At 51.2% G+C, this 69,483-nt stretch overlaps 2 protein-coding genes across 7 annotated transcripts; one reads left to right on the top strand and one right to left on the bottom strand.

The window, feature by feature from the left end:
* Window positions 1-3,037: 3,037 nt before the first annotated feature.
* On the top strand, window positions 3,038-39,814 carry VPS37C (VPS37C subunit of ESCRT-I). 6 transcript variants are annotated; one of them, XM_034932729.3, is made up of 6 exons: window positions 5,510-8,859; window positions 23,442-23,721; window positions 31,246-31,344; window positions 35,879-36,050; window positions 36,749-36,831; window positions 37,547-39,814. In XM_034932729.3, exons 3-6 carry the CDS (start codon window positions 31,252-31,254, stop codon window positions 38,264-38,266), a joined length of 1,068 nt encoding a protein of 355 aa, XP_034788620.1. In that variant the 5' UTR covers window positions 5,510-8,859; window positions 23,442-23,721; window positions 31,246-31,251; the 3' UTR covers window positions 38,267-39,814. The 6 variants fall into 6 exon arrangements, with proteins under 6 accessions (XP_054950362.1, XP_054950363.1, XP_034788620.1 ...); XM_063608492.1 differs by lacking the exon at window positions 5,510-8,859 and adding an exon at window positions 21,784-21,871; XM_055094387.2 differs by lacking the exons at window positions 5,510-8,859; window positions 23,442-23,721 and adding an exon at window positions 3,038-3,717.
* Window positions 39,815-42,226: 2,412 nt separating this feature from the next.
* CD5 (CD5 molecule) lies at window positions 42,227-68,353 on the bottom strand. The gene is made up of 11 exons (XM_003826324.6): window positions 68,139-68,353; window positions 55,337-55,375; window positions 51,441-51,746; window positions 50,944-51,006; window positions 50,346-50,687; window positions 48,017-48,310; window positions 47,027-47,152; window positions 46,122-46,175; window positions 44,925-45,044; window positions 44,234-44,324; window positions 42,227-43,787 (listed from the first exon to the last, which is right to left on the bottom strand). The coding sequence occupies exons 1-10, from the start codon at window positions 68,191-68,193 to the stop codon at window positions 44,236-44,238; spliced, it is 1,488 nt and encodes a 495-aa protein (XP_003826372.1). The 5' UTR covers window positions 68,194-68,353; the 3' UTR covers window positions 42,227-43,787; window positions 44,234-44,235.
* Between the last annotated feature and the right edge of the window lie 1,130 nt (window positions 68,354-69,483).

Genomic DNA, 69,483 nt, shown 5'->3' with positions numbered 1-69,483 from the left:
ATGTTGATAGGAGTAGAAGAGGTGGGAACATCCCAACATCACCTGAGCTTGCACTTTCACCGGGTTTGAGGTGCTTTTGCTTCTCATGGCACCTATGACTTGTCTTTGGAGAATAGAATACATTGGCCCACAGGTGTAGGGTGGCCCTTAGCCAACAACTGAGGGGTGCAGGTGGGAATGTGAAAGCCCAGCTTGCTTGCCTTAGGTTGGGGCAATTTTCAGGCATGACTTACATTCCAGGGCCCCCCTGTGGGATCAGGCTGGAGCTTCCCTCTGCAGGACTTGCATAAAATCACACTTTGGCTTGGCTTCATCCCCTTCCCAGTCCTGCTACCCTGCTCCCTCCCTCACTGGTTTCCTGAACCACCTTTGAAATAAATCACTTGTACATGAAACCTCATCTCACTGGTTACTTCTGGGGAGCTTGACCTGAGACAGTTTCCTTCAGGCAGCCACTGAGACCCCAGCTTTGAGTTCCTAGAGCACCGGGAAGCTTTCCCTGCCATATGGCTTTGCCCCGGCCTGATTTTCTGAACCCCTGGCTGGACCACATGTTCCTGAGGGCAGGGATCTCACTTGACTTGTTCATAAGTCCATGGTCTCTACCTGCCATAACTCTAATTGTCAAAACCAGGCTAACATCCAGGAATTAAGCTGCAGGTTCAACTGCTGTAACCAAAGCCCAAATAACAGAGGTTTAAGTAAAATACAATTTAATGGCTGGGTGCGGTGACTCACATCTGTAATCCCAGCACTTTGTGAGGCCGAGGCGGGCAGATCACAAGGTCAAGAGATCGAGACCCTCCTGGCCAACATGGTGAAACCCCGTCTCTACTAAAAAAAATACAAAAAAATTAGCTGGGCCTGGTGGTGCGTGCCTGTAGTCCCAGCTACTCAGGAGGCTGAGGCAGGAGAATCACTTGAACCTGGGAGGTAGAGGTTGCAGTGAGCTGAGATTGAGCCACTGCATTCCAGCCTGGCGACAGAGCGAGACTCCATCTCAACAACAAACAAACAAACAAACAAACAAAAATTTCATTTATCTTTCATATAATAGATAATAGTCCAGGTGGCTCTCCAGTGATTGAAACCCAAATTCCTTCTTGTTGCCTTGCCATCCTCAACACATGATATTCATCTCTTGGTCCATTATAGCTGCTTCAGCTCCTGTCATTACATCTGCATTCCAGCCAGCAGGAAATAGAGAAAGGGAAGTGGGATATGCCCCTTTCCTTAAAAGGCATAATCCAGAAGTTGCAAAGATTACTTCTGCTCATATGTCACTGGCCGTAATGAAGTTAACAGGGGCACTTCTAGGTGAAAGAGAGGCTGGGAAATGTAGTCTTTAGCTAGGTGGCCACAGACTAGGGTGAAAGTTGGAGTTTGATTACTGGAGGAAGTAGATGATGAGCAGTTCCTGTTATACCCTCCTGCTTCAGTGAAGATAAGCTGGTTTCCACCCTCCAAATCTCAGAGGATCAATACAACTAAGGTTGATTTCTCACTCACAGCCGACCTGGGTTGGCAGGGAGCTCTACTCCTCGCAGCCATGCAGGGACTCAGGCTGACGGATGCTCTGTCCTGATGCAGGGGAAGGGGATGGGTGAGAAATGGGACTCTGGTTCCTAAAGGCTTCTACCTGGAAGTGACACACGTCACCACCTCTGCTCACATTCCATTGGTCAAAGTAAATTTGACCAATGGGGATGGGTGGCGGGGGGATGAGGGTGGGAGGGGGATAGTGGTTTGGAAGAGGGAGGGGAAGTGTGGTTCTGCTGCTGTGGTTATGAACAGCAACAATGGCTGTTGCTGTTCCTTCATCCATGTGCTCATGCCTCACTCACCTTTGGTTCTCCCCACCCCTGCCCTAAGCCTCTTTTGGCCAACATATGCAGATTTGGATGAGACTATACAGGAGGACATGCACTAGGCTGTCAATAAGCAGGGGAACCAACCAAACAACCAAAGAAAAAAAAGAAAAGAAAACATCCCCAAACTATGCTTAACCATGTTTATAATCACAATTTGCATTTATGCATGATTATGTATATGTGCATTTTTTTTTTTTTTTTTTTTTGAGACACAGTCTTGCTCTGTCACCCAGGCTGGAGTGCAGTGGCTCGATCTCGGCTCACTGCAACCTCCGCCTCCTGAGTTCAAGCAATTCTCGTGCCTCAGCCTCTGGAGCAGCTGGGATTATAGGCCCCCACCACCATGCTTGGGTACTTTTTTGTATTTTTAGTACAGATGGGGGTTTCATCATGTCGGCCAGGCTGGTCTCAAACTCCTGACCTCAGGTAATCCACGTGCCTCGGCCTCCCAAAGTGCTGGAATTACAGGCGTGAGCCTGTAATAGTTTGTGCTTTTTTTTTTTGGCAGCCTGAGTAGACTAAGACACACAGTAACTGTGTGTAGTAGTATCAGGTTTAAGTTTAGGTGCACATTATAGAAAACCTGAAATAACCACAACTGTAAAAAGATAAAACTTATTTTTTCTCCCTTAAATAAATCTGCAGATAGGCTGTTCAGTTTGAACGCTTTCCATTTCCAAAGTCACCTCATAGTCCAATATGGCTGCGGGAGTTCCAGCCAGCACTTCTGAAATCTAGTGAGTACTTAGAAGGCGGGGGAAGGCAAAAAGACTCACACCCCAGCTGAATCAGCTCCTTTAAAGCAGCCTTCCAGGAAATCCCCCTCAACACTCCTGCTTATATCACAGTCACCTAGTCACAACTAACAGCAAAGGAGGTTGGGAAATGCAGTCTTTTAGCTGACTGGACACATTGCTATCCTGAATGAAATGTACTGTTTTTAAGGAAAAACAGAGAACGGATAATTTTGTAGGCAGCTGCCAGCCCCTACTTCAGAGGCAAATCCATTGTCTGGATTGTGCAGGCTGAATGGCTCGGCACAGCGTGGGAGCCACAAGGAGGAAGCAGAAGTGAGAAACCAGGCTCTCCCTCGCCCTCTCCCTCTCCCTCGCCCTCTCCCTCTCCCTCGCCCTCGCCCTCTCCCTCTCCCTCTCCCTCCTCGCCCTCTCCCTCTCCCTCTCCCCACGGTCTCCCTCTCCCTCTCTTTCCATGGTCTCCCTCTGATGCCGAGCCGAAGCTGGACTGTACTGCTGCCATCTCGGCTCACTGCAACCTCCCTGCCTGATTCTCCTGCCTCAGCCTGCCCAGTGCCTGCGATTGCAGGTGCGCGCCGCCACGCCTGACTGGTTTTCGTATTTTTTTGGTGGAGACGGGGTTTCACTGTGTTGGCCAGGCTGGTCTCCAGCTCCTAAACGCGAGTGATCCGCCAGCCTCGGCCTCCCGAGGTGCCGGGATTGCAGACGGAGTCTCATTCACTCAGTGCTCAATGGTGCCCAGGCTGGAGTGCAGTGGCGTGATCTCAGCTCGCTACAACCTCCACCTCCCAGCCGCCTGCCTTGGCCTCCCAAAGTGCCGAGATTGCAGCCTCTGCCCGGCCGCCATCCCATCTAGGAAGTGAGGAGCGCCTCTTCCCGGCCGCCATCCCATCTAGAAGTGAGGAGCGTCTCTGCCCGGCCACCCATCGTCTGAGATGTGGGGAGCACCTCTGCCCCACCGCCCCGTCTGGGATGTGAGGACCACCTCTGCCCGGCCGTGACCCCGTCTGGGAGGTGAGGAGCGTCTCTGCCCGGCCGCCCCGTCTGAGAAGTGAGGAGACCCTCCGCCCGGCAGCCGCCCAGTCTGAGAAGTGAGGAGCCCCTCCGCCCGGCAGCCACCCCGTCTGGGAGGGAAGCGGGGGTCAGCCCCCGCCAGGCCAGCCGCCCCGTCCGGGAGGGAGGTGGGGGTGTCAGCCGCCCCGTCCCGGAGGGAGGTGGGGGGGTCAGCCCCCCGCCCGGCCAGCCGCCCCGTCTGGGAGGTGAGGGGCGCCTCTGCCTGGCTGCCCCTACTGGGAAGTGAGGAGCCCCTCTGCCCGGCCACCACCCCATCTGGGAGGTGTACCCAACAGTGCATTGAGAACGGGCCATGATGACAATGGCGGTTTTGTGGAATAGAAAAGGGGGAAAGGTGGGGAAAAGATTGAGAAATTGGATGGTTGCTGTGTCTGTGTAGAAAGAAGTAGACATGGGAGACTTTTCATTTTGTTCTGTACTAAGAAAAATTCTTCTGCCTTGGGATCCTGTTGATCTATGACCTTACCCCCAACCCTGTGCTCTCTGAAACATGTGCTGTGTCCACTCAGGGTTAAATGGATTAAGGGCGGTGCAAGATGTGCTTTGTTAAACAGATGCTTGAAGGCAGCATGCTCGTTAAAAGTCCTCGCCACTCCCTAATCTCAAGTACCCAGGGACACAAACACTGCGGAAGGCCGCAGGGTCCTCTGCCTAGGAAAACCAGAGACCTTTTTTCACTTGTTTATCTGCTGACCTTCCCTCCACTATTGTCCTATGACCCTGCCAAATCCCCCTCTGCGAGAAACACCCAAGAATGGCCAATTAAAAAAAAAAAAAAAAAAGTGAGAAACCAGCCAGAGAGATCTGACTCCCAACTCTAGAGATAAAAAGATAAAGTAACTCTTCACTGGCAATCATCTGAAGACCAAACTAGAGATTCTACATGCCACATAGCAAAACTTCCTTTAAAAACTGCTCTTCCGGCCGGGCACAGTGGCTCACACCTGTAATCCTAGCATTTTGGGAGGCTGAGGTGGGCAGATCTTGAGGTCAGGAGATTGAGACCATCCTGGCTAACATGGTGAAATCCCGTCTGTACTAAAAATATTAAAAATTAGCCAGGCGTGGTGGTACGCGCCTATAGTCCCAGCACTGGGGAGGCTGAGGCAGGAGAACTGCTTGAACCCGGGAGGCGGAGGTAGCAGTGAGCCGAGATCGTGCCACTGTACTCCAGCCTGGGTGACAGAGCGAGACTCTGTCTCAAAAACAAACAAACAAAAAACCCCTAAAACAACAACAAAACTGCTCTTCCAACCCAGTTCCCAAATCTCTCGCAATACCTCAGCTTCTCAAATTTCTCATTACCTCGAACTCTTAACTTCCTTGTCTTGTCTTCCTTGTTTACGTTACCTGTCCGTCCATTCAACCAGTATGACAAGGTCCAGGGCTGAGCAGCTGAGCAAACAAGCAAGCAAAGAAGCAAAATGAAACCCTCGCTTTTTAGAAGGGGGTAGAGAGGCAATGCCATGTATATACTTCAACGTAGTGTCATATTTTTTGTTCCTGATCAGCGTCATTTGAAGGACTGAGTTATCTTGGGCTAGAGATACTTTGTTTTCTCTCCAATCTCAACCAAAAATGTGACATCCTTGAGGCTGGAGAGGGTATCTGTTCATCTGTGTATCCGCAGGTCTTAGCAGTGTGGGTATTCAGTGAATGCATGTGGAATGAACAAAGGAATGAAGTGAATGTGAGAAACAGAGTAAGGTACCCCCTTCTGTAACTGGGGTTGTTTGTGTTTATAACTTTTTAAAAATTTTGCATTAATCAGGGCCACTCCACTTATGAATGAAATTGGGTGTAATTGAGGTATAGAACGTGGGAACATAGGTGTATGTGTGATAGGAGACCAGGACTGGAGGAGGGGCTAGAGCCAAGGGAAGTTGCAAAAGGCCCAAAGTCGAAAATAGCAGGAACCAAATAGAAAGAGCACCCTTTTTCCCAATGCCACTTCCCTCCCATGACTTGAATTTCCTGCAATTTTCTCTTCCTCCCTCCTTCGTCCTAATTCTCTATCTTTGGTTATTCAGGAGGGCCAGCACCCTGTGGCCCCAGAAGATAATGTGGCAACGACTTAGGACACGGAGAGAGAGCGTAGGCAGCAGTGTGTCATTTCCCCTCAACACCCTTGGTGGAATCATCGTGTCTGTCACATTCACAAGTTCTTCTTCTTCTTCTTCTTTTTTTTTTTTTTTTTAGCGTTAGCAGTTTCCAGCATCTGCATAAAATGATGTATAAAATAGAGTCTCTGCCTGTCCTTAGAGAAGTTACTATCTAGGGGGAGTGAAAGGTCAACTACAGAAAAGTGTAGAGAATGCTAAGAAAGGGTTGAAGGGTGGGGTGTTTGAATAACATACAAGGGGGGAAGTTACCCAGTCTTAGGATATAGGGGCTTTCCAGAAGTAGAGTCTAAGACTTAAAGGGCACAAGTGACAGAAAATCCAAAACAACAGTGACACGAGGTGGTTTATTTCCCTCTCACACAGAGCCCAGAGGCAGCCGTCCAGTGGTGTCATGGTCCTTTATGGAATCAGGGCTCAGGTTCCTTCTATTTTGTTGTGCCACTAGTGTGGCCTCTATTCCTATGGTCGCCTCATGGTTCAAGATGACTACACTTGCTCCAGCCGTCATGTCCATGTCCCACCTTCCAACATGGTACCAATCAGTGAAGAGATTGCTGGATATAAACTCAAGCTAATCCATCAATAGTGTTTCCTAATTATTTTCCTTCAGAAATGAAACACATGCAGAGTTAAAAATCACATAGCAGCTGGGCGTGGTGGCTCACGCCTGTAATCCCAGCACTTTGGGAGGCCGAGGTGGGTGGATCACCTGAGGTCAGGAGTTCGAGATCAGCCTGGCAACATGGTGAAACCCTGTCTCTACTAAAAATACAAAGACTAGCCGGGTGTGGTGGTAAGCGCCTGTAATCCCAGCTACTTGGGAGGCTCAGGCAGGACAATCACCTGAACCCAGGAGGCGGAGGTTGCAGTGAGCAGAGATCACACCATTGCACTCCAGCCTGGGCAACAAGAGAGAAACTCCGTCTCAAAAAAAAAAAAAAAAAATCACATAGCACAAAAAGGCTTATGACAAAAAATTAAGGTCATCTGCCCTGGCCCTCCCTAACCCTCAGAAACAATTTCAACCTAGCTTTCAAACAGGTGCTGTCAATGGGAGTCACTCTGACATTCTGTACCAAGTGAAACGTTTGCAAAACCAACATGCCCCCGCTCAAAGGAGTCACCAGTGTCTCAGAAGGGTCAGCAGCTGAGACTGCCTTCTTCATGGACCCCTTCTGTTATAAGAAGGAGTTTTGACAAATTCAGTTTGACAGAGTTTAATTGAGCAAATAATGATTTGTGAATCAGTCAGCCCCCAGAACCAGAATAGGTTCAGAGTGACTCTGAGGCTGCCAGGTGGTTGGATAACATTTAGGGATAGAAAACAGAAAGCAGGTTGGGCGTGGTGGCTCATGCCTGTAATTCCAACACTTTGGGAAGCCGAGGCTGGAGGATTGCTTGAGTCCAGGAGTTCCAGACCAGCCTGGGCAACATAGCGAATCTCCATTTCTATTAAAAAATAATCATTAAAATTTAAAAATAAGAAAAGAAAAAGGAAATAGATGTCCAGAAAACAGAAGCGAGGTACAGAAACAGTTGGACCAGTTATGTAAGCGCAGAACCAGCCCCATCTGGTTCAACTTTGTGTAATAAAGTGGTGAGTTGTTTTTTCAGTTGCCATGATCCCAGGTTGCAAGTTATGTAACCTGAGCGTGCCCAGAAGAACCAAGCATGCAACCACAGGCGCAACCTAAATGCTCAGACCAAAGAACCGGAACAGAATTAAGAAGTAGATACATGGCACAAGCCATGATCTAATCAGATTGAGCCATGGCATCATCCCATGGCAAGATCCAGTCAGATCATTGCTTATTGCAAGATTCAATCAGATCACGGCTCATTACCCTCTGCCTATAACACCTGCCACAGCCCCTGGCTTGGGGAGACAGATTGAGCATGTCTCCTTCCCAGTTGACTTGCAACAAATCTTTCCCTCTACAAAAACCTGATACTTCGGTGTTTGGCTTTCTGAGGGCAAAGGGATCCAGTTTGGTTTCCTACCAATGACAGATTGACATTTGCCTTATTGGAACAAGGTTTGAACAGGTGGCTGCCTGTGATTGGCTGAAACTCTGTGATTGGTATGAGTAGGTTCCAGTTCACTATGTACGGAGAAACCTTTAGGACAAACTTAAGATACGCCAGGAGACAACTTTAGGCTAAACTGGACACTTCTCCCCTTTTGGTCAACCTCTTGATTTTGAGAGGTTGGAAACTTTAGACATTGACATCAGTTACCATTGTAAATAGACTTATTTGGTCTCAAATTCCCCTGGGAAATAGCAGAGCAGTGGGTTTCATAGGTGGGAAAGGCAACAGAATAGAAAAAAAAAAACCCACCTGATTAGTTAACATTAGGTCACTTCAGATTCCTTTTTTTAAGGGTTAGAGCAGAGGGGGCTTCCTTATTATGCTGGACTCTCCTGTTTCCAGGGGGGAAGGGAGGAGATGGGGAATACTGGTAATTCTGTAGAATGAATGGGTGGGGGAAAGAGATTAACTAGTAAATGGAAATGAGTGTGTGGTGGCCTTGGGGCTCCTCAGTCTGAGCTCAGCCCATCTGGGGCTCCTCCTAGGTTCTGGGCATCCATCTGCTTCCCCCTCCTTTTGGGTCCCTCTGAGAAGCCTCCCAAGATCGAGCTGTGTACAGAGCGAGTCCTCGCTGGCCACTCGGAAGGCGGCGGACGTCCGCGCCGGCGCACTAGCCCAGAGCGGCCTGGTCTCCGCCCAGTCGGCGGGGCCTCTTACCGGGGGCGGGGCCGAGGCGTGCGGCGAGCGCTGGAGGGGTCTCGAGGGCGCTCCCGTGGTTGTGGCCCGGGCGGCCGCGAGCGTGTGTGTGTGGCACGATGTCGTGGTAACTCAGAGGCGCGCGAGGCGAGGCGCCCAACGGGGTCGCGGGGCGAGCACGCGCGCCACTGGGGCGCCGGACGTTGCAAGGGGGTCACATCCGGTAGGGGGCGGGCCTGGAGGACCCCGGAAGTGTGGGCGCGGCTGCGGTTTAACCCGCGGTGGCGGCGGCGACGGCGGCCCTGGCAGGTGAGCGGAGACTGGGGAGGGTCCCGGCTCTGCCGCAGGCGGGCGGGGCAGAGGACGACCGTGGGGGCGGCGCCGGCCGTGGCTCCCGGAGCGCCCCCGCCTGCCCGCCTCATCCTGGCAGAGGCCGGTGATTGGGCACGAGGGGCGCGTGACTCTCGCCGGGGGCCGGCGCCCCTGCCCCTCGCGGTGGGAGGGAGGGAGGGAGAGCGCGAGGCGCCGCCCCGGCTCCCCGGCGGGTCGCACCTCCAGTTCCGCCCCACCCCTCACCGCCACCCTCCTTTCTGCGTTTCTGCAGGCCGTCGTCCCATATGTGAGCATCTTGCAGTCACAATTCTGATGACATTAGAGCCAATTAGCCCATTGTATAGATGGGGAAGCTGAGGCCTAAGAGTAGGGTCCGACTTGCCAGAGGGCACGCGAGAGACGAGTGGCAGAGGGGAGGTTGGAGGGACTTTGGTCTGTGACTTACTGGCTTGTGCCCTTTCTCCAGGGCATTGAGAGATGGGACTTTCAGCTTTGGCTTTGTTCAGGACTCAGACTTGGACCTCCCAGCATCACTGAACATTTCTTACCCCGGGACCCTCTGGGCGCAAAGGGCAGTGATGTATACATACCCATTATATGCCTGGTTCCTCTTCATTTCCTCCTCAGCCGATGAGGCGATTTCCCACTTTACGGATGGGAGAAGGAGTTAACTGGAGGTGTTTTGTGAGTTACTGGCAGAGTGGACTCTACAACCTGGGGTTTTAGTCGCTGAGCTGAGGCAGTGCTTTCCCAGCTACACCTTGTCTGGGCTCACTTACCCTGGGAATGTCAGTCTTCAGCTCCAGAAACTTCCCAGACTCATTTCCCTTCGCTCCAGCGGTACCTCAGTTCTCTTGCTGCCTAAGGCCTTTTCCACCCTCTTTATTGGCTCCAGGAGTCCCATTTCCTACTAATGCACCAAGATGCTGCCACCAGACTCTCAGTTCTGTGACTTTTGGCCTTAGAGCTGGAGGTGGTGGTGACCGAGGAACTGGGGAAAGAAAGACTCTTACTTTGTTGTCCAAAGCTGCAACCCTGCAGACACCTGAACTCTGTAGTTCCGGGTGGGATCGGGGACTGTTGCAATGAAAATACTGGACGCTAAACTGAGTCTTTGTTCTTTGCGGTCATAGTGCCCAGAAAAGCCTTTTACCTAGATTATCTTGGAAATGTGGTTCCGTGCCTTTGTAATTTCCATTAAGTAGAACATTTTCATTGTAGACTTTCTGAGCAGTTTCTGGCCGCTGTTTTGCAGGTAGCAATAGCTGTGATTTGTTGCTTGGCTTCATATGCTGGGCACTGTTCTAGGGCTTTCTGAACATACCGAATTTTGCGAACATGTCCAAATAGGTGATGATCCCGTTTTACAGATGAAGTGAGTTGCGGAGATGTTAGATAACCTGGCTAGCGTCACACAGCCAGTAAGTGGCCAAGTTTGGATTTTTTTTTTTTTTTTGAGACGCAGTCTTGATCTGTCGCCCAGGCTGGAGTGAAGTGGTGTGATCTCAGCTCACTGCAACCTCCGCCCCCTGGTTCAAGCGATTCTCCTGCCTCAGCCTCCCAAGTAGCTGGGATTATAGGTGCCCACCACCACGCCTGGCTAATTTTTGTATTTTTTAGTAGAGACGGGGTTTCACCATGTTGGCCAGGCTGGTCTCGAACTCCTGACCTCAGGTGATCCACCCACTTTGGCCTCCCAAAGTGCTAGGATTACAGGCGTGAGCCACTGCGTCTGGCCGCAAGTGAGATTTGTAACCCATCAGTCTCATTTCGAAGTTAATGTGCTTTTAACTCTGTGATACTGCCTCTCAGACCGTTTAGTTTCCCAAAGGTGCTGGACCTTAAGAATAATTTCTGATGCTTGTTAAAAATACAGAGCTCCACCTCTAGAGATTCTTGGGCTATTGTCTGGAGGAGGGCCCAGAAATCTATTTTTAACAAATGCACTGGGTGATTCTTACGGTAAGGCAAGTTTGGGAAACACTGCCTTTAAGAACTTTGTAGATTTGCTGGGCCAGTGGTAGCTTGGAAGTGACATTATTCCTGAGGATTCTTGTTTTCTTTTTGTTTATTGCTTTGAAATTTGTTAATTTGCCCTTAAAAGGCCTTTGGGTTAACTAGCCATGTGAATCATTTCTGGACACTCTTGGCCAGTAATAGTAGGGGTTTTCCAGGCTGACAAAATTAGATCACTCAAGACCTGATTTAATGGATTTAGCTCTTTTAATCCAGCTGGATCTCTGTTGTGTGGAAATTCTGTTAGAAGTGTCCTTGAAGGATGTGGCGTTTCCACAAGGTTTTGGTCTGTTCCCAGGTGCTTACCGAATGACAGAGAGGTGTCTAATGGCAGCACTGTCTGAGGTTTTGCTAGCTGTAAAGGCATGTTTACTTAGTAGGTGCTCCTTCCAATTCATATCTCACCTCTTTATCTTCCTTTACTGGTTTATGTGAAAGACTTAAGCAAATATCAAACAGGTTTGTCTTGATTTAGCTGGGGCTGACAAGTAGGACCCCTGAGGCTTAGGATGGGCTGGAGAGGAGAGAGAGTCTCCCCAGTGAACCTCAAACAGATAGCTCAGGCAGGTAGGCCCTACCTCTTTGAAGACCTGTTAGTATTTTTAGTTCCGCTGGTTTATGTGGTCCCACCTCAAGCAGGATTACAACTAGTCACGGATAAAGTCAGCATTATAGGATTACTTTATTCTCCTATCTGGTAAACACTGATTTCTAATTTATTTTCTTTTAAATAGAGAACATACTTCTCTATTAAATTTGCTGAGACTTCTTCTGTGGTCTGTCTTGGTAAATGTTCTGTGAGCACTTGAGAAGATTGCATCTTCTGCTATTGCCGGGTCAAGTGTTCTATAACTTTCAATTCAGGCAGGTTGGCTTGTAATGTTCAAGTCTTCTGTGTCCTTACTGATTTTTGGTCTTCCGTTCTTTCAGTTATTGAGAGAGGGACATTGACACTTCTGATTGTAATTGTGGATTCGTCCATTTCCCCTTGTAGTTTTATCAATTTGTGTTTCACATGTTTTGAAGCTCTGCTGTTAATTGCATAAACCTTTAGGAGTATTATATTCCGTGTATGAATTGACCTTCTTTATTGTATTGCATTAGTCTGTTTTGCATTGCTATAAAGGAATACCTGAAGCTGGACAATTTATAAAGAAAAGAAATTCATTTGGCTCACGGTTCTGCAGGCTGTACAAGAAGCATAGTACCAGCATCTGCTTCTGGTGAGGACTCAGGAAGCTTTTACTCGTCTCAGAAGGTGAAAGGGGAACAGGTGTGTCACACAGCCACAGAGGGAGCAAGAGAGATGCCAGGCCCTTTTAAGCAACCAGCTCTCATGTGAACTAAGAGAGCAAGAGCTCATTACTGTGGGAGGGCACCAAGCCATTCATGAGGGATCTGTCCTGTGACCTAAACATGTCTCACTAGGCCCTACCTCCAACATTGGAAATCAAATTTTAACGGATTTGGAGGAGACAAATATCCAAGCTGTATCATTGATCATGAAAAGAACCTTTTAGCCCCCGGAAATAGTCTTTGCTCTGAAATCTACTTTGTCTGATATTAGTATAGCTAATTCAGCTTTAAAAAAATAGTGTTAGGAATTGATTTCCAGAGTATGTAAAGAACTTCTACTACCCAACAACAAAAAACAACCCGATTCAAAAGTGGGTGAAGGACTTGAATAGATATTTCTTCAAAGAAGATACACAAATGACCAATAAGCACATGAAAAGATGCTCAGCATCACTAGTCATTATGGAATGCAAATCAATACCACAGTGAGCTACCGCTTCACCCATTAGGATGGCTATTATTAAAAAAAAACAACAACAGTAAATAATAAGTGTTGACAAGGATGTAGAGAAATTGAAACCCTTGTGCTTTTCTGGTGGGAATGTAAAATGGTATAGCCAGTGGAAAATAGTATGGCAGTTCCTCAAAAAATTAAACATAGAATTGCCATATCATCTAGCAATTCCACTTCTGGGTATATACGAAAATAAGGGAAAGCAGACACTTGAACAAGTATTTGTATACCCATGTTCGTAGCAGCATTATTTACAATAGCCAAAAAGTTGGGAGCCATTCAAGCGTCCATGGACAGGTGAATGGATAAACAAAATGTGTTATATGTATTAGATAGAATATTATTCAGTCTTAAAAAGGAAAGAACATTTGATACATCCTGTAATACAGGTGAACCTTGAAGACATTATCCTAAGTGAAACCTGCCAGTCACAAAAGAACAAATATTGTTGGATTCCTCTTACATGAGGTTCCTAGAGTAGTCCAATTCGTAGAGACAGAAAGTGGAATGGTGGTTGCCAGAAGACGGGAGAAAAGGAGAATGGGAAGTTAGTGCTTAATGGGTGCAGAATTTCAGTTTAGGGTGATGAAAATCTTTTGGAGAGGAATGGTGGTGATGGTTGTATGACAAAGTAAATGTACTTAATGTGAAAGAACTGTATACTTAAAAATGATTAAAATGGTAAATTTTGTTACGTATAAAACAGTTTTTAAAAATAGAGGATTTAAAAATTACGGTATATCTCTTAAAAAGTTTTTTACTTCTAAACAATTTGTGTCTTTATATTGAAAGTGGGCTTCTTGTAGGCAGCATATAGATGAGTGGTGTTTTTTTTTTTTTTTTTTTTTTGAGACAGAGTCTCCTTCTGTTGCCCAGGCTGGAGTACAGTGGTGTGATCTTGACTCACTGCAACCGCCTCCTCCTGGGTTCAAATGATTCTCATGCCTCAGCTTCCTGAGAGCTGGGATTACAGGCGTGTACCTACCATGCCCAGCTAATTTTTTGGTATTTTTAGTAGTGACGGGATTTCACCATGTTGGCTAGGCTAGTCTTGAACTCCTGACCTTAAGTTATCTACCCACCCCTCCCAAAGTGACGGGTTTACAGGCGTGAACAACCGCACCTGGCCGGGGGTTGCTTTTTAATCCAATCTCACAAGCTGCATTTTAATTGGGGCGTTAAGACTATTTAGATTTAATGTGGTTATTGATATGGTTGAGTTTAAATCTACCTTCTTGCTATTTGTTTTCAACTTGTCCCATGTGCTTTGTTCCCTTTTTCCTTTTTTATGACTTCTTTGGGATTGAATAATTTTTATGATTCCACTTTGTTTCCTTTGTTGGTTCATTAATTCGAACACTTTTTTTAGTGGTTGCTTTAAGGTATATAGTATGCATCTTTAATTTGCTACAGCCTATCTTCAAGCGATATTATACCACTTTAGTGTAAGAATCTTGCAATAGTTTACTTTCATTTCCTTCCTCCTGGACTTTGTATTGTTGTCACCTGTTCTACACGTGCCATAAATCCCATAACACATTGTTATTTTTGCTTTAAATAGTCAATTATTTTTTAAGGAGATTAAAATGTAAAGTTCTTTTATATTTACTTGTTCGTTTAACATTTTTGGTGCTCTTTATTCCTTCATGTAGATCCACATTTCTATCTTGTTTCATGTTCCTTCTGACTTGAGGACGTCCTTTTAACATTTCTTGTGGTGCTGGTCTGTTAGTGATGGATTCTTTCAGCTTTTGGGTGTCTAGAGAAGTCTTTATTTTGGCTTTGTTTTTGGAAGGCATTTTCCCTGTATAGAATTCTGGATTAACTATTTTTTTTTTCAGTGCTTTAAAGATGTTCCAGTGTCTTCTGCTTGCATTGTTTCATATCAGTAGTCTGCTATTTTTCTTTCCTTTTTTCTTCTTGCTTTTTAAGAGGCAGAATCTCACTCTCTCATCCAGGCCAGAGTGCAGTGGCGTGATCATAGCTCACTGTGGCCTCAAACTTCTGGGCTCAAGTGATCCTCCCACCTCAGGGTCCCTAGTAGCTAAGACTACAGGTGTGTATCACCATGCCTGGGTAGTTGTTTTTTAATGATTATTCTTTATTTTTGTAGAGATAGGGTCTTGCTATGTTGCTCAGGCTGGTCTTGACTTCCTGGCCTCAAGTGATCCTACGGCATCAGCTTCCCAAAGTGGTGAGATTACAAGCATGAGCCACCACACCTGGTCTGTTTATTTTTACTTTTTGCTCTTCTGTTTGTAATGTATCTTTTCTCCTTATAACTGCTTTTCTTTCTCCCTGTCCCCCCGCCTTTTTTTTTTTGGAGACAGAGTCTCACTCTGTCATCCAGGCCAGAGTGCAGTGGCGTGATCATAGCTCACTGCAGCCTCAAACTTCTGGGCTCGAGGGATCCTCCCACTTCAGCCTCCCAAGTAGTTGGGACCACAGGAGTGTGCCACCATGCCAGGCAAATTTTTTATTTTTTGTAGAGACAGGGTCTCACTATGTTGCCCAGGGTGGTCGAAAACTCCTGGGCTCAAGCGATCCTCCCACCTCGGCCTTCCAAAGTGCTGAGATTGCAGGTGTGAGCCACTGTGCCTGGCCCTAACTGCTTTTCTAACTGAGTTTAAACAATGTAATGATGATGTGCTTTTGTGTAGTGTAATTTTCTTCGTGTGTTTTGTGCTTGGGTTCATTGAGTTTTTTGGATTTGTGGGTTTATAGCTTTCATCAGATTTGGAAATTTTTCAGTCAGTAATTCTGCAAATATTTTTTTTATTCCCTTTTCTCTTTCCTCTCTTTCGGGGACTCCAGTTACATGTATGTAAGGGTGCTAGAGGTTGTTCCATAGCTCTCTGATCATTCATTTTTCCCAGTAGTCCCTTTTTCTTTTCTCTCTGTGGTTTGTTCTGGTTAGTTTCTATTGCTCTTTCTTCAAATTCACTGGTCTCTTCTGCATTGTCTAATCTGCTGATATTACCTTTCAGTATACTTTTTATCACAGACATTGTAGTTTTCATCTCTAGAAGTTTGATTTGGGTCTTTTAAATATCTTCCCTGTCTCTAACATGCTTAATCTTTCTTTTAGCTTCTTGGACATATGGAAAATAGTTTTAGGAACTGTTTTAATGTCCTTGCCTACTAATTCCATTATCTGTGTATTTTTTGGGTCTGTTTCTATTGCTTCCCTCATTATGGGTCTTATTTTCTTGCTTCTTTGTATGTCTGGTAATTTTTTATTGTATATCAGATGTTGTGAATTTTACCTTGTGGGGTGCTGGATATTTTTGTATTTCTAGAAATGTTCCTGGCATTGTTTTAGGACACTGTTAAGTTACTTGGGAACAGTTTGATTCTTTAAAGCTGCTCTCAAGGTTTGTTAGTTGGAAGCAGAACAGCCTTAGGCCCAGGCCTGATTTTTCCTCACTACCAAGGCAATTCTGTCCTTAGTACTTTACCAATGTCCTGTGAATGATGAGGTTTTTCCACTGTGGCTGGTGGGCACGCAAGACTATTTCTGTTTCAGTTTGAGCTCCAAGGATTGTTGCCTTGGACTGGTATAGATCAGTAGCAGCTGAGAACTGGAGGGGGACCCTCTGTAGGTTTCTGGGTTCTCTGTGTGGCCCTTTCCTCTCTGGTACTCTGCCCTGTGAACTCTGGCTACCCTGGCCTCCCTGGAGTGTGAATTCCTCTCCTCCACTGCCTGTGTCTTGGGCCCGGAGTCCCTCTAGGAGTAACTTGGAGCAGCTATAGCACTCAGCTTGGTTGTTTCCCACTGTCAGGGTTCACTCTTCTGTGCTGTCTGATGTCCAATGTTTACAAACTATCATTTTATGTGTTTTGTTTGGCTTTGTCTGGCTTTTTAGTTTTTTGTGGCAGGAGAATAAATCTAGTGCCTCTCCCTCCACATTAGCCAAAAGTGGAAGTCCCTGTCCAGTCAGCATTCCTTGGATGCCTGGTGTATTAGTCCGTTTTTTCACACTGCTATAATAAAAAGAACTGCCCAAGACTGGGTAACTAATAAAGGAAAGAGGTTTAATTGACTCACACTTCTGCATGTTTGGGAGGCCTCAGGAAAGTTACAATCATGGCAGAAGGTGAAGTGCGTTCGTCTTAATGGCGGCAGGTGAGACAGTGTCTGTAGGATAAACTGTCAAACACTTATAAAACCATCATAGCTCATGAGACCTCATTCACTGTCACGAGAACAGCATGGGGGAACCGCCCCCATGATCTAATCACCTCCCACTAGGTCCCTCCCTCCACCTGTGGGGATTATGAGGATTACAATTCAAGATGAGATTTGGGCAGGGGCACCGAGCCAAACCATATCACCTTATATGTGCCCAGTGTTGACCTAGGCGCTGGGATGCAGAAACAAACACGACATGGGCTGTGCCCTTGGGGAGCTCACACTCTTGCTGGACAAGCATGCTGATTCCTAAATAAGAAATGCTATGTGCTGTGTACAGAGTACCATGGAAGGCAGGATGAACTCTTTGGGAGGAAGAAGCAAGGAAAGCTTTAGAGAGTTGCTGGCTTTTGAGGGATGGAGCAGGCATTTTCTAGATGGGGAAAGTGTAGGAAAGAGTATTCCAGGCAGAGTGGAGAGCAAGAGCAAAGGCGGAGAAGCCTGTGCTGCGAATTCCTTGCCGGACAGGATCCCTGTCTTACTGCTGTTTAGAGATCAATATATGTCAAGTGACTGGAAGTGTGGTTTTTGTTCTGGGACTAGTAGGTAGAACAGAAAGAGTTGGGATGGAGTGAGCAACCCATGGAGAAATAGAGGCTCGGGGTCAGCTGATACAAGGCGTTGTATACCAAGCTGAGGAGCACAAGATTTGGAACATAATACCAAATGCTGGGGAGCCATGGGAGCTCTGATAGTGTTCTCTCGAGGTTACTGGGGGATGTAGAAGAGGGCTGGAGAGGGCCAAGGCGGGCTTAGGGCAGACTTTCTGTACAAGGATGAAAATGAGTCCAGAGCTCAGTGTGGTCATGGATACAGCTTTGCCACCCTTTGTTTGATAATGGCCTTCGTGGATTCCTGCCTGAGTCAAGAATTGATTTGAGAAGGCCCTGGCTTGGTTTCTCTTTTTCTGTGGCTATACCTGTCTGCCTGTGGATGATTCCACTGGATCCGGAAGTTCTGGGTCTGGCTTATCACTGGCAGGGGTAGGGTCTGCAGCTGCCCCACTTTATGTCAGCGTAGGATGGCCAAACCTCAGTGAGTACAGCGGTCTTATCATCTTGGGCTTTGAACAGACACACCTTGCATGACCGCTGCACACTCCTGGATGTTTGTCCTTTGCCTTGACCTTCCTCTTGATCCCTCCTTAAAGGGACAGTTGAATCCACTTGCTCAGCTTGCTCTGTGCAGATTAGAAGTGGGCTGGGGGAGGATGGACAGCTGCAGATTGAAATCCTTTCCGAGTCATCTGAACAGTAGGGACAAAGGAGATACAAGTGGAAGTTGGTGTGAAGTCAGTATGTTTTCCTTTTCAAGTCAGTCATGGGCCAAAGAAAGAAGAGGCCTTGCCGAGTGGCTTGGCTTTACTGTCAGGAAGTTTCAAAAACCGGCTACCTATTAAATCACCTGTTTCTTGGCCGTCATTTTGATTGACGCTGAATGCTGTTGGTCTGATTACATCCAGCCTTTGGAGTTATGTTCCTCTGTTGACTGATGCCAGCTCTGGAGGAATCTTAAATTCTCTGTCCTGCGTTGACACGGGAAGTGCTTGAGTTGCAGAGGTAAGAATGGGCTGAGTGTCTGCCCTCAGCTACAGTGATAGAAATCACGAGTGACTGTTTATTGATCCCTGCCTGAGAGCCAGACTTTAGACTTTCTAGGCATGAAACTCAATTCCTCCTTACAAAAGCTCCATCTTATAGAAGACACTGAGGCACAGAGATTTTAAATTACCCACCCAAGGTCTCCCCAGACAGTAAGCAAGAGTGCAGGGCTGTCTGCCTTACAGATTCAGAGCCTTTAATCCCTGGGTCTCCCCTGCAGAGCTGAGTTTCAAAGGAGGCACTGCTCCTGTGCTGCCGGGGCTCCTGGGCCGGTACATCTGTTTGGACTTTAGTCTGAGGGCTGGTGAAGGAGAGTAGTTACCACTTTAGTATTTGTTAGGACAGCATCATGCTGGGTTCTGAACAAAATAGAACAGATCCTACTCTTCAGGGGTCTAGTTGAAGATATCCGTACCAATGACCATTGATGAAGTTGGTCCCCAGAGCCAGGCCTGGTGTTCTGTGGTTGTAGACTTGATCGAGGCAGCCGAGCACAGTGAGGCGCGTGGGCCGTGAAGCTGGACGGGCTCTGCTGCAGTTCAGGCTCTGCGTTTCCTCCCTGGGAAACTGTGGGCAGGCACAGAACTTCAGTTTTCTCCTATTTAAAATGAGAAAAGCCTGAGGATGGACAGCAGCTTAGGAGTGGTGAGGATTACCTTAGTTGCTGTGTACGGAACACCCGGGCCAGCCTCTGAACTGTGAGCGGCCTCTAAACCTCAGACGCAGGGCCTGTCACAGTTCCTGACACTGATGGGACAGTGAGGCTCTGGAGGGCAACTGGGCAGGAGGCGGTAAGGCCTGGTTTGATGACTCCCCACACTCTACGCTGCTGGCAAGACATCACAGCTGAAAGGGAGTGGAGGAGGGGACCAGGGGAGGGGCTGGTGAGGGTTGGGAGCAGCAGGGGTAGGGGGTTAGGGCGGTGGTCTCAGGGGCCAACTCTAGGTCAAGAGGGAAACTGAGCTGTGAGAACAGGGCTCCCCCCGACCCGTTTGCCCAGAGCATATGTGTTGTGAAGTGTTCTGTGCAGTAGGGTTTGGATTAAATGTTCTGTTTGGAAAAAAAAAAAACAAAACTCCTTTGAAAAAGGTTGAAAGTGACAGGATTAGGCCAAACCGGGCAAATGGGCAGAGGAGGGAGGTGTCTTGTCCAGACTGGTTAGGCTACTCGACCCCTCCCGCCGCCACCCATTGACAGGTGGGGGCGGTGAGGGGAGGAGGGGGGCAAGACAGCCAGCCTTAGGGAAGCAGCATGATAGGACACATTCATCTGGGGAGCCTGGTGGGATGGTTGTGAGAAAGAGACCCTGGAGATGGGAAGACTAGTTTGCAGCCTGCATAGGGCAGGGATGGGTGTGTGTGAGAGCCTTTGGAACACTGACTAGCTAAAACTTGGTGATTGGACATCAGGGGTGGGGGGGACCCACATGTCTGAGCTGACCTGGAAGTCAGGGCCAGGAGCTGAAGTCACTGATAGAAACGGAAGCTGGGGGGAAAGTCTGGTTGAAGAGTGAGAGGAGTGGAGATCTAGGAATGCTGGAATGCAGGTGTGTGTGGAGGTTCAGCAGGTTCGGGAGGAGTCCCTTTAGGGGATGGACTGGGTCAGCAAAGCCAAGCCAGCGACCTAGGGGGCAGGGTGTGAGTGCTGGGCTCTGCAGCCTGCTGCGTGCTGATAGAGCCTCCCAGCCAGCCGAGTGGCTTAATTTCCTGAAGTCTTCTGCCACTCTGGGTGCCTCCCACCATTTGGCACAGTGAATGGGCTTATTATTCTTGAGTCTTCTCACTTGACGGCCCTGCCTCTGGACAAAGGGGGGTCAGATGGAGTTTTTCAGTGGATTGAGGAGCATTCAGTTGTTATGTAAATATTTATGTAAAGATGACAGTTTCCTTCATGAAGCAATTTCCCTATGAGAGATTGTACATTCCCCCTATGTATGCTTATGTTTGAGGACTCTTGTCTAGATTGGTTTGGAGCTTGTTTGGAGCCACATCCTTTGCTTCCGTCCAGGATCAGCTCTTTCAGAGTCCTCTGGTTCTAGACCTAGCTGGCCGCCTGGCACAGTTGACAGGCAGCATTTCCTAACAATAAGTTGTGAGGGAGTGGGAATTAATACTGCCTGGTGCCAGACCTGCTGCTTGGTGGTCTTGTTTAATTCTCATTTAATCCTTACAACCCCATGATGTTGGTAGTATTAGCCCCATTTTACAAATGAGAAACAGAGAAAGGCTGAATAATGTGCCCATGGTGATATAGCTAGTGAAAGGTCAGGATGGGATTGAAATCTAGGAGTTTTTATCTCCAAAGCCTCTTCACTTAGTCTTTTTTGTTTGTTTGTTTACTTTGAGATGGAGTCTCGCTCTGTCGCCGAGGCTGGGATGCAGTGGCGCGATCTCGGCTCACTGCAAGCTCTGTCTCCTGGGTTCATGCCATTCTCCTGCCTCAGCCTCCTGAGTAGCTGGGACTACAGGCGTGTGCCACCACGCCCAGCTAATTTTTTTGTATTTTTAGTAGATAAATATGGGGTTTCACCATGTTAGCTAGGATGGTCTTGATCTCCTGACCTCGTGGTCCGCCCGCCTTGGCCTCCCAAAGTGCTGGGATTACAGGCGTGAGCCACCGCGCCTGGCCCCTCTTCACGTAGTCTTAACTATTTATCCCTGGTGGGTGGGAGGAATCTCCAACCCCAACCCAGCCCCAACCCCAGCAATTCCTTAGAAAGGATGAAAGCCATCTGGGGGCAGTGGCACAGGCCTGGACTCCCAGCTACTTGGGAAGTGAGGTGGATTGCTTGAGCCCAAGAGTTTGAGGCTGTGAAGTGAGCTACTTTTGCATTGCACTCTAGCCTGGGCAACAGAGTGACAGAGCGAGTCCTTCATCTCTTACAAGAAAAAAAAGAAAACTAAAAATGCAAAAAAATGAAAACTAAAAACACCTTCCTCTCCATGGTTTACACTGTAACTTTTCCACTTGTGGGGAAAGTCAGTTCAGTGCTGCTTTGGATCAGGTGAGAAGAACTTGATGATTTGATTTTTTTTTTTTTTAACCTCCTGTGGGAAGTCAGGAAACAAAAGAGTCTGGTACTTGGACGCACAGCTGGAATCATTCCAGGAAAAGAAAACCAGATCAGGCCTGCAAATATTTCCTCATTCAGCAGCATGATTAGGAAGGTTTCTAAGGCAACAGCAGGTGTTTCTGACATATGGGGTAAGATGGGGCCAGTTCCTTTTTAACATGTGCAGGTTGGACTTTGCAAGTTGCCCTGGTAACAGCTTCTTCTGGTACCATAGGTGGATGTGGGGAATTTGTAAGAAACCAAGGGACGTCACAGCTCTTCTTGCAGTGTGATTTCGGGCTAGAGGTCACTGGCAAGTAAGTGTTGTCTGGTAAGGCGAGGGGAGTGCTGGGAGCCGTGCTTCAGCTCCCAGGTGCTGGAGCTGGTGGAGGCTGGAATCCTCCTGCAGGATCTCAGCAGCCATTTCACTTGACACAAGATTGCAGCCCAGGGGTTGCAGGAGTAACGCCAGGAGGTGGAATAATTTATATTTGTTCAGTGCTCAGGAGTTTGCAAAGCTCTTTTTGGGCTGTTCGCTTATCTGAGCCACACAGCAACCCCTAAGGTGGGATTATCATCATGGTGCCCCATTAAGGAAACCGAGGTTAAAGGACTTGATTAAGGTCACACAGTTAAAGAGCTGTGGAGCCAAGGCACAAACTCAAGGCATCTGTTTTCAAATTCCATGTCTGCACAGGACAGAATTCTGTCCAGACACAGAATCTGGGGGGAGAGTTGGCATGAACCACTTAGCGGCAAGGGGTGAGGGGCAGTGCAAGTTGTCTCTAGGGCTGGCATGCCACACTCTCATCTCAGTGCCCTCACTGTCTAGAAAATGCTGCATTTTGCAGTCCAGCTTTTTTTGTTGTTGTTGAAGGTTATCCTTGGAAAGGATCTCTGATCAGTGGAAACAATTTGTTTTTGAGCTGATTAGCTTGTTGAGGAAAACCATCATTGCATGACTTTTTTTTTCCCCGATAAAAACAGATCTGGAAGGCTGCCCCAAGTTTGAACCCTCCCCAGAGTTCCCCTTCCACCCCGGTCTGCTAGGAAGTTCTGTGGCCTCCCTTGCTGGGGACGTGGCGCTGCCTTTGGCGTAAATCCACTGGCCCTGTGCTATCTTTTACCAGATCGTGTACCCTGTGCTCAAGACCTGTGGGATCGATTTAGTCAAGATATAAAGTAATGGAAAGAAGTTGAGACCAGAGATCAAAGCAACAGGTGCCAGTTGGCTGGTCCGGCTGCACCCAGAAATGCTGCTTCCTTGGTTCTGATAGCAAAGCTCCAGCGAGTTCAGCCTGTGCCCCCACCCCAACCTCCTTTCAGTGCATTGTGGCAAATGGTGGGGCTCCAGGATTCTTGTGGGATGTCTTTATCACCTCTCCCCTCTGCCCCACCCCCTTTTCTGTGATCTGTACCCTTGCACTTGTCTCCCATAGAGGATATGGCATCAATTCAGGTCACACCTGAATTGTGGGTTTTGATGGCCCACCCAGTTTCTCACAACTTTGAGTTGAAATTTAAAAATGGGAAGATGCACCTAGATGTAGATTTCTGGCTTCCCTTTGGAGAGCTGATGGGTCTGGGGAAGCTGGCAAGGCTGCAGGAGGGGCCTAGAATCACCAGGGCCGCTTTCCAGCCATACACACTCTGCCTGTCGCTTGGCCTCCTACTACCAGCCTGGCCTTTGTAGGCCACTGGGGTTGGGACCTCTGGTGGGGGTGAAAACTGCAGAGAGACAACTTTAAAAAGCAAAAGGAAAAAACAAAAGCAAGTGTTCTTCCTTCTCAGGGGCTGGTAGTGAGGAACCAGGGGCACTGTTCCTCTTCTCTGTGCAAGGAACGCAGACTGGCTCACGCATAGCTTTCTCACCTTGTTCCCTCCCAGCCAGATCACTTTCGAGTTGATGATATCGCCCCAGAAAAGGTGTTTTCTGCTGTACCTGTGAACCTGTGCAGCCGCCTGCCCCGCAGCCCTCCCTCCTCCTCCCCTCCCAGCCCCTTGGATCTGCAGTGGCTCCCGCCTGGGCTGTGCTGCTCCTGGCATGGCATGCGCAGGCCCCTGTGGCCAAGCTTTCCAGGCCCACAGAGCGGCCCATCTCTCCTCCTCACTCCGTTGGTCTCTGCCTCTGTTACGCTGCTCTCATCTGTATTCATGATGAATTATTGTGAGTATTTTTGACTTTTTAAAATGAAACTGAGTTACTTGAGAGTTAGGATCAGCTCTTACCTGTGAATGCCATGTCTGGCTCATAGTAAGAACCCCCCAAATATTTGCTCACATCCTGCTGCCCCCATTATCCTTCCTCCTTTGATGTGGGTCTCACAGTATTCTTGGCAAATGCAATTGCTTCATAAGTATTGATTCATTAAGGGAGTGGAGAAATGCGAGCAGGCGGGGGTGAGGGGAAGAATGCCCGTTCTCTGTCCCCACGTCTTCAATGACTTGTTCTCTCCTTCCTGTCTCCATCACTTTTTGGGCAAACGTTTTTGTGAGCTATCTGACAGCCAGTCTGCTGGGCTTGGGTTGACGAAGATGAGTGAGACATTCTCCTTGTCTTCAAGGGGTCGATTTATTCTCACCCTCAACAACTCCCTACTCGTGCGCAGCAAACTCTGGGGGTGACTAGAGCAGTGCTGCATCCTCCCGGGCATCTTGGCAGTGGGAGGGGCTCTGGGCCAGGGCTCTGGTACTGAGGGGCCCAGGTAGTTGGACTCGTCACACCCTCCAGAAACAAAAGCCCATGGACTCTGGGTCCCCGAAGGACATCTCAGGAACCCCCTAGTTCTCTACTTTGAGACATATGCGGTGGCTGGGGTCACTCTGAGAAGTGTCACTTTGGACTTGTCCCTTGCGTTGGGTGATGGAGTCAGACACCACCAGCAGTGGATGGCCAAGCTTCAAGGGCACCTTCTTAGCAGCTCTGTGGGCTGTGGGCAAAAGAGTTTCCTGTTCTCCCTTCTCCATATTAGGGACCCAGGGAAGTGCTTGCTGCTTCCAGCCTCGCTGATGGCTCTGAGGAGCAGGTGATGGCTGTGGCATTGGTGAGAGAAAGGGACCTGTCATTTCCAAGGGTGGGTGATGCTGTGGTAAACCCCACAAGGTGGCACTTGCCTGCCCAGCCTGAGATGCTGTATGAGGGCGGTGAGGTGGGCGTCCCCAACCCGGAGGCAGGGACAGGGAGGGATGGGATAATTGGCGTGCTTGCGTGGGCTCCTAATCTCTGGATCTCGGGCCTTATGGCTAAACACCTTATCCTCACTGCACCCCTCTGATGGGCCGAGCAGGTGGGGCAAAGATGTTGGTGAAATGAAAACACCCGCACAGTGGGGCAGTATCCTTCCTGCTTCTTTCTGGGATTCATTTTATCTCTGAAATAGGAAGCACTTAAGCTCATGCTGGCTTTACATACTAGAGAGGTTATGTAAATTAACGGGAGAGTTTACAGAGGGCTTTGATCTCTTTATTTATTGTTTCAATTAAAGACCAGTGTGATAGTACAGAGGGCTTTGATTTCAGAAGAAAAGAGCCATGTAAGGGTTTGTTTGCCCATTTTACAGATAAGGAAAGTTGAGTCCCAAAACGAACATCTGACCTCCAGCTATTTGGCAAAGTTGGGAGTAAGGTCCTGAGCACTCCTCATTTGGGACATGTTTGTCTGGCACATGCCAGCAGTGCCTTCTGAAATGGGAGCCCCATGAGCAGAGGAGGTAGCAGCTTGGTGGAGGCCTCCGGTCTCCTTCCCAGACTCAGCCTCCATGTAGCGGGGACTCCTGGCCTGTTAGAAGCTTGACATCGTGGCAGGCACTGTTTTCACATGAATCTCCCCTGCCGAGCTGGCCAGAGCTTGGGCACATCTCATGAGCTGTGGCTGTGACATTCCGCCTCTTGGTCTTGACCGTATGTGACGCTGCCTCCCTCTGTGATGTGCATTGTCACGTCACTGCAAATCTGAAGCCTAAATCCTGGCATGAAGACCCCTGTCTTGTGCACCTGGGTGTCACCTGTCCTGCCGTGCCCACACAGAGCCAAGCCTTAGGAAGTGCCCTTGGGGTCCTGGTGGGGACTCACCGTATAGAAAAAACACTGCCTGCGTTCTCCTCCTGCTTCTGCGGTGACTGGGTGACAAGGCCCTTCCTCCCCCGGGGTCTTTGCTTTTCCTCTGTCAGATGGGGTTGCCTCCCCCTGAGTTCCCCCAGAGTGTTGGGGAAAGGGGAAAATAAGATAATAGATGCCAAACTAGTCAGACCCAGGTAGCCTAGTTAAAATGAAAACTTCATTAAAAATTAAGAATTGGCTGGGTGCGATGGCTCATGCCTGTAATCCCAGCACTTTGGGAGGCCGAGGTGGGTGGATCACCAGGTCAGGAGATCGAGACCATCCTGGCTAGCACGGTGAAACCCCGTCTCTACTAAAAATATAAAAAAATTAGCCGGGCGTGGTGGCGGCTCCTGTAGTCCCAGCTACTCGGGAGGCTGAGGCAGGAGAATGGCGTCAACCCAGGAAGGCGGAGCTTGCAGTGAGCCAAGATCGCGCCATTGCACCCCAGCCTGGGCGACAGAGCCAGACTCCGTCTCAAAAAAAAAAAAAAAAAAAAAATTAAGAATCGGCCAGGCGTGGTGGCTCACGCCTGTAATCCCAGCACTTTGGGAGGCTGAGGCAGGTGGATCATTTGAGGTCAGGAGTTCGAGACCAGCCTGACCAACATGGAGAAACTCTGTCTCTACTAAAAATACAAAATTAGCTGGGCGTGGTGTTGCATGCCTGTAATCCCAGCTACTGGGGAGGCTGAGGCCGGAGAATCACTTGAACCCGGGAAGCGGAGGTTGCCGTGAGCCAAGATTGTGCCATTGCACTCCAGCCTGGGCAACAAGAGCGAAACTCCGTCTCAAAAAAAAAAAAAAGAATTGGCTGGGCACAGTGGCTCACACCTGTAATCCCAGCACTGAGGCAGGTGGATCACTTGAGGTCAGGAGTTCAAGATCAGCCTGGCCAACATGGTGAAACCCCCATCTCTACTAAAAATACAAAAATTAGCCAGGCTAGTGTCAGGCACCTGTAATCCTCAAGAGGCTGAGGCAGGAGAATTGCTTGAACCCGGGAGGTAGAGGTTACAGTGAGCTGAGATTGTGCCACTGCACTCCAGCCTGGGTGACAGAACAAGACTCCGTCTAAAAAAAAAAAAAAAAAAAAACATTAAGAATCCTGGAGATTCTACAGTTCTAGGTCTGGAGGAGGACTTAGGACTCAGGGACTCCATGAGGCACATGTTGAGAATCCCTGGACCTGTAAAGGCATTTTCATTCCAAACTGCATGACCTTGGGCAAGTAACGTCACCTCTCCCAGCCTCCCCTGTGAGGTTGGGGTGATATTGACGCCCACTGTCTAAGATGGTTGCCAGGGTCCTCATAGCAGCAAATGCTTAGTGGTACTTACTATGTTCCGCACGCCACTCTGTTTTACAGATTGAGAAACTGAGGCACAAAGGGGTTAGATGACACAGTAAGTGGCAGAGATGGGTTCATACCGAGGCAGTCCGGCCCCAGAGTCTCATCTCTTAACCTCTAGACCAGTGGCTCTCAAAGTGTGTTTCAGGGGGACTCCTGGAGGTTTCCAGAGACCCTTTCAGGCCATCCATGAGGTTAGAGTAGTTTTCATAATCATTCTGAGACATTATTTTTTTTCCTCACTCTCTTTTCTTGCATGAGTATACAGTGCAGTTTTCAGAGGCTGCATGACCCATGATCATGTCATCATTCTGGCAGCTAATGGAAGGTAGTGTTTGTGTATTCTTGTATTTTAAAAATTTCTCTTCTGGGTGTGGTGGCTCACACCTGTTATCCCAGCACTTTGGGAGGTCAAGGCGGGAGGATTACTTGAGTACAGGAGTTTGAGACCAACCTGGATCAAACAGTGAGACCCCATCTTTACAAAACATTTGAAAAAATTAGCTGGGTGTGGCGGCACATGCCTGTAGTCCGGTTTACTTAGGAGGCTGAGGTGGGAGGATTGCTTGAGTCTGGGAGATTAAGGCTGAAGTGAGCTGAGATCATGCCATTGCACTCTAGCCTGAGCGATAGAGCGAGACCCTGTTTGAAAAAAATTTTTCTTCCCCTTTTAATTTCTAACATGGTAAATACTGATAGCTATAATCCACATAAACAAAACTCTTTGGAGTCCTCCTTAACATTGAGAGTGAAAAGGGGTCCTGAGACCCAAAAGTTTGCGATGTGTTGTTGGAGGCTGTGTTACCTTATTAAAAGTGATACTTGTCAAACATCTGGTGGCACCTCCCGTGGTAAGCAGCTGGAGGGGAGTTGGTGCCTGTCCCAGGGAATCTCGGCTCTTCTCGGGGCCTGCCCACGTGTGGAGACCTCCGTGTATGAGACTGAGTCCTGAACCTGCTGGGTGCTTTCACAGATGGCGGTGCTGACTGTGCTGTTTGTGTGTGGTCAGCTAGCTGCCTGCGACAGAGCTTCCATCCTCCACCTGGCTGCACCTGCAGTGCTCAGCCCTGACTGCAGGAGTGAGCAGATGCTCAGTGGCGGGCCTCCCCTTGGGTGGAGCCGATATGGGTGCAGCTGCTGTGGCCCTGCAAGTTCTGTTCCAGGCCAGGCCTGGCACCGAGCCAGCACCGCCTGTGCTATCCCATTGGACCTCGCACCCGCCCTGTGAGGGAGGGGCTGTTGTGAGTCTTATTTTACAGGTGAAGAATTCAAGGCTCAGGGAGGTTCCACCTGTGCGAGGGGCAGGGCCTGGACTTGAACTGTCTCTGGCTGGCTGGAGCCTGTGCCCCTGATGTGTTTCGGTATCTTCACAATGTTGCTCCTGCTTGTGGCCAGCTCATTTGGGTTTGGATTTGGGGTGTGCTGCCAGTGTTCCTCCCAGGGTTCTGCTCCAGCCCAGGCCATCTGCAGGCTGCTCTTTCCCTGCTCTAGCTCTAGCTTTTACTTACTTTCTTTTCTTTTTTTTTTTTTGAGACCGAGTCTTGCTCGGTTGCCCAGGCTGGAGTGCAGTGGCATGATCTCTGCTCACTGTAACCTCCGCCTCCCAGGTTCAAGTGATTCTGGTGCCTGGGCCTCCGGAGTAACTGGGATTACAAGTGTGTGCCACCATGCCGGGCTAATTTTGTATTTTCAGTAGAGACAGGGTTTCAACATGTTGGCTAGGCTGGTCGCGAACTCCTGACCTCAGGTGATCTGCCTACCTTGGCCTTCCAAAGTGCTGGGATTATAGGCATAAGCCACTGCACCTGGCCCAGCTTTTACTTATTTTCATTATTTTATTTCATTTTACAATTTTTACAATCAGATGCTATATTGCCTAGGCTGGTCTTGACCTCCTGGCTGCAAATGAGCCTCCTACCTTGGTCTCCCAAAGTGTTGGGATTACAGGTGTGAGCCACCGTGTCCGACCTGGCTCTGGGGCTTTTAGACCAAGGGTTTTGGAGCGGTAAGGTGAGGTGTGGACAGAATGCAGGTTTGAATTTTGGCTCTGCTGTTTGCTGGCTGTGACTGTAACCTTTCTGATACCCTGTCTGCATATGACATGGCTGCTGCTACCTCTCCTCGTAAGGGGAGAACAGCTCAGGGAAAACTGATGTTGCCTGTACTCAGAAACCAGGGGTCTCCACTGTGATAGGACTGGCATGGAGCTGTCATCTTCTCAAAATCTGGCCCTGGACCAACTGTGTCAGTCTCTCCAGGAGGGATTCCGGATTTCCGGGCCCTGCCCTGACCTACTAATGCAGAGCTCTATGGGAGGGGCTGGCCACCTGTATGGTCAGTGAGCTTTGCTGGAATTCAGGTGCACACTGAAGTTTGGCAATCCCTGCTTAGAGGTTGGGGGCCACTTTTAACCCTCAAGACATAACAAATACTGGTCTCGTCCCTATATGGATAGTTCTTTATCAGTGGCCATATGATTTGTTGTTTCAACCAGGGCACCCTTGAGTGGGTGGTGGGGGGGTCCCCTGAGGAGTGCACTGGGACTTCCTGGTACATGGGAACATGTGGTCGTTTCTCAGTCCTCCTCTTACCTTTCTGATGGCCCTAGGAGATGCCGTTCGCTTCCTACTGCAAATGGGGAAACTGAGACCTGGAGAAGGTTGCATCTGACCACACAGCTGTAACCTTGGTCCTTGATTCTAGAACGCTTTCTCAGCTGGGTTGTCAGCCTTGGCTCACCCTAGCTGAGTGCTGGTGCAGGTGGGCTGTGGAGGACCCTAGATTTCTGTGGTGCTGGAATCTTTTGAAAACTAACATAATCTTTGTGATGAGAAAAACCAACATTAAAGCTATGGAGCTGGACATGGTGGCACACACCTGTAATCCCAGCACCTTGGGAGGCCAAGGCAGGAGAATTGTTTGAGCCCAGTAGTTCGAGACCAGCCTGGTCAAAATAGTGAGACCCTGTCTCTACAAAAAATTTAAAAATTAGCTGGAGGTGGTAACGCACACCTATAGTGCCAGCTATCGGGAGGTTGAGGTGGGAGGATCATTTGAGCCCAGGAGATCAAGGCTGCAGTGAGCCCAATTGTTTGAGCCCAGTAGTTCGAGACCAGCCTGGTCAAAATAGTGAGACCCTGTCTCTACAAAAAATTTAAAAATTAGCTGGAGGTGGTAACGCACACCTATAGTGCCAGCTATCGGGAGGTTGAGGTGGGAGGATCATTTGAGCCCAGGAGATCAAGGCTGCAGTGAGCCCTGTTTGCACCATTGCTTTCCAGCCTGAGCAACAGAGCCAGACCATGTCTCCAAAAAAAAAAAAAAAAAAAAAAAAAAAGCTATGGAATGCACCTCTGGAAGAGATACAAACCAGATGAAAATGGAGGACCCTGTCAGCAGAAAGGAAGCAGGTGCCGGGTGTATTTGTGCTTCCTCTCTTCAGTCCCTGGGGTTCCCTCCTGGGCCTGGCTGTGACCCATCTACCACACAGACAATCGATGGCCCTCTAGGCAGAGTGACAGGGAGAGGGCCGCTGACACTAGCTCTCTGTCAAAGCGATGTCCTCTTTGGGTCGGTCAATTTCTTTCCTTCCTGATTGCCTGCTAGGCCAAATGGCTGATTTTTTTTTTTTTCCTGCTTCTATGAGGATGCGCATATGACAGTCCATTTTGGTGGCACATGGAGAGGGCTGCAGTTAAGGGGAATTCTGGAGGGAAACCTGAGGTTTCTGGAGCACTAAATATAACAAGCAGTGACATAGTTGAACCAGTGATGTTGAAGCCAGCAAAGCCCCCATGTGTGGAGCTTGGTGTATTTCTGGTTCAGACAGAAATAGACACCTACCAGAGGGCATGATGGCATCAGTGCTTGCGGGCAGCCTTGGGCCAAACTTAGTCTCCATCCCTGCTGCCTGGCCCTCTCCTCCTGCCTTTTCCTCTCTGCTCCTTGGGGAGCTCCATCTAGCACCCGAGGATTGTGGTTTTGCTTCTGGTTGCAAGTACTTTCACATATCCTGTTGCTCATGAGAGGGTGGAGGGAGCAGCTCCTTGATCTCCCTGGGGAGTGGGTGGGCTGAGCCGCAGGAATGTGCTCTCAGAGATCTCTGCCTCTCCTCGAGCCTCCCGGTGGAGTGGTATTATCGCAGGAAAACTCCAGTTTGTTTTTGATAAATCATATATACAGGCTCGGGGGTCCCTTCGTCTTGGGCTGCCTGTTCGTTACTTTGGTGTCACTGTGTTCACAGGGAAGGATGGAGACGCTGAAGGATAAGACCCTGCAGGAGCTGGAGGAGTTGCAGAATGACTCGGAGGCGATTGACCAGCTGGCCCTGGAGTCCCCTGAGGTAGAGGGAGGCTGGTATGGGACCCAACAGAGGCCAGCAGATGAGGCTTGTTAAGAGGCGCTTTTTAAGGATGCTGGCTTATTGGAAGTTTTGGCCAAATTCATCTCCCTTTTCTGTGAACTTCATCCTGGTTTGGACTCAGAGGAATCCCTGAGGCTTCAGACCAGTTCCTGGGAGTTCTTGGGAGTGCTGGGGAGTCCACTGCCTCCTGGTGCCTTCCCAGGACCCAGATACCCCAGGAGTCCCCACACTGTCGTTCCAGCCCAAATCTGGAGGCAGCTCCTCAAAGCACTGGTATGGTTTTGTACCCACTTTTCCCCAAGAGCCTTGTGCGATCCCATATCTCCAGGTGACTCTAAGGCTTCTAGGAGCCATTCTTGGGCTGAGATCTAGCTCGTCTCCCATTTGATCCTGTTTCTCCTCATAACTGGCCCCTAATCCTCTAGTTCTTAATCACAGAGTCCTTGAGGAAAGAAACAGAATCCTGCTTGTGCAGAGATTTACACTTAATAAAGGACATTCCCTGCCCCTAGCATCTCCTGTGACCCTGGGATGTCCCCTGTGAGATGGGAGAGGTCAGGCCACACAGCCAGAAATACCCACGGTCACCCATTGAGTGGCTGCAGCTCATCCGTTGTGCTGGAAGCTCCCGCTTCCTATCCCTAATGTGAGGGAGAGACACGCATGCAAGCAATGCCAGCTCCTTTGATTTGCATTTGGAGTACATGTTTACTTGCACGGATGAGCAGGTATGGTGTGTCTCTTCTGTGAACTTGTATTTTGAAAAAAATAATGACGTCCCCCCATCCAGTGTCTCCGTGCTTCCATGCCATGGGGGGCGCCAGGCCGGTGAGTCCCCTGCTCCTGTTCCTGCTTATGCTCTTGCTGCCTGCTGCCTGCTCTACTGCCTAAGTGAGGAATCTTAACTGGTGTTGGAGGTGACTGAACATTGGGTTGAAAAGATCTCCTGGTGGGCAGATTGTGAGGAGAGGTGGACACCGTGGGCCACATCCTGCCACCCTAGGGCTTTTTTAGTCCTCAGCAAGGACGTGGAGCAAAGCTTGCTTGTCGAAGCCCCGGGGCTGACTCAAATGGCTTGTGAGGCTGTGAGCTCTGCCAGGGCGTTGCTCCTGCCCAGCCTGGTGCTGGGCACAGTGCAGCTCTGCCTGCGTTCCTTTGTCACATATTAAGCACTGTGAGCATGGTGCCATGGGAAGCCCAAGGCCTGCTTCTAGAGTGTGCAGAGCTGAGCAGGCTGACAGAATCGTGACAAAGCAGAGAATCATGGAAAATGTGAGCAGAAGCGACCTCTTGGGCAGAAGGCACTTGAATTTTGTGGTGTGCAGCCACACCTGTCCCATCGATCTGAACTCTCTGAGGGGAAAAAACACTCGTGGATCAGGTAGAAATGAAGCAGGACAAGCCACTTAGACTTCAGACCATTGGCAAACTTTTTTATCGTGGGCTATAAGACAGTCATTGAGTCACAGTGGGATTGTGAGAAGAGACAGGAGCTCTCTATTAGTTCGAGACATGGACATGGACACGGCTAGGAGAGAAGGGAGTTGGCAGGGGCTCTCTCCGTGTAGAAGAGTGTGCATAGAGGGGTGTGTGGAGGGGAGCTGCTTTGGGTTGGGGGCCAGATATAGAAGGGAAACACCGTAACTTATTAAGGAAAGTTAGTCAAAATGGTTTTATCTCCCACTTTGCAACTTTTTTTAATTTTTGTTTTTTTAGGCAGGGTCTTACTTTGTCACCCAGGCTGGAGTGCAATGGCGCCATCATGGCTCACTGCAGCCTCCACCTCCTGAACTCAAACAATCCTCCCACCTCAGCCTCCCAAGTAGCTGGGACTACAGGTGCACACCACCACACCTGGCTAATTTCTAAATTTTACATAGCAACTTTGAAGAACTATTAAGATACTTCTTGTTGAGTTTTGCTGTAGATTCAAAGAAAATTGATAATTATCTATAAAGGTTAGTAGCGACTCCTTCCTTTTCTAGCTATATATCTGTATGAGTATAGATTCTTCCTGCTTATTTCCACCAAAGTAATATACTAGGGCAGATTGAATTCAGAAGCAGCAAAACATGTGAAAACATCTTTTATTTACCTATTTTTAGTCTTACTGACCTCTTTTCAGTGACTGGGAGGACTTCACACTGAACCCCTAATATGCATCGATACGCAATTTTCTAAATTGATGCATATTTTGCATATTTATGGGGAAGATGAGAATCTTTGTTGCATGCATAGAATGTGTGATGATCAGGCTGGGCGCGGTGGCTCATGCCTGTAATCCCAGCACTTTGGGAGGCTGAGGTGGGTGGAAGACCTGAGGTCAGGAGTTCGAGAGCAGCCTAGCCAACATGGTGAAACCCCATCTCTACTAAAAATACAAAAATTAGCCAGGCGTGGTGGCACGTGCCTGTAGTCCCAGCTACAAGGGAGCAAGGGAGGCTGAGGCAGGAGAATTGCTTGAACCCAGGAGGCAGAGGTTGAAGTGAGCCGAGATCGCGCCATTGCACTCCAGCCTGGGCAACAGAGCGAAACTCTGTCTCAAAAAAAAAAAAAAAAAAAAAAAAAAGAATGTGTAATTAAGGTCAGGGCATTTAGGGTCTCCATCACCTTGAGTATTTGTTGTTTCTGTGTGTTGGGAACATTTTACGCTTCTTGCTACTTTGAAATATACAATACATTGTTGCTGACCATAGTCACCCTACTCAGCTGTTGAACATTAGAACTTACTTCTTCTATCTACCTATATGTTTCTACCCATTGACCCACTTCGTGGAGAAAGATGTAAGAAGGCTGTGGGGACAGGGAGCAGAAATAAGTAGGGCAAGATTTAGGGGAAAATGATACAGCGTCGATTTGTTGGTTTAGACGCAGGGAAAAGGCAGTGGACCTATAGGGAGGCCAGAGGATCCATGGGGCCCTGCAAGGGATGGGTGAGCAGGAGGGCTTTAGGCCTTTCACTCTGGGTCAGCCATGTAAGTAAAGTTTCCATGGCTAATAAAAATTAGATTGAGAGTCACGTATGGTGGTTTGTGCCTGTAGTCCCAGCTATTGGAAGGATGGGATGGGAGGATTGTTTGAGGCCAGCCTGGGCAATGTAGGGAAACCCCATCTCTACAGAAAATAAAAGAACTTAGCCAGGCGTGGTGGTGCGTGCCTGTAGTCCCAGCTGCTGGAAAGGCTGAGAAGGGAATATTGCTCGAGCTCAGGAGTTTGAGGCTGCAGTGACCTATGGTCATGCCATTGCACTCATTCTGGACGACAGAATGAGACCATGTCTGTAGAAGGCAGCAGCGTGGGCTCTAGGCTGGACAGACCCTGGGCCCTACATCCCTGAACCCTGGCAGCCTTCTCTGGAGGGCTCAGGGAGGGCAGGGAGCTGTGGTATCCCTCTTTCCAATCTGGAGCACAAAGAAGAGGCAATGGGCCTGCCCCAGAGTGCAGGACCTCGGCCCCTGTAGCTGGGACAGCAGAAAGGGTAGCCTTTCCCCGAAGCCGCCTCTTCCAGAATGCCCACGGGCTTCCTATGTCTCGTGGGGCATGAGCCAGTCTGGCTTGGTCTGTCACATGCTGACCATGGTGGAGAAGCTGCACAGTGAGGGCCTAACTTAGAGTCAGTCTTGCTGAGCTGTTCCCTGCGCCCTGTGGCGGGTGCTGGGGCCTCTCTTCTGGTGCCCCATGCTGCTGACAGTGTACTGTCACCGCTGGCTCAGCATGCAGGTCTGACTCCTCAGCCCTCCTCTTAGGAAGAGGACTCCTTGGCGGATGCATGGGGCGTCACATCACAACAGCTGGCAAGGGTGCCTTGGCTTCTGTCTCACTGGCTGGCAGCGACGAAGAGCCTGGCAGAGGGGTAAAGTGCCGCTTGGCTTGGGGAAGTGTTTGCAGCAGGGAATGTCCAGGGTGGCCCCTCTGGCTCATCTGTGCAGCTTCTCTGCAGGACACATGTGTGGCATAGGAGGCAGGTCCAGGTCTCTCCTAAGTCAGTGGCATGGTCTGGTCCAGGGGCCTGGCTGTCTCACCCCTCACAATAACTTTATTTGGGGCCTCATTATATGTCTTGCCTGTGCATCTGGCCAGGACCACCTGAGCCCACCATGGTAGGTCTCTTGACTCTGAAGCTTGGGGATAAGTTATTGGGACTTTTGATCCCCTCCCTCCTGGAAAGCCTCTGCTTTTTCTCATGTAAATTGGTCCACCCCTTCCTTGGGGCTCTGCACATTCCATCATGGATATCAATCACGTGGCCTTGGGCGAGCTCTTCACCTTCAGCGCCAGGTTCCCATGCGTCTCCACCTCGTGGGCTGTGGGTTAAGGATTAAGTGAGGCGCAGAGTACTTCATTCAGGGTTTGAACCTGGCTTTGTCTGACTAGTTGAGGGCTGAGTATTGCCCCAAGGATGAGCCTCTCCGCCCCAAGGTGAGCAGTGTGCCCCCGAAGCCCCTGACCCAGGCTGCCAGGAGGTTAAGGGTGATGGACATTTTCCTTAGGTTCTGTTGTCCTGCCCTTTTAGGTCCAGGACCTACAGCTGGAACGGGAGATGGCACTGGCCACCAACCGGAGCCTGGCAGAGCGGAACTTGGAGTTCCAGGGTCCCCTGGAGATCAGCCGCTCAAACCTCTCGGATAAATACCAGGAGCTCCGGAAGCTCGTGGAGCGGTGCCAGGAGCAGAAGGCAAAGCTGGGTAGGGTGGCTCCTCTGTGAACTCAGGGTCCCCATTCAGGGTTGGACGGAGGCCCACCGTGTTCCCAGCCCTGTGCTAAGTGCTTTATGCATATTTTTTCACAACAGCCATAGAAGGGTGGGTACTGTTGTTACTCCATTTTATAGGTAAGAAAAATGAGGCTCAGAGAGATTCAAGAACTTGACTAAGGTCACCCAGCTTAGAAATAGGTGGAATTGGGATTTGAATTGAGACAGCCTGCATCCTTTGCTGCTGCCATTACCCTTGGCAGCTCAGCTTCTGTGCTTTACTGAGCTGTTCCTGAGCTGCTCTGGGCTCTCTGTGTCCCAGGACCTGTCACCTTTGAAGGTGGGAGGGTGGTCCTTGTCTTGATGGTGAGAAATCTTGACACTCAGGTTAGGTAACTCCCCTGGCTGGCAGGCAGAACTGGGTCAGTTGGGCTCTGAAGCCCGAGTCATTTCCCATCCCAGGATGGCGTAGGGTAGGCTTGGCCAAGGTCTAGGCTGGGTTCATTCCGGCCCTTCTCTGCTCAGGAAGGAACTGGACCAAAAGTGCTCATCAAGCCCACCCAGAAGGACCCTTTGGTGGACCCTGGTGTGGTGGCTGGGCCTGGATGCACACAGAGGGTATGCAAAGTGCCTTTAACACTGAATCAGGAAGCACTTTTCAAATGTCAGTCGTTCTGCCCTCCCTTCCAGAGAAATTTTCTTCAGCACTGCAGCCAGGGACCTTGTTAGACCTTCTGCAGGTGGAAGGCATGAAGATCGAAGAAGAGTCCGAGGTGAGAGGGCGAGGCGACACCCCTCTTCCCTGGACGGGGTGTCAGTCCCTGCAGCAGGGGGCCTTGGAAGGAGGAGCAGATGTCTGCAAAGCATGGAACAAGGGAGCTTTCGTAGATGGCAGAGGTGAAGGACATCTTTAGTCCTGGGGAGGCCTTTTGGGTATAAATAACAGGAACCCAGTCCCACTAGCTGAAGCAGAAACGGGTGACAGTGGACAAGGGCAGCTCGCAGCCCTGGATGGTAGGGCAGCACAGCAGGAGGCCCCCAGGGGCTGAGGCCAGCTCCCTACTCCACTCTCCCTGCTTCCTGCTTCCCTCCGGCCACCTCTTCAGCCTCTGTGGGCAAACTGGTGCTGTCCACTCTGTGTCTGGGTGGAAGAAGCTTCTAGGCCCTCCCAGTCCCTGGGCTAGTGCTCATCCAGGTGTTCAGCACATATATGCAGTGGCCACTGTGGCCCTGGCATGATGCCAGGGTGCCAGGACAGAGGTGACCATGACAGAGACAGTCCTCGCCCTCAAGGGACTGACATTCTAGTGAGGGAGACAGTGCATGTACCATATGTCAGCTGTGAGAAGGGGCGTATGGGCAGGGAAGAGGAGGGGGTGCCTGAGGCGGCGTGAGGTGGGAGGGCTGCAGCTGAACTCAGACCCTGGGGAAAATCAAGAGGCCTTGATCCCAGCTGCCCCTGTTGTCACTGGACCTTATGTCTTCCAGGCCATGGCCGAGAAGTTCCTGGAGGGCGAGGTGCCCCTGGAAACGTTCCTGGAGAATTTTTCCTCCATGAGGATGCTGTCCCACCTGCGCCGGGTTCGCGTGGAAAAGCTCCAGGAAGTGGTGAGGAAGCCCAGGGCTTCCCAGGAGCTGGCCGGCGATGCCCCTCCACCCCGTCCACCACCCCCGGTGCGCCCAGTCCCCCAGGGAACACCCCCTGTGGTTGAAGAGCAGCCGCAGCCACCATCAGCCATGCCTCCCTACCCTTTGCCCTACAGCCCATCCCCCAGCCTGCCTGTGGGCCCCACTGCCCATGGAGCCCTGCCACCGGCCCCTTTCCCAGTAGTGTCCCAGCCCTCCTTCTACAGCGGGCCTCTGGGCCCCACTTACCCGGCAGCCCAGCCTGGACCCAGGGGTGCTGCGGGTTACTCCTGGTCCCCACAGAGGAGCATGCCACCCCGGCCGGGCTATCCTGGGACCCCAACTGGTGCCTCTGGGCCTGGGTACCCCTTGGGGGGAGGCAGGGCCCCCAGTCCTGGTTATCCTCAACAGTCCCCATACCCCGCAACAGGAGGAAAACCTCCCTACCCAATACAGCCTCAGCTCCCCAGCTTTCCAGGCCAGCCCCAGCCCTCAGTGCCCCTGCAGCCCCCTTATCCCCCCGGGCCCGCCCCTCCCTATGGGTTCCCACCACCCCCGGGGCCTGCCTGGCCTGGGTATTAGACACACTCCTGGCCCTCGGCCCCTCCCTAGTCCCACCCATGCTCAACCTTTGGCCCAGCCATCGCCGAGATTCGAGGGTCAACTGGAAGTGGCGTTGGTGCTCCCTGTGGACTTGCGTCGGCACCCAGAGGCCTTGGAGGGACGAGGCACTGGGTGGTGTGACTGCTGGCCTTCTGGCCAGAGGTCCTCCTGGAAGCCCCTCCTTTCAGTGCCTGGCTGCAGCGGTGCTAGCCAGGCTGGAGTCCAGCACCTCTCGCCGGTGTCTGTGTGAGTGAGCGCATGTGCGCATTTATGAGCATCTACTTGCGGCTGCACTCAGGGCCATTTGAACCCAGTGCAGAGTTATCTCTATGAGGAGGCCCCGGGTCTCCAGCCCCCTCCATCTCCCCTGGGGTTTGGCGTATTTGACATGGAGCCCCATGCCAAGGGATGCAGCTGTTGGTGTCTGTCCAGTCCATTCAAGGCTAGCCTGCCCATGCACTGTGGCAGGGGTTGGATTGGAGGGAGAGAACAGAGTTGGGAAAAACAACAGGTTTGAGTTCTATAAAGCCATAATTTAACTCCAGTAGCTGATGTCAGACAAGCTTGTCCTATGTCCTATTTGAGTGGCAGCAGCGCCAGCCCAGCAAGAAGGCTGGGGGTTGTCAAGGTTGTCCCCAGACCTTGCTTGCACTGGTTGGAGAACCCAGGGGGCTGCCTTGGGCCCTCTGGCCAGAGGGAAGCGGGCAGCTCTAGCCCTGGAGATTGTGGTCACATTGGGGCTTGTTTAGGATTGGAGGGCCAGGTCACCTCCCCAGCCACCCTCCCTTCTCTCCTCTGGGGTCCCCACTTTAGGGCGACTTTGCCCGAGGCCCACGCATCCATCCACTCCTTTAGTGCCTTGAATCTCATTCACAAGCAGCCCCCTCCCTTCCCCTCCCCTTCTCACTCTGTTGATGTAATCCTCCCACCCCCAGTGTCCATCCTAAGACAGGCATCAAAAGAGGCCCTAACTTTACTTCCCAAATGGTGCTTTTTAAAAAACACCATCACTACATTAGGGGCAATTTTTTCGCACCTCCCTGTCTTCAGAATGTAAAGGGTGGGGATTATGTCTCTGTTTAATATGCAGCCCCCTGCACTATGGGGTTTGGGGCATGTTCAGTAATAAGAATGAATACAATAGACAAAGGGGGTGTGATGAGTGTTAACTTGGTTGTTCCAGAGGTAAACCAGGTCTCAGGGAAGAGCCTGGAGCTGCTATCGCTTAGGAAGTTGTATGTGCCTTGAAATGTCCACTACCTGAGGACGCAGCATCTGGTGGGCCCGGGGCTGCTGGGGCCAAGGAGGGACCTTGACCTTCTGGTGCCTGCCCCTCCCCGGCCTACGTGCCATCCGCGTGACGCTAGGTCAGCGCTGCCGGTTCTTTACCAAATGTGCTTGCTTCTCCTAAGTTATTTATAAAGAGAAATCACTAATGGACTCTACTGGTTTGAGTGCTTCTGAGCTGGATGACCGACCGCCTGTATGTTTGTGTAATTAATTGCCATAATAAACTTTGATGAGTCACATGTGGTGTGGTGTTGCTGGGTTTGAGTGAAGACGTGGCTGCATGTGGGTGCCTTGAACTCTTCTGCAGCCTTCAGATCGTGCTCTCTGGAGGGGCCTCTGTGATTCACGTCCCAAAGCCCCATCCGTCTGGATGTCAGCCCTCCCTTGCCCGCTCGCCCCAGGGCTGGCCCTGGGAGTATTTACCTTCCCTCTCCCACTCTTCTGCTTTCTTTCTTAGCCGTTTTCCTATTGGAGCCTGCGTTTGCCTGGTCCTGGACTGAGAGCAATGGCATGCAAGGCCACAGGATGCCACGAGGGGGCGTCTGGTCCTCAGCCCGCTCGGGAGGTGCCATGTTCCTGCCACCTGCCGGGCTGGCGGGATGTCGGCGTGTGGGCCTGTCTGTGAGCCATCTAATTCTAACCTGGGCTTGCAGGATGGGCTCAGAGGGACAGCAGGCCGCTAAACTGGCTGCGGCACCAACAGTCTTCTAGGCCTTGGCCCAGCCTGCCTCCCTCCCCAGTGTCGCCCTGAGCTCTGCTGCTGAGCTGCCTATCCCGAGGCCAGGGAGGGCGTCTTCAGCTCAGCAGGAAGGGCAGCTTGGAGGGAGTCTGAAGACCAGGCTTCTAACAGTCCCTCATGTCAGCCCTCCGCCTCTCCTTCCCCGCAAGGTGACCGGGCGGCCACCTGCGGAGGATGCCTAGAGATGCCCTGAAGTCGCTATGGCTGCAGGCTGTACTGTGCTTTCAGGCGCATTATGTCCTGGAGTCCTCGCAACAGCCCTTTCATCCCCAGTTTAAATGGGAGGAAACCACAGGGCAGGTGGTTCGGTGAGCGGGTTGCACAGCCTTAGGAGGAGGTGGGACTTGGACTGGGTCGGTTGGATTTCAGAGGCTGCAGGGGCTCCTTCCCCCTGCCTTGGTGGTGCCGGAAGTGCCTCCCGAGGACAGAGCTGAGAGTCTCTGGGCTCTGGTCAAACGTTTACTGCCCTTCACCCCCAGCTGAACTCTGGCCTTGCCTTGCAGGTGTCCAAGGCTGAGGACACAGGACATCAGGGACAGCTGGAAGCAATTTGGCTTTGTAGGAAGAGGCTGCAAATCTCCCTCTAGGCGCATAGTCAGGTCACCTGCCTTGGGTTGGTGCCAGAGTGGTGGCAGGGGGCACGGAGGGGCTGACTTTCTAAGAAAGGACCATCATGAGCTGCCTCAGCTGGTCAGCCCGCATGTCCCACCCTGTGCTCTTTGCTTCCCCCTCTCCCTGGCCACCTCACCTCAGAGGGCAGCACACACAGGCGCTCCTCACACCTCCCTCCCTGCATCCCTGGGAGATCACTGACTGCTTTTCACTAGACTACAGTGGGCCTCCCGCTGCAGGGGGACAGACCCTGAGCATCAAATTTAGAGTCTCAAGAGATTCCTAGCTTAGGACACTTTGCTCTGCTGGATGTGGTGAGGCCATATAAATGTCATGTCCTTACAGCTCTCTGTTCCGCTCTGTACTCCCAGATCCCTGGGTGCATGATAACTTTTTTTTTTTTGAGACAGAATCTCACTCATCTGGCTCCCAGGCTGGAGTGTATTGGCGCCATCTCGGCTCACTGCAACCTCCGCCTCCCGGGTTCAAGTGATTCTTCTGCCTCAGCCTCTTGAGTAGCTGGGATTACAGGTGTGTGCCACCATGCCTGGCTAATTATTTGTATATATATGGTTTTTTTGGGGGAAAAAAAGCCTGTTGCCCAGGCTGGAGTGCGATGGCAAGATCATGGCTCACTGCAGCCTTAAACTCCTGGCCTCAAGTGATCCTCCTGCACCAGCCTCATGAATAATGGACTATAGGCATGTGCTACCATGCTCAGCTAATTAAAAAACTCCTTTTTTTGGTAGAGCTGGGGTCTCACTTTGTTGCCCAGGCTGGTCTGGAACTCCTGGCTTCAAGCAATCCTTCCACCTTGGCCTCCCAAAGTGCTGGGATTACAGGCACGAGCCACCATGCTTGGGCACATGGCAGTGTGAAAGCTAGACTTGTTTGGTCCTTGGTATCCTTGACCTAATGTGCTAGAATCAGGGGTTGCACGCCCAAACACTCATTGGCCAGGTCACATGATTTACGCAGGAACATAATTTACGGAATGGGCAGGGTTTGAGGGACACACAGGTGAGTGGAAGGGGTGGCCCTGCTCTAGCAGGTTGCTGGGATGCAGGAATGGGGAGGTTGTCCAGGTCACGGCAGCACGTCCTCTACCAAGGGATGTGGACACCAGCCCCCGAGCACTGGCTGGGGGAGCAGTGGGTTGCCTTCACCAGCCAAGGCAGGAACTTGACAATGGCACCTTGAAGACTAAAGTGCTTCTATTCCATCGCATCACCAAACATCTTTTTGAAATGCATCACCCAAGTCAGCCAACCCTTGAAAAACAGTTTTCTAAAGGCTCATTTCTCCTCAACTAAACTCTTTATTTTTGGTTTGGTTTTTAAGTAGGCCATGGTTGCTTTGAGGCCACTGTATGGTGGCCAAACTATAGATGAAAGAGCTTTTATTAAAAAAGGCACTGATGGGAGACACTGGCTTCCCCCGAACCTTTGCCCTCCCTAAGAGCAGCCTCTCAGTTCCCTTTTGAGAAGCCCCCTCACCTCCACCAGATATGGGAAGACAAATGGGGTCCCTGTTTCTGGATTCCCAGCATGGTCGGGGGAAGATCTGTGACCTGGGCTTGGCCACGGGGGCTCTCAGAAGGCAAGGCCTGGTTGGAGGGTGTTGGTGGGGGCAGAAAGCTGAGCAGATTCTGGGAGCAGCCCACCCCATATCCTAGTAACTCCCTTTTGCTCTTCCAGACTTATTATGCGGCTTGGACCATTGATGCCTGTGCTCCCAGGAGATACAGCATCAAATGGCGTGGAGAAAGGCCCTGTCTTAGGATGTGTTCCCATGTTGCTTCACCTTCTTAGGGAGCCGCCGCAGTGAGCTGCGCCTGGCCTCTCCCTTGATCAGACCCGAGGCTCCTGGGTAGACCTCCTCTTCTCACTTGCAGTTAAGGAAGCCGAGGCCCCACGGGATTAGGTCCAAGATCTCCAAGTACTAGAGGAGTCTGTTTTCGTCAAGGGAGTTATTCAAACCAAAGGAACATGACCAGCCCCATCTCTGACTCTTGGGTTAGAAGATGAACTGTGATGGGCTGAAACTACCTCAGCTTGGGACTTTTAATTGCTGGGTGAAGCAAAAAAACCAAGTTGGTTAAGGTTTACTAGGTGCCCCTTTGTGCAGGGCCCTGGGTGGCACTGGTGCCCTGTGGGCTTGACAGCCAGTGGAAAGGAAGGTGTCTTTAGATGAGGGGGTTGGGGAGGGGAGTCATAAGACAGAGGGAGTGGGGTGATGCTGTGGGTCAGGGTGGTGCCCACCCAGACCCCTGGCTGGCAGCTGCGGTGAACGCGCAGAGCTGTCTTTGTGCTCAGGTGAGCAGCCTCTGACCACCACGGCTGCAGAGGTCTCCGGGAGTCCCCTTCCTGTCCCTCCCCAGAGGGATCCGCAGGGGTGGATGCTGCACAGAAGAGGCCAAAGCGCTCGATTTGTCAGGAAGGAGGAAAAGCACTACTTACAAAAAACTATTCAAAATGCACTCGCCCAGCTGTGAGCTTCCTTGTCACTCCTTACCAGGGACAGAGTCTGAGGAGAAAGCCGATTTCACTGAGACGCCGCTCCCCAGCGGGCAGGGAAAGGGGGCCCCCTTCAGACACCCCCGAGTCTCTAGTTGGAAGGCTGCTTGTTTTGGGGCTCTGCCCACCACAGCTTCCACAAGTGGAGGGGCGGCCGAGCTGTTGTGCAGCAGAGTGTGAGCTGGCCTGCCACTCGGGGCAGCAGCGCCTGTCCGGAAGGCTTCTGGCCTCTGTCCATGTTCTGGCCGGGGTAGAAATAGGGACATGATTTCGAGTGAAGAGCGGACAGTTTTCTCAGGACAAACAGGTCTGGCTCTCGGCTTTTTGCTCATGGATCCCAGTTCTGTGGGGTGAGAAGGAAATGTGTTAGAGGAAGACACCGCAGAGGTGATGCAGGGAGGTCGGGGACAGGACCCATGCTCTGGGCTCCATTTTGGGGACGGCTGCTGTCCTGAGCCAGGGGCTCCTTCTCCCCGCTGGCAGGTTGGCAGCTCTAGAGGGGTGTGACTCCATCACGGAGCTCTTAGGGACTCTGCCTGTGTGGCCTTCCGAATGGAGTTTAAGAGTTGATTGTTAAAGTTCATGATTGCTCTGCTCTAATTGTCAAACCAGCTCGTATAACCTAAACAGCTGACGTTTGTCTTTCTCTTTACAAGAATCAAGATGCTGGGGGTCCCCTATTCATGTATGGGCAGGGTGGGACTGAGGGGAGGCATTGAGTGGCTGGTGCTCACCCCCAGGACTGTGGGGGACCCTGGGGTGCTGGGGTCAGGCTGGAGACGGGCTCACCTTTACAGCCTCTGAGCCCCATGCAGATCATAGTCACTGTCGGAGGAGTTGTCAGGCTGCGTGGAGGAGCGATGCAGAGCCCCTTCCAGAGCTGGGGAAAGAAAGGACGCTGTTTGCAGAGGGTTTTTGACTCCACAGAGCCCCTTGGATCCTAGAGCCGCTGCCCACAGTGGGTTGGAAGATCACAGGGGCTTTATGAGCCGGTGACAGCCCCGTATCTGTTTTGATCAAATCAGCCAAACGTTCACTAATGATGCTGAACTCCAGGCTCCCTGGGGCTTAATTGGTAGTGCCAGTCTGGGAGCCTTTAGTACAGCGCTCCTGCAGCCCACTTAATGGCTCTCTTCTGGCCCGGAGGAATCCAAGGGGCCTCATTTACCATCCAGGCCCCTCAAGGCCCTGCAGGGAAACAGGCCCATTAGGTCACAGCAAGGCTGGGGTTGATGGCTTTCTGAGTGCATTCTTCTCTCCAGATGAGTAGTTTGTGGTCTCAAACGGGACAGCTGGGGCCTGCAAAGGCTACATCCCTTCCGTACCCCTGCTGCATCCTGCGACGTTTGATTCCCTCTGCACCCTGGGGTCTCCATTCTGTCTTTGGGCCATCACCCGGCCTTCAAGGGCATCACGTGACCTGCCTTGGCGGCCTGCTGCAGCCCTGCCTGCGTGCCTGGGAGCACCCGCTGGTGCTTACCTGGATAAGCTGACAGGCGGGAGTTCCTGGGAGGTTGGCTGTATTCGTTATCCACGTGGGAGGCTGTGGGGTTCTCAGCATGGGATCGGACGGTTGCCGTGTGGTTGCGATGGAAAGACACTGGGCAGATGGTAGGAGACAGTGTCGTTAGACTTGTGGCTGTGTCCTCCGTCTCCTTCCCCAGCAGGTGCCCAGAATTTTAATCTCCTATTCCCGTGATGTTAGCGGGGAGAGGACAAAGGCACCCACAGCCCCTTCAATGCATCCCCCTCTCCTTTCTTCCTGGGAGGTTCATGCTAGCAGGATCAGCAGCAGACTTTTAGAGCAGGTTTGGGTAACCCAGCAATCTGACTGGCAGGGTGGGGCCTTCCATGAGTCGGTCATCAAGCATTTACCAAGCAGGAGACTGGAGCACAGGTGACGGGACAGATCTGCTCCCTGCCCTCCAGGAGCTGAGGGCCTGTATGTTATTAAGAAAGGCTGGACAACACAGAGCCCTCTTGAAGGATTTGGCTGTGGACTTGGGAAGGGGGAAGAAGGTGGAATGGGAGGCAGGAAGAGCGCCATGTCTCCATCCATTAGGGTGTCTCTGACTGTGGCTGGAAGGAGGGAGGATGAAGACCAGGGATGGTGTTGGGCTGGCTGCACCAAAATGTCCTAATACTGGCCCTGTAAGTTGTCCCATGATGAAAATAACTTGGACAGCCCTTCTTAATGGATCCTTGCTTTGGAGATGGGCAATACAAAAATGCCCATTAAGGTTCTGATAAGTCCTGAAATAGCTATGCTTAGCTGTGCCTAACTCATGGTTTTCCAGATCTGTTGATCAGGGAGGCCTCTTGTGAGTGCTGCCTGTTAACATCCACTGGCTACTGTGTTGGGGAATACTGCTGGAGGAGGTGAGGGCTGCTGGGGACCCTAGAGATGGGGCGAGGGACAGAAAGGATACCATGAGATGTTTCTACACTCTGAGGCTTCAGCGGTAGAAACCGCTCAGCCATCAGCCCATCAAGAAGCCTCTGCCCTCCCTGGTGTGGGGACGTCTGTTGGCCACAGTCACATGTCAGACAAGCACCGTGGAGATCAGAGGCTTCAAGCAGCCACAGGCTCCGTCTGTGGTCAGCAGAGAGCCTCGACTCTGCCTCCATGGCCTCTGTCCAGGGCCTGAGGGAGGCTCCCGCCTCCGGGGACACTTACTGTTTTGGTTCATTCCCGTTGGGCCAATCCACTGGCGCTGCTTCTTCTGGCGGACTGGGCAAGAGACAAGAAAGGCACATCAGAGTGGTGGGGGCAGGTGTGGGTGGGGGCAGGCAGGGGTGGGGACGGGGCTGGGCCTGGGAGGGAGATGGTGGCGGCAGGTGCAGCTGAGGGCAGGGCTGCTGGGCTCTGCCCCTTGGAGTCTCTCGTAGGCCTCAGTTTCCTAACTTGCTCGGGAAGGGAATTGCAGCCATCCTGTGCCGAAGGAGCAGGCCGAGGATGGTGTAGAGGTGCCCGGCTCCCCAGGAGAAAAGACCACAGGCGTTTAGAACTAGACCTGGGCAGGCACTAGGACCTAACACTGTCCTGCTGGGCCCTCTGTTCCCAATCTCTCCCCTCTCACTTCTTTGTCTGAATAATTTCCTCTTAAGTTCTGCAAGGCAAGGAGAACAACCCCCCGCGTTCACAAGGTGTGCGATTGCCCATTTGGTAGATGAAGAAACTGAGGGTCAGAGAGAGGAAGTGTCCCAATCAGCATCTCGGGCAGTGGTAAGTGGTGGGGCTAGGCCTGGGATGTGTGTCTCCTACCATCAGAGGCCGTACTGAACACCCTCTGGGCCTGCCACAGCCTTGGGAATGGCCACACCTTCTCTCTGACCTGGAGTGGGTCTCAGCTGGGCTCCAGAGATGGACAAATTAGCAATTGCAATTTTGTTTACTTTGTGTTTCTGTTACTTGGGGCAGAAAATGGCTAATGGGCAGGAGAGGGGAAGGCTGGGTGGTGAAGCAGAGGTGTCCTGCGCGCCCAGCTTTCTGGAGGCATGACCCCTCCTCCGGAGGACTCTAGTGCAGCCCCTCCAGTCTCTGCACGTGGGAACGGAGCCACTCAGGGCCGTGACACCTACATTTCTTCACTAGCTTCTTGTAGGCAAGGGGGCCGCACACGACCAGCAGCACCACCAGGAGCACCAGGGCCAGGATGATGCTTGCCACCGTGCCTGCGGCCAGGCCTGCGGGGTTTGGATCCTGGCCTGGGGAAGGAGGAAGAGTTAGGTCAGTCCCAGTCCTGGGGGGAGAAAAACTGTGGGAGGGAAGCTGCTGGCTCCTTGCTCATCTGAGAAATTCACCAGCATGCATGGAAGGCAATGATCTATTTGGCTATCCCTCCATCTATCTCTAGAATTCCCTGCTACCCACTCACCCACCCACCATTTGTCATCTAACAGTTGATCATCTAGCTATCATTTGCCACACTTGTTATAAGCTATTTAATTTTCTACCATTTGCCAGTTATTAGTGATCACCTTGCCATCATATACCATCAGAAACCAATATATGATTGCATACCAATAGCCAGCGGGGCCTCTATTCTTGATCCATCCATCCATCTGTCCATCCACCCTTCTGTCCATCCATCCATCCACCCACCCACCGATCCATCCATCCATCCATCCAGCCATCCATCCATCCACCCACCCACCCACCCACCAATCCATCCATCCATCCATCCATCCATCCATCCATCCATCCATCCATTTCTCTCTTTCACTTGCCGTTTAGTTACCATTCATGTAGCAAATATGTGCTATCTACCATTTGATTTTCTGGCTTCCACCTTGCAAAAGTAGAAGGTAGAAGGAGAAGTTCTATGACTCGTCAGCTGCCTGACTGTGATCTGCCTGTTGCTTGCCCTGTCTCCTATTATTGTTCATGCCCATTGCTGTCTGAGTACTCTTGCTCCCTAGCCTTCCAATTTCCCTGTCTCCATCCTTTCTGGGTCTCTGGGACTCTCTGTCTAGCTCCCCAGGGCTTCCCTTTAGAGACATGCACCCTGACCGGGTCCTAGAGGTAAAGTAGTAACTGCTTCCACCCACTGTGGGCTGTGGCCAACTCACATGTGACAAACACCTTCTTGCAGTAGGAATTTCTCTCCCAAAGTTCGTGGCACTGGGACAGCTTCTGATGGGGACAGAAGAGCCCCCGGGATGTTGGGTCACCAGCGTCCAGCACTCGATAGGAGTTGACGCTGCCACACTGCTGCTCCCGGCACACCTCCTCCCACCGCAGCGAGCTCCTGGCTGAAGAGCTGTCACACAGGGCTGCCCACTGAGCCCCCTGGCGCACCTCCACGGTGCCTTCACAGATGCTGCTGCCCCCCACCAGACGGCTCTGCACCTTGGGCTGGAAACCTGAGAGGGGAAGCAATGGGAAAGGAGGGTGCAAGTGTGACCCTGAGCCTGTGTGCTGCTTCCTGGGGCCCCATGCCACTGGCAAATCGGGGCCCTGGCTAGGGGAAGGCACTGTGTGGGACCACCAGGAGAGGCAGCCTTCTTTTCTGCCCTTCCCTCCTTCTGGCACCCTCTGTGGCTCTTCCCCTGACCCAGCACTGTCTCTGGTGCCTGTGGGCAGCTGCCAGCACCATCCTGAGACACAGCAGCATAGGCGCTTTCTGCAGGGAGGCTGTTGGCAGCCATCAGCAGGGAGTTGGCTCCATGCCAGGTGGAGATAAGAGAAGAGCGTGGGAAATAGGCTCCACCTAGGTCCACTTCTCACTTGGAAACATCTTGTCATTATCCCGCTGCACTTTGGGAAGAAGGAGGACTTTTCAGAAGAGGGAAACTGAGGCCTGGGGGTTGGAAAGACCTACTGCCCTGAGTCCTGGCAGTTCACAGTTGGGACAGATCGTGCTGCCCAGGCACTGAATGCTGAGGGCCAGGCTTTCAGCAAGTGGGGCCTGGCTCAACAGAGGCATGCGTTTATTTCTGCCTGCCAGGGTGGGGCCTGGGAGTCTGTAGCTGAGGCCCACACATGCTCAGTTTAGAGAGAGTTGTGATCTCACCAGCTTTGCCCAGTTTCCATAGCAACATCCACCTTCAAAGCCCTAGTAAATCTATTTAGAAGAAGCTTCAAAGGCAAGAACCCTGGGTATGGTTTTACAGGTTGTAGCCTGCAGGAAGGATAGTAGCTGAGGGGCGGGTGGGACTGCGAGCCAGCCCCTGCTCTCCTCATCAGGCCAAGAGCCCCTTGGGAGCTGCTTCTGCTGGGGGAGGGGCAGCATTTTACTAATTTACACCAGGTACCCAGCGTGCTTGCAGGACAGCCAGGTGGCCCCGAGCAGTGATTCCTAGATTTGTGCACATAAATCACTGAGGACCTTGCTGAAAAGTGGATTCTGATTCGGAAGGTCCAGGCTGGGGCCTGAGCACCTGCATTTCTAACCAGCTGCTGCTGGTCCAGGACCACACTGAGTCACCAAGGCTCAGATAACAGGCTCTAGAGTGACCCTGCTTGAACAGAAATCCCAGCAAGTGCTCCATAGTACTGGGCGAGAGGTTTAGCCTCTCTAAACCTCAGCCTCCTCACTGTAAAAAGGGATGATAATAATAACACCCACCTCCTAAGGCCATGTGAAAAATTTAGAATGTCCAGGAATGGTCCCTGCATGAAGTAAGCTTTCGGTAAGTACAGTGTGGACTTCACTGAGAACACTTCCGGCCATGGGAACCCACTACTTCCGGAGGGAGGCGTACTGCGAAGTTTCTCCGTTTCTCCCTTCGTTTCAGCTGTGGTTTCTTCCCTTTAGTTTTCTTCATTGATCCTGGTTTGGCCCACCGGGGTCTCACAGACTCAGTCTCACCTGCCTCCTCCCCTCAACCACAGAGCGGCGTCATTCTCTTTACCTTGTCAGCGCACGGCGCAGGACCCTCTGCAGAGCCCTCTTGGGGGCTGTCTCTGTTTCTCTCTTTGCCTGCTGTGCTCTGACTCCCGGGCCTCAGGGACCTCCCACCTCTCACCATTGCTGCAATGCCAGCTCTTGGGATTTACAAATGCCCTTCCTGCAAGGCCCACCCCTCCAAGTGCCCCATCTTTGGCACAAGCCATAATTCCTACCTAGACATTTTTTTTTCTCCCCCAGACCCACGAAGAGACCTTGCCTCCTCCTGGAAGTCCTGCCGACTCCCCTTCCCCATGTGGCAGCTGAGCCAGCGGTTCCTTTGGGCTTGGGGTGTGTAGCTTTGCAGAGATTACCAAGGCATTGAGTGTGGATGCATCCTCCCCACCCCAACCCTTGTTACCTCTTAGAGGCCAAGACCAGGCCTCCACTTCCCTTGTATTCTCCATAGTGCCCTGTGCTGCACACATGTTCCCTGACCTTCTGGGATGCTCTGTGACCCCACCTAGGGCAGCAGAAGGTGTCATGGGGCTTGGCCAGGTCTCACTTACCTGAGCAGAGGAGGGCAAGAACTCGGCCACTTTTCTGGGGCTTGATTTTCCTGAAGCAATGCTCCAGGGAGGTACAGCTTGAGTTCTGGATCTTCCATTGGATTGGCAAGGGCTGGTGTTCCCGTGGCTCCCCTGGGTCTTGGGCTCTGCCTGCCTCAGTCTCTGGCAGATGCTTCAAGAAGGAGCCACACTGGAGGTTGTTGCAGAGGAAGTTCTCCAGGTCCTGGGTCTTGTCCTGGGCCTCATAGCTGATGGTACCCCCCAGGCTGCCGCTGTAGAACTCCACCACGCCGGCACAGTGCTGGCCGCCAGACTGTGCCACCAGCTGCAGCCTGGGAGGAGCTAGGAGAGGAGAGAGCAGGATGGGGAGCCACCCTGAGTGCCGAGGGCTTCCTGGGCACTCCTTGCTGTTTGGCCCCAACTTGTGGACAACTACTGACTAATGCTTAGCCTTGGGAGGTGATGGGGTCCCAAATATTGCGTAGAACACACCAATACTAAACATTTCCACCTTTGTCAGAAATTCCAATGTAACTGGGCATCTTGGGTTTTTATTTGCTAGCTCTGACTCCCTATGGGGGGTTCAGAATCCTCTTACCTGTGGGCTCTGGAGTTGTGGTGGGCGGGGGCCTTGTCGTTGGAGGTGTTGTCTTCTGGGGTTCTGCAATGAGACACTCTGGTGAGGGAGGAGTGGGTGGTGTGGGGAGGGCCGGGGGCAGCCAGCAGCCTTGAGAGGACCAGGAGCTCCTGGCATGAGTGCCACTTGGCACAGCAGGTCCACTTGACCCACACGTTGTCTCTAAGCCTCCTGCGAGGCGGGAAGTACCACCCCACTTCACAGATGGGAGAATGGAGGTTCAGAGGTGACGATGAAGTCAGTGATTGGCAGAACTAGGTCCTCCATTGCCATCCTACAGATGGGTGCTGGCCCCTTCCAGTCCTCCTCCTGGGTATGTGTCTTGGGGAGTGGTTATAAACTGGGGTCCCCCCACCCCTTCCACCAGCCTGCTCAGACCCTAGATCACAGGCCTCGGGCAGTCTCCTCGGGGCTGGCGCCCAGGCCCAGGGTGCCCGTGTGGCTGGCTAGTTACCCACCTAAGCAGGTCAGGCCCAGAGAGTGACACATGTCATTTCTGCTGTGGCTGCAGTTGGAGAAGGAGCCCAGTTGTCCGTAGCAGATGATTGAGCTCTGAGGTGTGTAGGTGACAAGGAAGGGGCCAAGGCTTAAGGGCACCCCACAGTTCAGCCGCTGGCAGACTTTTGACGCTTGAATGGGGTCCTCCCACTGCTTGGAGCTCCGGCCCCAGCTCTGGCTGCAAACCATGTGCCATCCGTCCTTGAGGTAGACCTCCAGCTGGCCCTGGCACTTCGAATTGGAACGGGTGAGCCTTGCCTGTAAATCTGGGGTTCAGAAAGGTGTGGTGGGGGTCAGGCTGGGAGGGGTTCCCCACTGGCACCCCTCACTGCCCTCTCCCTAGGACGCCCAGTTGAGCTCCCTCCTGCCCCGTGGGCTGCCTGCCTTGCCCCTTGTGAGCTTCGTCCCTTCTGGGGCACTGCAGGGGCTTCCCAGAGGACCCTGACCCAGGCAGCCCTGAAGCTAGACCCAGGAGGGTGGGGCTCCAGATTTCAGAGTCAGAAGGGAGCTCAGATAAATGGGCAAGGTGTTCTCGGCACCCACTGTCCAGCAGGATGGCCCCTGTCCTGGAAATTCTGTCTCAAGGGGTCTGAGATTGGGGCTGGTGTCTGCTTTTTAAGAGATCTTTAAAAATTAATTTTAGGCCAGGTGTGGTGGCTCATGCCTGTAATCCCAGCACTTTGGGAAGCTGAGGCGGGCAGATCACCTGAGGTCAGGAGTTTGAGACCAGCCTGGCCAACATGGTGAAACCCCATCTCTACTAAAAAAAGAAAAAATACCAAAAATTAGCTGGGTGTGGTGGCAGGCGCCTGTAATCCTAGCTACTCGGGAGGCTGAGGCAGGAGAATTGCTTGAACCCGGGAGGCAGAGGTTGCAGTGAGCCAAGACTGCGCCACTGCACTCCAGCCTGGGTAACAGATCAAGATTCCATCTCAAAAAAAAAAAAAATTTTATTGAGGTAATTTTACATACAGTGAAATGCACTCATTTTAAGGATACTGTTCGATGGAATTTGACAAACGTATACATGCATGTAACCACCACCATAATCTAGATATGGAACATTTCCATCATCTAGAAAGTTCCCTAAGGCCCCTTTATAGTTAATTTCCCTGAATCTAGCCTCAGGCAAACACTGATCTGCTTTTTGTCACAAAAGATGAGTTTTGCCTGTGCTACAATGTCATAGACATGGACTCATACAGCATGGATTTTATTTTGTTTGATTTGGCTTTTTTCGCTTAGCATGTATTTGAGATTTAGCTATGTCACTGGACGCATAAGTAGTTCATTCCTTTTTATTGCCGAATGATAGTTCACTACACGGACATGCCAATTTGTTTTCCATTCACCATTTGATTTGTTTCCGGGTTTTGCCTACTATGAATAAGGCTGCTGTGAACATTCACATACAGGTCTTTGTGTGGGCGTTTCCATTTCTCTTGGGTAAATACCTAGGAATGGAATTGCTGGGTCATGGGTAGACATGTGTCTTGTGTGATTTTATCAAACTCCATGAGGGGAAAAATATATGTGTGTGTGTGTGGTGTGTGTGTCTGTGTGGTGTAGTGTGTGTGGTGTGTGTGATGTGTGTGTGGTGGTGTGTGTTGTGTGTGTTGTATGTGTGTGTGGTGTGTGTAGTGTGCAGGTGGTGTGTGTGTGTGGTGGTGCGTGGTGTGTGTGTGGTGGTGCGTGGTGTGTGTGGTGTGTGTGTGGTGTATGTGGTGTGTGTGTGGTGTGTATAGTGTGCATGTGGTGTGTGTGGTGTGTGTGTGGTGTGTGTGTATGTGGTGTGTGTAGTGTGCGTGTGTGTGTGGTGTGTGTGGTGTGTGTGTGGTATGTGTGTGGTGTGTGCTGTGTAGTGTGCATGTGGTGTGTGTGGTGTGTGTGTGTGGTGTGTGGGGTGTGTGTGTGGTGTGCGGTGTGTGTGTGGTGTTTGTGGTGGTGTGTGTGTGTGGTGTGGTTGTGTGTATGTGTGGTGTGTGTGGTGTGTGTAGTGTGCAGGTGTGGTGTGTGTGTGGTGGTGCGTGGTGTGTGTGTGGTGGTGCGTGGTGTGTGTGGTGTGTGTGGTGTGTATAGTGTGCATGTGGTGTGTGTGGTGTGTGTGGTGTGTGTGTGTATGTGGTGTGTGTAGTGTGCGTGTGTGTGGTGTGTGTGGTGTGTGTGTGGTGTGTGGGGTGTGTGTGGTGTGTGTGGTGTGCATGTGGTATGTGTGTGGTGTGTGGTGTGTAGTGTGCATGTGGTGTGTGTGGGGTGTGTGTGTGGTGTGTGTGGTGTGTGTGTGTGTGGTGTGTGGGGTGTGTGTGTGGTGTGCGGTGTGTGTGTGGTGTTTGTGGTGGTGTGTGTGTGGTGTGGTTGTGTGTATGTGTGGTGTGTGTGGGGTGTGTATGTGGTGTGTGGTGTGTGTGTGGTGTTTGTGGTGGTGTGTGTGTGGTGTGGTTGTGTGTATGTGTGGTGTGTGTGGGGTGTGTATGTGGTGTGCGGTGTGTGTGTGGTGTTTGTGGTGGTGTGTGTGTGGTGTGGTTGTGTGTATGTGTGGTGTGTGTGTGTGGGGTCTGTGTGGGGTGTGTGTGTGTATTTGCATAAAGAGCTCCTTGAAGAATATGCAAGAAACAAATAAACGTAATCATTACCTGGGGTGTTGGGGTCGACGTCGGGGGCGACTGGGATAGACGGGAATAGAGATGGAAGTGAGACTCTTCACTACAGATCTTTTTATATTTTTTTAAATTTTTGAGCTGGATGAATGTGTCACTGATTCAAGAAATTTTTAGAAATGTGAAAGGCTCTCCCAAGTGATTCTGAGGGGTAGGTTTTCCCTGGTCGGGAACCACGGGTCAGGCTACCCTTTTCTTCCGACGAGGACACTCTGGGGCCAAAGCTCAGGGCCAGGGCTTGCCAAGGGCACTTGGCTAGTTAGAGGGAGAACGAGCGCGTCTCAACACCTAACATTGGTGGGGTGATTTGCAGGCTGTCCGCCCAGCGAGCTGGCTCGTTGCTGCTTCACCAGGCAAGAGATTTTCTTCCCATTTCACAGCTGGGGAAACTGGGGCTCAAGAGGTCAAGCAGTGTGCCAAAGCTTGGAGCTAGGATGTCAGTGCAGGGTCCAGATCGTGCTTAGGGCCTGCCAAGGCCCCTGTCACCCCCTCTGGCTGCACAGTGGCATCTCAAGACCCTTCAGCCACAATTCTCCCCAGGTACATTCAGCACGATGTTATCCCAGTCAATGTGAAGGAGAGGTCTGTGGTGAAATAAGGGTGCAAAGTGCTGGGTTAAAAAGTGTCATGTATTTCTTCGCTGCAGGATTTCTCAGATCCTTTACTGGGCCGGTGTACACTGTCAGTCTTCAGTGGGAGATGCAGTGTTGCCTGCCCTTTGTCCAACATGCTCCATGGAACCCTATTTGGGAAACAGCCTCTACGACTAAACTCCAACCTCTAAGGCTGGACATTCCACACACTTTACCATCAGTCTGCAGCCTCTCTCTGCAGACTCCACTCTAAACATCTTTGACCATGGAGCATCTGTCAGGATTGGGTGGGAAATAAGACTTTGCAAGGTACATTTATGAGCTGGGATGTCTTCTGTGCATGGTGAGTGGGTCATAATAATTATCATGAGATCTGGCATTTGTGGGTGATTTACGGCTGTAGAGGGCACCCACCTGCATGTGAGCATCTTAAACGTGCAGTGTCTGCATCTGTGTGCCTGTGTATGCTGGGGTTCACTCTCTCTGTAGGGTGGGGTTCACTCTGGCAGAAGTGATGGCTTCATCGAGAGGTCCCCGATGGCCTGATGAAACCACAGCCCCACTCTCCCCCTGCCCCAGGCCTTTCTCCATGTGGCTCTTCCTTACCTGGGTCATACCAGCTGAGCCGTCCGAGGCAGGAAGCGACTGCAGAAAGGAGAGAGGAGGGTCAGGAAGTGAAACCTCCCACTCTCTCCCTTCTCCCCAGCTCACCCACCCACAGCCCGAGCAATGGCCCTTTCTGCCTCCCCCTATCCACTATCATGGGTTTTAGGGACAGGAATTTTCATACTCCAGGTTGGAACCCCTGAGTGATATGAATTCTATCTAGTGGGCTGCAACTATCGATTTTTTTTCTTCTTAAAAAACGTTACTTTTAAAATGAACAGACGTGAAATTGATTTTTTCTTTACTGCATGATTCCGTGAATGTCACATATATAGATGTGTGTGACCACCATCACAATCAAGGTATACACCAGTTCCATTACTCCCTACCTCAAATTCCCTCATGCTAACCTTTGTAATAATGTAACCATCAATTATTATTATTATTACTTTTTGAGACAGGATATCACTCTCCTCACCCAGGCTGGAGTGCAGTGGCATGATCACAGCTCACTGCAGCCTCAACCTCCCTGGCTCAAAGAATCCTCCCACCTCAGCCTCTTGAGTAGCTAGGATTATAGGCATGAGCCACCATGCCTGGCTAATTTTTTTACTATGTATGTATGTATGTATGCATGTATGTGTGTGTGTATGTAGAGATGGGGTCTCACTATGTTGTCCAGGCTGGTTTTGAACTCCTGGGCTCAAGTGATCCTCGTGCATCAGCTTCCTGAAGTGCTGGGATTCACATGTGTGAGCCACGGCACTCAGGCCATCAATTTTTTGAAAAATGAAATGGATTAGAATAGAGAGGCCGTGCACGGTGGCTTATGACTGCAATCCCAGCACTTAAGGGGGCCAAGGTGGGAGGACCGCTTGAGCCCAGAAGTTGGACCCTGCAGTGAGCTATGATTATGCCACAGCACTCTAGCTGGGTGACAGAGTAAGACCCTGTTTTTTTTTTGTTTGTTTTGTTTTAAATAAATAAAAAAGAGAATGTCAGAATGCACTGATCACTTTTTGTGTGTTGGGGGTTGCAATGTAAAAATGTCCCGCATGTTGCTTCCACTCAAAAAAGTTTGAGCTCCTTAGTTCTAGAGAATGGAGAAATGATCCAGAAAGGGGCCGGGCACGGTGGCCCATGCCTATAATCCAAGCACTTTGGGAGGCCGAGGTGGGGGGATCACTTGAGGTCAGGAGTTTGAGACTGGCCTAGCCAATATGGTGAAACCCTGTCTCTACTAAAAATAACAAAAATTAGCTCGGCGTGGTGGTGCATGCCTGTAATCCCAGCTCCTCTGGAGGCTGAGGCAGGAGAATTGCTTGAACCTGGGAGGTGGAGGCTGCAGTGAGCTGAGATTGCACCACTATACTCCAGCCTGGGTGAGAGAGTGAGATTCTGTCTTTACAAGAAAAAAAAAAAGGAAAGAAAGAAATGAGCAAGAAAGGGAACTAAGAGAACATTTGCTACTTTCTAGCATTCCCAAGGCAGGATAAGAATGACAGCCACTTATCTTTAACAGCTGCCCATTTCTGGAGAAGACCAAGCTCAAAGAGATGGCGTGACCTGCCCACAGTAGTGTAGCCAGCTAGTTGGCAAGGGAGCCAAGGTGACAGGCCCAGGGAACACGGGTCTGCAGGGAACCAGCCTTCCCCCATGTGGACCACGTGGAAGCTCTGCCTCCTTGTAGCCTGGTCTCACTGTGGAGCGGGGGCAAAGTTGCCCATTGCGGGGCTCTCAGCAGAGCAGCTCATCTGTGGCTGGGGAAGAGGTTTAATTTGGGTGGGGACGAGGTGAAGTAGCAAGCTCACGTGGCTTCAAAGCTTAACCTCTGTATTCACCACCTAGCGTGATCAGTTAGGTGCAAGTACGGTATTTTGATTTCCATCTGTCCGACTTGGGTTTACTCTTGGATTTACGGCACTGGGTCAAGGAGACTGCTTTATATATTAATAGTGAAAGGCTGTGTTCAAATTGTTTGTGAGAAATTTTTGCTTGGTGTTAAAAAATAGGTGTGTTTAGCTGGGCCAATGGCTCAAGGCCGTAGTCCCAGCTACTCAGCAGGCTGAGGCAGGAAGATCACTTGAGCCAAGGAGTTCGAGTCCAGCCTGGACAACATAGCAAGACCCCATCTCTTAAAAAATAGGTGTGCTTTGAAAAAGCTGTTCTCGCTTGAGTGTTCTCAAGCTGGCGGTTGAATTTTAAGGGGTGATGTGCTCCACAGTTCATCCTTGTCCCCGAATCAAGACTCTTTGTAATGAAGTCATCATGGCCATGTGATAAGTTTCCCCTGAGTCTGCAAGATCCTTTCGTGGCTGTTGCTCTAGGAGTCACGGGCCTTGGAAGGGGAAGGTTATTCTCACCAACAGGGAAGTGTACAGAGCTCTGGCCTGGGTGGAAAAGGATGGCCTAGTTGTCAATCGTCTGATCAATTTTTTCTTTTTTTTTGAAACAGAGTCTTCCTCTCTTGCCCAGTCTGGAATGCAGTGGCATGATCTTGGCTCACTATAACCACTGCCTCCCTGGTTCATGCAATTCTCCTGCCTCAACCTCCCGAGTAGCTGGGACTACAGACATGTACCACCACGCCCGACTAATTTTTGTACTTTTAGTAGAGATGAGGTTTCACCATGTTGGCCAGGCTGGTCTTGAACTCCTGACCTCAGGTAATCCACCCCCCTCAGCCTCCCAAAGTGCTGGGATTACAAGCATGAGCCACCGCACCCAGCCAATCATCTGATCTATTGCAGTGGGCAGGGCAGCCTCAGGAGGCCATCAGGGAGATGTCCAGCTAGCGAGAGAAATCAGGAAGGAGACCCTTTTGTCCTGCCCTCACCTCTCACTCCTGACCTCTCATTCCCACCTCCCTCTCATCCCAGCTGCCCATCAGGAGCAGGGCAGTCTGCCTTGAAGGAGTCATCCCTCTGGCTAAGTCTCGAGGGCTAAGGCAGCTTGAAGTGCCACCTGTGGGGAGTGGGAGTCCAAATATCTGCCCTTCAGTGCTACACAGCTCAGGATGGGTTTTCAGTCACCGATGACTTTCTACTGCTCCAGTTCTGAGTATCAGCTCTGCCACTTCCTGCCTATAGAGTCTGGGGAGCACGTCTGTCCTGTCTCTGTGCCTCCAAGCCACGATTTCCTCACTCATAGCATGAGGATGAGCATGGGACTAGCTTTCTAGAGCCGTTGTGAAGATGAGATGAGCTAATCGGTGTAAAGGGCTTAGCCCAGTGCTTCCTGGCCTAGTGCTCAGAGCTGGTGCTACTGATCTGTGGAGTAGGGTGGGCTGGGGGAAGCTGTGCCCAGGGCAGCAGACCCTCGGGGAGCTTTCCCAGTGGGAAGATTCCCTGTCCAGGAGCACAGAGAGCCAAGCCATGGGGCTCACCACTTCCTTCTCCTAACTTGGAAACTTCGCGCAGATGGTCCAGACTTAGGGTGGTTCAACTTACGACTTTTCAAGTTTGCAATGGGTTTATTGGGATATTAAATGAATTTTTGACTTAGGATGTTTTCAGCTTGCAATGGGTTTATTGGGATATTAAATGAATTTTTGACTTAGGATGTTTTCAGCTTACAATGGGTTTATTGAGAGGCAACCCCACTGTAGGTCAAGGAACATCTCTATTTCCCGAGTCATCATACTCAACGTTCATTATTAACAGCAGCTGCCAACTATTGAGCACCTGCTGCATACTTAGCCCACGGTATGGTTCATCACAGATATTGTTAATCTTCCACACAGCCCCATCACGAGAGTTCAGTACGTTCCTGGTATAAATGTCAGGAGAGGGCAAATGCCCTGTCCCGGGTAATATGGCTGGCAGGTGGAGTCGAACCATGTGTCTGACTCCAAAACCCATGCTCTCTGCTCCCAGCCACCCAATTGCTCCTCCAGAGTGCCAGCTTTGGAGATGCAGAGATGAACACCACCTGGGTCTGACCTGGAAGCGCTCGTGCAGCCAGACCCTGAAGGCCTGGGGACAGGGACTGGGCCTGACAATCTTGGCAGATTCCACACAGAACAGCCTAGGTCTTGCTCAGAGAACATTCTCAGGAAAGACTGAACAAGCTGGAGAACCAAGTGAAATTCTTTAAAAAATGCTCTAACAAATGCTTTAATAAAAAAGATATTTATGCATTCTAGAGTGTCGCCCTGGAACCTTCCTCTGGGTGCCTGTCTGGTCCCCAGATGAGCAGCAGTTCCTCTCCTCTCCTTCCATCTCTATCACCGTCACCATCATCATCACCATCACCGTCACCATCATCATCACCGTCACTGTCACCATCACCAACACTTTAAAAGTTTTCACTCTTCCGGGCCTTTTACACATTAACTCTCCCAGTCCTCACCACAGTGCTATGAAGTAGGTACTATTATTTTGGTCCCGATTTTACAGACCAGGAAACTTGAGAGGGGTTAAATGACTTGTCCAAGCAGCTAATGAGTGCTGGGGCCCGAACTCAAACCTAGCCGCCTGGCACTGAGTCTTGAGCTTTTGCTAGTGAGGCCCAAACTGCCTCCCTTCCCTCCAGCAGGAAGCCCATGATGGCCTGCCCCAGGTTTCATTGATTCCTGCACCACCCTGGTGTGCAATCCTGATCAAAGGGAATGAACTTGTGATTCCGTTCAGTCAGTAAAACATGCAGTGAGAAGACTTAGCTATGAAGTGCTGTGTGACCTTGGCAAGCCACTCAGCCTCTCTGGGCTCAGTTTCTTAATCTGTAAAGTAAGGAAGTTAGATTCCACAATCCCTCACCTTCCCCCTGGTTCAAACACCTATGATCTATAATCTTTAGCTCCTGATGGATTTCAGCAGCTGGTGGAGGGAGGGCGGTGAGATGTCCAGCTGACTTGGAAGCTTCCTGAGTGTGTTGTGTATATTCTTTCTGCCTGTCCACGAATATGTTCAGGTTGTTTTTTATTTGCTTGTTTGTTTTTCACTTATAATCTAGGGAGCAGAATGAACATTGAGGTTTTGAGGGTCCACAACCTATTTCCATTTTTTAGTTGCTTCTCACAGGGGTCAGACCAGCACCCTCCATCCCCTGAGCCCTGCGGTCTGTGTTCAGGGTCTCCCTGACCCCCTCTGGGGGGTCTACAGCTTACTCCTGCACCATCCTTCCTAGCCTCATGAAGCCTGAGGCTCCTGCTATTGCCAAAACTGTGGACAGAATCCCCGAGACTCCAGACCAGGAGGCCCCCAAGACCTGGAAGTGCTATGCCGTTTCCTTATCCGCCAGCCACCCCTCACCCCGAGCAACTGGGGCTACGGATGAGAATTCTCTGAAGACCCCTTCCTTCTCCTGCCCACCTCCCCTTGCAGCTCCCACAATTTAGGGCCTGGACTGGGCAAACCCAGGCAAAATTCAGGGCTAAAGAAGTCAGACGGCTTCTCACACCCCCGGATCCCCCGTCTCTTGTCTTTGCATTGGCAGAGACAATATTTTTGGCCCTGCCTGCCCTGAGGTCTTGGTGAGGATATCCTGCTCCCTGTCCCTCTCATTCCTCTTGCCCCCACAGTATTCAGGATAATTCTCACTTTGGCTCTCATTACGGCATCCCATGAGTTTTATTTGCTCTGCACAGTGTTTAAAAATTTTTTGAGCCAAATTAAAAAAAAAAAGGTTTCTTTTAATTTTGTTTTGCTTTTTAAACACATTTCAAGATCCAGGCGTTTTGGAAAAATAGGACATCCTGGCTCCACTGGCTGCACCTCTGGAGGCCCCAGGCAGTGGCGGTGGCCCTTGCCTTCTGTTTTGTCAACGCCTCGCTGGCACCTCACGGTCGCCATGTGTGTGGAGAGACCTGGCTTCAAACACATGGCAGTGTCTGCAGCGAAACATATGCAGTTTCACACTAAGGGGGATGTGTCAAGATTATAAATAGCCTCCCATTCGTTCAGGTCAGGATTTGCACCAAATGCATTTGCCAGAAACTTACAAATGTTTTTTGGGCTTTGGAATTACAGATGAATATTTGTTGATTTGCATGATGGGTCCCAGTTTACAGAGGAAGAGGCTGTCGTGGTGCATGGGAGTGAGAACTCAGCAGAGCCAGAATTCAGCCCAGGGCGGCTGGCTTCGTAACCTGCACTCCTGGCCCCTGCCTCTGGCTCACTCCTAGGTCCTGCCGCCCCTGCACCCTCGGAAATGGAGGCAAGGGTGTGGCCTGCTTAGGGTTCGGCAGGCACCCGGATTCACAGGCCTGTGATAATGACCGATGATAATAAAATGACAGCATCCTTACCCTGTGCAGACCCCAGGACAAGGGTTTTTCACAGAAGACCCCATTTCTTTCTAGAGCCTCAGAAGACGGGGGGCTATCACCACTTTGTTCCACAGATAAAACACCTATGACTGATTTAGTGTAGTTTGCAAGTCAGGTGTTCCCTTTTTCCCGTAAACAGTGATTCCTTCTAACAGTCCACAGACCTCCCCGTAGCTACAGCCATCGATGTCCATGAAATACAATAGATCTGCCTGTGTTTTGGGTAGGATTCTGGATTTTCCTTCCTCGAATCCTCTATGTTGGCTGACTTGAAAGGTCAGAAGCCCCTCTTTTCTGAAACGACAGTCATCTGTAGAGTTGGAGCTGTATCAGGGCTTTAGGGAAACGAAGGTCGTAAAGGACCAAAATTCCCTTTCTTGGGTTGAGCACAGATGAAATGATTGGTTTATGATTAGGCGGCTTTTATGTGCAAAACACATATAGAATCACACTGGGCTTACACCAGGAGAGGCCTGGGAATGGAGCCCGCAGGAAGGAACAGCAGATTCAGGTCTCTAATCTGGCTCACCCAGGGCCTGTCCCAGTGAGCGGACAGTGGGTCGTGGGCAGAATGACCTTTGCTGTTTGAATTGTTATTTCTCTCTCCCACTAGTAGTCTGCTGTTGCATGAGTTTCGCACCATATACGGTGTCTCTGCTGTCACAGAGACAAGGCTTTGGTTTTGTTTAGAGCTTTACCTACCCCAAAGCTCTCTCATGCACTAGACTTGTTCTTTCTACCCACAGCCCTGTGAAGAAGGGACCATGCTCACCTCCATTTTCAGATCAGGAAACCGAGGTTCAGAGAGGCTGAGTGACTTGCCCAAGGTCACACAACTAGCTGGTGGTAGAGTCAGGAGAGAAACCCTGTCTCCATCACCTGACAGGGCCTGTGGGAGTCTACCCCAGGGAGGCCCCAGAGCCTGCTTGCTCTGGAGTACAGATGGGGGAAACTGGGGCCAGAAGGAGGGAGGGGTTCATTCCAGATGTCTCTGTGGGAATCTGTGGCAGTGCATGGGACCCTTGTCGTCTCTGCAGACTGCCACCACCCATTTCCTATGCTATTCCTACCGTATCTGTCCCCCGGAGAGGAGTATTAGGGTCTCTCTGGACACCATGAAAGTCAGGCCTTGAAAGGTACATGATGGTGATGATGATGCTGGTCACGGTGATAGTGGTAGCTATAGAAGAAGTGATCCAGGCCCACAGTCTCTTATCTGCAATTCAAAATCCAGAATCTAAAAGTCTTGTTCTAATGCATTTGGTGGGAGGGTGTTTGCTGTCTTTACATCCCTCCAAGTGTGCAAATTCATGTTTCACTGCAGAAATGGGAATGTGTTGAACGCAGGGTGCTGCCCCAGGCCTGACTGCGTGTGTTAAGAGCACACAGTATGTACACAGTATTTCCTTCTACAATCTGAAACCTTCTGGAGTTCCAAACACATCTGGCCTGGGGTTCAAGATGCACTTGAGGACCTGGAGAGGTGAGAGTTATGCTCACCTCTCTGCTCCTGTGTGGCTGTCCAGTGCATGGGAGAAAAAGCCCAAGTCCTCACGGGGGCATCCGTGGCCCTCGTGGCTGCCTCATCGACCCCCCACTGACCTGCAGCTGGAGGCCCCTCTGCCTGCAACGCTTCTCCTCAGGTCCCACACGGTGGGCTCACTCCCTTCTTTCAAATATTGACTCAAATATCATCTTCTCATGAGAGCCGCTGAATCCTCCCCAGGTACCTCACACCCCACCAAGGCTTCCGGTCCCAGCCCTCCTCTATCTGTCTGTCTCCACACCTCTCATGACTGTCTAGTATTCGCATAATCACTAGCTTAGCTTGTCTCTTGTTTGTCTCCCCATCACACCCTGACTATTATGCCAGATCCACCAGGGCAGGGATTTTCCACCGTTTTGTTCACTGCTGTGTCCTCAGCACTTAGAACAGCATCTGGCACATAGTAGGTGTTCAATCCATACCTAGTCTCTGAATAAACCCGATGTAATTATTGCAGTGATCTTTTGAGGTGGACACAGCAAGGAACCCCTATTTTTATAGATGAGACCCTGAGAGATGTTCACTTGTGGGTGGCCAAGCAGAAATCAAACTAGGACTGCATTGCTCCAAATCTCCCCTCTACAGGGCTGTGCACATATGTGTTCATACGCACACACAGCACATGGACACACACACACAGTAGATGTTCAATTTCACACACACACACAGAATAGATGTTCAATCAATTTTGTCAGGTTGAGCTGAATTCGCCGCCTGGTCACTGCAGGGAAAACCCCTCTGAACTGATGGTGACAGAGTGACCCAGGAAGGCCAGGTCCCTTCCTGGGCCCCCAGGTCCCTTCATTCCCTGCTGGAGGTGGGGAGCTCTGGGTCTCCGAGGAGGATGATCCAACCAGGGCCTCGCCCAGCCTGGGACAGTGGGCCTGCTGCCCTGCTCCCAGTAGGAGCCCCACCCTCTCAGGCCTGTCCTTCCCCCTTGCCTTTGCCCTGCCATCCGCTCTGCCTGGGACCCTCTTCCCTTTTTTCTCTGCCTGGCTGGCTCCGTCCCTCATTCAGGTCTCAGATTCTCAGATGAGACCTCGCCTCCTTAGAGAGGCCCTCCCTGCCTGCCCAGCCAAAGGGATGTCCTCCTATCCCAGTGCAGACTGTATTGTGCCTGAGGAACTTGCTGTTCTCCGCATTGCACTCAGTATTTCAAAATGTGTAAATATTTCGGGTGCGTTTTTTTTTTTTTTTTTTTGAGACAGAGTCTTGCTCTGTTGCCCAGGCTGGAGTGCAATGGCGCGATCTCGGCTCACTGCAACCTCCGCCTCCCAGGTTCAAGCGGTTCTCCTGCCTCAGCCTCCTGAGTAGCTGGCATTACAGGTGCGTGCCACCACTCCCGGCTAATTTTTGTATTTTTAGTAGAGATGAGGTTTCACCATGTTGGCCAGGCTGGTCTTGAACTTCTGACCTCAGGTGATCCACCCGTCTTGGCCTCCCGAAGTGCTGGGATTACAGGCATGAGCCACCATGCCCGGTCTTTGGTGCTTGTTTACTTGTGTTCTCTAACAGGTCTCCTGTTAGCTGATCAAATCCTTGAGGGCAGGGACTCCTGCCTTGGTCCCTGTATCCCCAGTGTTTTGCAGAGCTGGATGCACAGGAGATGCTCAATAATATTTGTAGATGAAAAATGAATGAATTAGTGAATAAATAGCCTGTGCAAGAGGATTGAGGGGTAGAGAGATTGACGGCTGTGCAGGCCTCTGGCAAGACCCTCCTCCCCATTGGCTCCTACCTCGCATTGTTTCTTGCTGACCCTGGTAATAATAATAATCATAGTTGTTGCTGTTATTATTGTTTATTGAGTACTTACTATACTATATGCCAGGATTGTACTTAAGCTCTGTGTGCATTGATTCATTGAATCCTTATAAGCCTCTATGAGGTACTGTTGCACCCAGTTTACGGATGAGAAAACTGAGGCTTACAGAACTAGTCCAAGGTCGCCCAGTTGGTAAGTGGCAGACTGGAATTCAAACTGCAGAGTCCATGACTTTCCCACGTCCCAGTGCTGGCTTTCAGAGTCGCATCAGCTGGGCCAGTCAGGGACGTGCAGTTTGTGTTAGAGCCGCTTCCCCGCCTCACTGCCTGCAGCTGTCCAGGCAGGCTGGGGCTGAGAGGAGAGCAACTGTGGGAAGCCCTGGCCTGTCACTAGCACCCAGGCATGCTGGGGGCATCTTCATGCCTCAGGATCCAAAGGTCCCCAAGCCCCGATGCCAGCCAGGAGGTTGTGGTGTCCCCAGGGCTCTGGCATTGCTGCCTCTCTCCTTGGAATGGCTCAAAGGGTGCCTGCACTGTTTGACTCCAGCCCCAGCCCTGGCCCTTGGTGTCCCCAGCTTTGGTGGCTGTATCTCTGCTGGTGGAGGTTGTGTCCCAGGGCCATTTTCCTGCACACGGAAGTGGCTTTGGTGGCCTTCCCTTTTAGCTAAGGGAGGGGCCTCTGTGAAGGCAGGAATGCTGGGCTGGGGTCCGCTCGGCTGTGCACCAGCTGCTGCACTCTGGGTTTGCACTCGGCCTTCCTGGGCCTCGCTTTTCCCCACTGTAAAATGGGGCCAATGGGCCCACCTACTTCATTGGCTGTTGTGAAGCTTGCAGCAGAAAATGGCTTTAAAAGTGCTTTGTAAACCGTTACCCACTGAACAAAGGGAATGCTTGGTACCCACCGGCTCACTCAGACACTGGGAACTGAGTATTCCTGGGGTTCAAGGAGGTCCCCATACTGGGGGTGAAGGGGCTACCTCCAAGTCTTCCTGACTGTGGCCTGTGTTGAGCCAGGGGACTTGCCTGGTGCCATCAGGAGCCTCACCCATGATGGGATTCAGTTGGGAGGGCCCTAAAGCAGGACACGGGTTCCCATACTCAGCTGGGAGCCGCCCTATCTCAATGAAGTCTGAGGCCAGAAGTGAGGAGCAGGTGGGGGGTTTAAGGGCCTGGTCCCTCCTCAGCAGGGTCCCCGAAGCCAGCCAGAGGTCTGTCTCAGGCCTCTTACTTTGGGACAGAAGGCATTTTGTACCTGTTGTTGTTACATGTGAGAAGAACCATGTGAACATGTGTGCACAGGCGCCATTGTCACATGTGTTGGGGAGATAATCCTGCCTTTGGAGGCCGCATTGTGCTCATGAAAGCACACACACACAGTTCTCACACACATGCGCACAGACTCCCACACACAGACTCACACACAGACTCACACACAGACTCACACATTCCCCCCCACACAGTACTCACACACATGCCCAGAGACTCACACACAGAGTCACACACAGACTCACACATTCCCCCCCCCACAGTTCTCACACACATGAACACAGACTCACACACAGACTCACATGCACAGACTCACACATTCCCCCCCACAAAATACTCGCACACATGCCCAGAGACTCACACACAGAGTCACACATTCCCCACACACACACAGTACTCACACACATGGCCAGAGACTCACACACAGACTCACACATTCCCCCCACACACACAGTACTCACACACATGCCCAGAGACTCACACACAGACTCACACACAGACTCACACATTCCCCCACACACAGTACTCACACACATGCCCAGAGACTCACACACAGACTCACACATTCCCCCCCACAAAATACTCACACACATGCCCAGAGACTCACACACAGAGTCACACATTCCCCACACACACACAGTACTCACACACATGGCCAGAGACTCACACACAGACTCACACACAGACTCACACATTCCCCCCCACACAGTACTCACACACATGCCCAGAGACTCACACACAGACTCACACACAGACTCACACATTCCCCCCCAGACAGTACTCACACACATGCCCAGAGACTCACACACAGACTCACACACAGACTCACACATTCCCCTATACACAGTACTCACACACATGCCCAGAGACTCACACACAGACTCACACACAGAGTCACACATTACCCCCCAACACAGTTCTCACACACATACACACAGACTCACACAGACACACACAGACTCACACATTCCCCCCCCACACAGTTCTCACACACATGCACACAGACACACACACATGCATTCCCCCACACTCACACCTGCACACCCAGTTTCCCTAGAAGGCTGCTGAGGCTCCCTGCTCAGGCAGGCAAGGCCTCCGGACCCTCTCCCTGCCAGCCTGGAAGCTTCTCGCATCCTCCTGTTTCCAGCCCAGGGTCACGCACCTCTGTCACCCTGCCAGACCTTCTAAATCCTCAGGAAGTGGGTCAGGCCTCATCCAGTTCACACCCCCAACCCCCACATTTCATAAATGGGGAGATCAAGGCCTGGAGAGGCTTGGGGACCTATCCAGGGTCACACAGGGTTGGGCTTACAACCCAGGGCTGGAGTGAGAGCAGGCCCAGCGTGTACTCATCCCAGCCGGCCTGGCTGGGCCCCTCTGGGACTGACCCAGGACTGGGCATGAGAGGGCCTAGGACTTCCGCTATGAGTCCTTGACATTTGCTCAGACATCGTCCTCAGAGGCGGCTCCACCCTGCCTTGGCCCACTGTCTGTCCAGAGCATCATCAGAGCTGCCTCGGAGACGGCGAGTTTCCATGTCTCTGGAGGCGACCAAGTAAAGGCTGGGCTGTCAGTGGGGGACCCTGCAGAGGGAGGCCTGAATGCTCTGCTAAAATCCAACTCAGCCTAGGAATCAAGTTGTCTGGGCCCCATCAAATGCGGGTCCCCCCTGCAGTCTCTCTTGCACTGGAAGGGTAAAGCAGGGTTCTCAACAGCGCATGAGAGAGGCAAGGTTGTGCTCCTGGCAGGTGGGACATGCAGGACAGAGGGCCAAGCTGCGGCTTAGTGGGGATCCCAGTGGCCCCACTAAGGCAGGGATCCCAGTGGCCCCAAATCTCCACAACGCTCCAGAGGGCTGACATGTGGATCCCAGAGTCAGCCTTGGGTAAAACTGGGAACTCCTTCCTTGCACCGGAGCGAGCCCGGGTGTTCGCAGGACACCCGGGAGGGGTACTCACCCAGCATCCCCAGCAGGTACAAGGTGGCCAGCGGTTGCAGAGACCCCATGGGCATGGTTTCTGGCCTTCTCTTGCCTCAGCCTGGGCAGCTCGGCACAGCAGGTGAGGGTGTCTGGCCGGGTATCTCGCTCTCAGAGAGGGAGACGGCGGGGTGGCGTGCTCAGGGAGGGGTGGGACGGGGAGCAGGCAGTGTGGGGCCTGCGTCACCCATGTTTGAAGTTGAACTGTCAACTTCCTCCTGGCAAAACCACCTGCCCCTGTTTGAATGGCAGCCCTGGCCTCTGCCAGCTTCCTGCCCAAGGTACCCAGGGCTGGGGCAGTGCTCTCGGCCACCCCCACACAGGACAAGGCCATGCATCCTGGAGGGACAGGGCTGCAGGGGGTGGGGACCCTGAGCGGGGGTTACGGAGGCTGAAGGCCTGGCTGCAGCTGAGGGCTGGGCTGAGGACAGGCATCCCTGAGGCAGGGGTCTGGGCGGGGAGAGGCGGGAAATGGGCAGCATGATGCCAGTTCTTGCTGCAGACTCCAGTGAAAGCCAAAACCAAACCCTCCATTCCCCCTTTGTGAGGGATGAGGTTGGAAGTTTGAGCTGACTTTCCACAGGTGTTGTTTTACTAGCAAGTACAAGAGATGGCTGTGCCATGAATGTTGGGCTTGTGCCAGTGTGTGTGTGTGTGTGTGTGTGTGTAGAGAGAGAGATCTCCATGTTGACTTGTGTGATCTCTGTGTTGTGTGTGTCATCTCTGTGTTGTGTGATCTCCATATTGAGGTGTATGTGTGAGCTCCATGTTGATGTGTGTGTAATCTCCATGTTGATGTGTGTGTAATCTCCATGTTGATTTGTGTGTAATCTCCATGTTGATGTGTGTGATTTCCGTGTTGTGTGTGATCTCCATGTTGATGTGTGTGATTGTGATCGCCATGTTGATGTGTGATCTCCATGTTGATATGTGTGTGTGATTTCCATGTTGATATGTGTGTGATTTCCATGTTGTATGTGTGTGATTTCCATGTTGATGTGTGTGTGATTTCCATGTTGTGTGTGTGATTTCCATGTTGATGAGTGTGTAATCTCCATGTTGATGTGTGTGTGATCTCCATGTTGATGTGTGTGATTTCCGTGTTGTGTGTGATCTCCATGTTGATGTGTGTGAATGTGATCTCCATGTTGATGTGTGTGAATGTGATCTCCATGTTGATGTGTGTGTGTGATCTCCATGTTGATGTGTGTGTGTGATCTCCATGTTGATGTGTGTGTGATCTCCATGTTGATGTGTGTGTGATCTCCATGTTGATGTGTGTGAATGTGATCTCCATGTTGATGTGTGTGTGTGATCTCCATGTT

This window comes from Pan paniscus, chromosome 9 (genome assembly GCF_029289425.2).
Source record: "Pan paniscus chromosome 9, NHGRI_mPanPan1-v2.0_pri, whole genome shotgun sequence".
Classification (NCBI taxonomy): domain Eukaryota; kingdom Metazoa; phylum Chordata; class Mammalia; order Primates; family Hominidae; genus Pan; species Pan paniscus.
This window is presented reverse-complemented; position numbering and strand designations above follow the sequence as displayed.

Bases quoted from the DNA above. Each gene is read 5' to 3' on its own strand.
- VPS37C (XM_055094387.2), top strand. From the start codon at position 31,252: ATGGAGACGCTGAAGGATAAGACCCTGCAGGAGCTGGAGGAGTTGCAG. The intron at 31,345-35,878 runs GTAGAGGGAGGC...CTGCCCTTTTAG, and splicing joins TGGCCCTGGAGTCCCCTGAG to GTCCAGGACCTACAGCTGGA. The intron at 36,051-36,748 runs GTAGGGTGGCTC...CCTCCCTTCCAG, and splicing joins GGAGCAGAAGGCAAAGCTGG to AGAAATTTTCTTCAGCACTG.
- CD5 (XM_003826324.6), bottom strand. From the start codon at position 68,193: ATGCCCATGGGGTCTCTGCAACCGCTGGCCACCTTGTACCTGCTGGGG. The intron at 48,311-50,345 runs GTAAGTGAGACC...TTCCCCTCTCAG, and splicing joins TCTTGCCCTCCTCTGCTCAG to GTTTCCAGCCCAAGGTGCAG. The intron at 44,325-44,924 runs GTAAGCACCAGC...TTCTTTCCCCAG, and splicing joins CCGCCTGTCAGCTTATCCAG to CTCTGGAAGGGGCTCTGCAT.